This window comes from Rutilus rutilus (genome assembly GCF_951802725.1).
Source record: "Rutilus rutilus genome assembly, chromosome: 24".
In the NCBI taxonomy this organism is placed as follows: Eukaryota; Metazoa; Chordata; class Actinopteri; order Cypriniformes; family Leuciscidae; genus Rutilus; species Rutilus rutilus.
Genome location: NC_140228.1, coordinates 5,333,101 through 5,394,048, shown reverse-complemented (window position 1 = coordinate 5,394,048; position 60,948 = coordinate 5,333,101). Strand labels below are relative to the sequence as shown.

At 37.9% G+C, this 60,948-nt stretch overlaps 5 protein-coding genes across 7 annotated transcripts in view; 3 read left to right on the top strand and 2 right to left on the bottom strand.

Annotated features, from left to right (window-relative positions):
* Nucleotides 1-472: 472 nt before the first annotated feature.
* Nucleotides 473-10,302, top strand: telo2 (TEL2, telomere maintenance 2, homolog). 2 transcript variants are annotated; one of them, XR_014626221.1, is made up of 21 exons: nt 473-651; nt 813-1,149; nt 1,390-1,670; nt 3,525-3,593; nt 3,722-3,869; nt 3,950-4,052; nt 4,851-4,919; nt 5,010-5,151; nt 5,277-5,413; nt 6,125-6,222; nt 6,475-6,561; nt 6,654-6,742; nt 7,115-7,206; nt 7,294-7,410; nt 7,492-7,563; nt 8,014-8,178; nt 8,253-8,341; nt 8,438-8,488; nt 9,080-9,144; nt 9,222-9,337; nt 9,411-10,302. XR_014626221.1 is itself a non-coding variant. In XM_084399493.1 (21 exons), exons 2-21 carry the CDS (start codon nt 851-853, stop codon nt 9,521-9,523), a joined length of 2,451 nt encoding a protein of 816 aa, XP_084255619.1. In that variant the 5' UTR covers nt 473-651; nt 813-850; the 3' UTR covers nt 9,524-10,298. The 2 variants fall into 2 exon arrangements, 1 of the variants encoding a protein (XP_084255619.1); XM_084399493.1 differs by having other exon boundaries at nt 8,438-8,537; nt 9,411-10,298.
* A 758-nt stretch (nt 10,303-11,060) lies between these two features.
* Nucleotides 11,061-41,444, top strand: ift140 (intraflagellar transport 140 homolog (Chlamydomonas)). Of its 2 annotated transcripts, XM_084398227.1 has the most exons (30): nt 11,061-11,195; nt 11,800-11,957; nt 13,014-13,238; nt 13,320-13,441; nt 15,560-15,702; nt 15,780-15,955; nt 16,214-16,305; nt 16,397-16,503; nt 17,404-17,543; nt 17,678-17,881; nt 19,085-19,157; nt 19,248-19,339; nt 19,511-19,638; nt 19,722-19,839; nt 20,769-20,890; nt 20,982-21,120; nt 21,306-21,437; nt 21,602-21,637; nt 21,803-22,020; nt 36,160-36,337; nt 36,728-36,918; nt 37,604-37,699; nt 37,800-37,932; nt 38,005-38,277; nt 38,390-38,572; nt 38,696-38,902; nt 39,496-39,708; nt 39,795-39,961; nt 40,047-40,188; nt 40,852-41,444. In XM_084398227.1, the coding sequence occupies exons 2-30, from the start codon at nt 11,811-11,813 to the stop codon at nt 41,038-41,040; spliced, it is 4,386 nt and encodes a 1,461-aa protein (XP_084254353.1). In that variant the 5' UTR covers nt 11,061-11,195; nt 11,800-11,810; the 3' UTR covers nt 41,041-41,444. The 2 variants fall into 2 exon arrangements, with proteins under 2 accessions (XP_084254353.1, XP_084254354.1); XM_084398228.1 differs by lacking the exon at nt 21,602-21,637.
* tmem204 (transmembrane protein 204) lies at nt 25,686-34,284 on the bottom strand. Its single transcript, XM_084399051.1, has 3 exons — nt 33,849-34,284; nt 32,546-32,701; nt 25,686-26,903 (listed from the first exon to the last, which is right to left on the bottom strand). The coding sequence occupies exons 1-3, from the start codon at nt 34,093-34,095 to the stop codon at nt 26,659-26,661; spliced, it is 648 nt and encodes a 215-aa protein (XP_084255177.1). The 5' UTR covers nt 34,096-34,284; the 3' UTR covers nt 25,686-26,658.
* A 2,243-nt stretch (nt 41,445-43,687) lies between the features above and the next one.
* On the top strand, nt 43,688-52,683 carry ccdc78 (coiled-coil domain containing 78). Its single transcript, XM_084399460.1, has 14 exons — nt 43,688-43,880; nt 44,486-44,617; nt 44,696-44,782; nt 45,643-45,969; nt 46,691-46,732; nt 47,630-47,712; nt 49,308-49,386; nt 49,461-49,586; nt 50,168-50,355; nt 50,662-50,836; nt 50,903-50,931; nt 51,009-51,078; nt 51,750-51,850; nt 51,932-52,683. The coding sequence occupies exons 1-14, from the start codon at nt 43,809-43,811 to the stop codon at nt 52,056-52,058; spliced, it is 1,638 nt and encodes a 545-aa protein (XP_084255586.1). The 5' UTR covers nt 43,688-43,808; the 3' UTR covers nt 52,059-52,683.
* Nucleotides 52,684-59,581: 6,898 nt separating this feature from the next.
* metrn (meteorin, glial cell differentiation regulator) overlaps nt 59,582-60,948 on the bottom strand; it is a 6,874-nt gene continuing 5,507 nt past the window's right edge. The window contains exon 4 of the mRNA XM_084398308.1: nt 59,582-60,948. This exon is cut by the window's right edge and continues 597 nt beyond it. The gene's annotated coding sequence lies outside the window, so the exon portion shown is untranslated.

The window sequence follows — 60,948 nt, the reverse complement described above, 5'->3', positions numbered from 1 at the left end:
TAGACCACAAGACATCTTTTAAACTATCTTATTCAGGACAGTACTCAATAAATAAAAAACATGCAGTTTTTATGATTCCTCTTATTTTGTAGAAATAAAAAAAGGGATTATTTTGAAGTGCTGTTCAGTTTTTGGGAGATCAAATATGTTTTTATAAGGATTGATTAACTTATTGTTAATAAACTTTGCAAATGCAATAGCTACAATTAAAATTTTATTTATATAGCACATTTAAAACAACAGCCGTTGAACGAAGTGCTTTCCAGCAAATAAGTTAAACAATATAATATAACATAAACGATTTATTTTTATTTTTATTAACAATGAATTGGCATGCAACATTTATTTAAAAAAGATTTATAGTCCATTTCGTGATGTGGTTTTAAGAAGGTTAACATGCCCTGTTGCACCATCTAGTGAACTATTATGGAATAAATGGTTTCCGATAGGAACCTTTGTTCTGGCTATCTGCATCTACACGGACACGAATTAGAGCGCAATCACACGACTGATGTTGCGAGTTATTTCATATTTTGCTATATCGGAATGACTTTAAGCCTTTAACAAACTGAAGGCAGGAGTCGCTGTAACTATATAATTTATGTTACATTTTGCTATTCATAAAGGGTGAATTTGGTTATTCTATATGAGGTTTGTACATCTGCAGCTCTGATTCTTAAGTTACTGTAAATCAATGGTTTCATCTTATTTGTTAATTTAAATGATTATTTGACATAGAGGTTAGAATGATCAGGATATGAGTCCACCTGCCAAATGAACACAGTTGCATTTTGTTTATTATGTTGTCAAAGTGATGCTGCATTAAACTGGACCTCGGTTCCGTGACGTCATGGGGTCCGAGGTGCGACTGCAGGTGTGCTCGTGTTTGAGGACTCTCTCCAGCTCACGAGACTCCGGGGAGATCGTGCACGCGCTGCGCACACTCACGCACTACCTGGAGGACGACGAGTTCACGCGCCTACACTACACTCGCGCGCTTCAGGTGCTGGTGAGCGCGCAGAGCTCGCACTGGTTCAACAGATCACGTGATGATGATGAGGAGATCAAGAAGCTCTGGAATGAGATATTCCTCAGGGGTCCACCGGACCAAACACTCCTGCTTCTGTTGGACACCATCAGCTCCACAGGGTGTGTGTGAGAGACATCAAGATCTATCTGTCTGTCTGTCTGTCTGTCCTTCTATCTATCTATCTATCTATCTATCTATCTATCTATCGATCATTTATCTGTCCGATTGGTCTACCCATCTATCCATCTATCAATCTATCTGTCTAAGATATCCTTTATTATTTATGAATTAGTCATACATTTGCCTTTGATGGACAGGTTTAAATGATATACTCATGATGTGTTCTGTCTCGTACACAGTGAGAGTGCGGGTCTGGACCGATGTGTGTCTGTACTGGAGAAGTTCCTCTCTGCTGGTCGTCTCCAGGTGTTGCTGTGGTCCAGATGTGAGGGAGGTGGTTCCTATGCAGACACTCCTCAGCTGAGAGAGATCATCATTGGTCACCTTGCAGCTTTACCCTCCATCACCTCCAACCATCTGCCCACAAACACACCTGACGCCTTCCTGCCACAGCAGTACTACCCTCTGCTGGCCGCCAGCATACTGGACACACTGGAGAAGACATGCCACACTCTCAGAGGTATCACATGTTCAGGGCGGAGATACTTCTAAAGAAAAGAAGGAACACATATTTTAATGCGTCATTGCGACCACTGCATATTTTAAATGCGTCATTGCGACCACTGCATATTTTAATGCAACCACTGAATATTTTAATGCGTCATTGCGACCACTGCATATTTTAATGCGACCACTGAATATTTTAATGCGTCATTGCGACCACTGCATATTTTAATGCGACCACTGAATATTTTAATGCGTCATTGCGACCACTGCATATTTTAATGCAACCACTGAATATTTTAATGCGTCATTGCGACCACTGCATATTTTAATGCGACCACTGAATATTTTAATGCGTCATTGCGACCACTGCATATTTTAATGCGACCACTGCATATTTTAATGCGACCACCACTGCATATTTTAATGCGACATTGCGACCACTGCATATTTTAATGCGTCATTGCGACCACTGCATATTTTAATGCGTCATTGCGACCACTGCATATTTTAATGCGTCATTGCGACCACTGTATATTTTAATGCGTCATTGCGACCACTGCATATTTTAATGCGACCACTGCATATTTGAATGCGACCACTGCATATTTTAATGCGTCATTGCGACCACTGCATATTTTAATGAGTCATTGCGACCACTGCATATTTTAATGCGTCATTGCGACCACTGCATATTTTAATGCGTCATTGCGACCACTGCATATTTTAATGCGTCATTGCGACCACTGCATATTTTAATGAGTCATTGCGACCACTGCATATTTTAATGCGTCATTGCGACCACTGCATATTTTAATGCGTCATTGCGACCACTGCATATTTTAATGCGTCATTGCGACCACTGCATATTTTAATGCGTCATTGCGACCACTGTATATTTTAATGCGTCATTGCGACCACTGCATATTTTAATGCGACCACTGCATATTTGAATGCGACCACTGCATATTTTAATGCGTCATTGCGACCACTGCATATTTTAATGAGTCATTGCGACCACTGCATATTTTAATGCGACCACTGAATATTTTAATGCGTCATTGCGACCACTGTATTTTAATGCGTCATTGCGTCCACTGCATATTTTAATGTGTCATTGCGTCCACTGCATATTTTAATGCGACCACTGCATATTTGAATGCGACCACTGCATATTTTAATGCATTATTGCGACCACTGCATATTTTAATGAGTCATTGCGACCACTGCATATTTTAATGCGACCACTGAATATTTTAATGCATCATTGCGACCACTGCATATTTTAATGCGACCACTGCATATTTTAATGCGACCACTGAATATTTTAATGCATCATTGCGACCACTGCATATTTTAATGCGACCACTGCATATTTGAATGCGTCATTGCGACGACTGCATATTTTAATGAGTCATTGCGACCACTGCATATTTGAATGCGACCACTGAATATTTTAATGCATTGCGACCACTGCATATTTTAATGCGTCATTGCGACCACTGCATATTTTAATGCGACCACTGAATATTTTAATGCATCATTGCGACCACTGCATATTTTAATGCGACCACTGAATATTTTAATGCATCATTGCGACCACTGCATATTTTAATGCGTCATTGCGACCACTGCATATTTTAATGCGTCTTTGCAACCACTGCATATTTTAATGCGTCTTTGCAACCACTGCATATTTTAATGCGTCTTTGCAACCACTGCATATTTTAATGCGTCATTGCGACCACTGCATATTTTAATGCGACCACTGCATATTTTAACGCATCATTGCGACCACTGCATATATGAATGCATATTTGTTGTCTATCCGTCTTATTTTGCCTCACTCATGTGTATCTCTCTGGTATAGCGGGACGGAACTGCTCTCTTGAGTTTGTTGCTCAGGTGTTGGGAAAAGTGTGTATTCAAGGATACAGCTGTAAGTTTCTTTTTTAAACTTTTATAGGTTAGCTGCACTTTTTTGTAGTGAAACTAATTCATTTATTTTCATATTTCCACTGAATTATATGTCAGCCTGCATTAGTTTCTGTGTGCATGTTTTTGTAGCTCAGATATTTGAAATACTGGCCCCCCGGCTCTCGTCTCTGACCCGCGTGGACCCGCTGTGGCAGCGTGTGACGCAGAGACTCCTGGAGAACGTTCCGGAGAGGTGCACGGAGTGTGTCATCACAGGACTCATACGCTGCCTCAGCGGGTAAGAGAGTGTGCTTGATTCCAGAGAGCAGAATGTAGTAGTTGTTTGTTAGTCGACTCTAACTCATATGTGTGTTTCAGGGCCACTGCTGCGTCCAGGCTGATGGGAAACCTGGTGGTGACCAATAAGAAAGCTCAGTTTGTTCTCACTCATAAACTGTTATTGCAGCAGTACCAGCACCCAGTGAGTGGCAACAGAAAAGATTAAATGTCTCTAACCGCAGAACATATTATTAATAAACAAGAATGCTTCTTTCAAATCTTACAACCTTTACTAAAAAGTAATACCTTAGTTTTTGGGCACCATCATAATAGTAATTTGATCCTAAATACTATGGTATATGATTATGGTATTCAGTACCTTCATATTTACATCAAAGTACCATGGTATCCAGATTCCATAATTTCTCAATTTTGAAAGATTAACTTAAGTTTGGGGTCGCTAAGATTTTTTTTATTGTCTCTTCTGCTCACCAAGGCTATATTTGTTTGATCAAAATACAGTAAAACAGTAATATTGTGAAATATTATTACAATTCAAAATAACTGTTTTCTATTGTAATATATTTTAAAATATAATTTATTCTTGTGATCAAAGCTGAATTTTCAGCATCATTACTCCAGTCTGCAGTGTCACATGATCCTTCAGAAATCATTCTTCAGTTTCAGATTTTTGTGGATTTTTTTTTTTTTTTTTTAAGGATTCTTTGATGAATAGAAAGTTCAAAAGAACAGCATTTATTTGAAATATAATTTTTTTTTAACATTATAAATGTCTTTACTGTCACTTTTGATCAATTTAATGCATCCTTGCTAAATGAAAGCATTCATTTCTTGAAAGGAAATCTTATTGACCACAAACGTTTGAATGATAGTGTACATATGCATGAGATTAATAAGACGTTCTTTATTTGCATGACATGGACATTGACATTTCTTATTTTTCCTGTCTCTCTCGTTCTCCCCGTACCCTTGATCTCAGACTCGTTTGGTAAAGTCTGTTCTTGGTTATTTGGCTCTGGATTCCGAGCGCCGGATGCTGCTTAAACAGGTGTGATGATCTACCGTGGTAGTTGTGCTAATCAGTCATTTTTGTATGAAATGCAAAAGAAGTTGCTTAATGAGAAGTGTGTGTGTGTAGGTCCTTCGGAGTGTGTGTCAGGTGTGGTGTAACAGCAGTGCCGTGAAACACACGTCTGTGGAACAGCAGCTGTACGTCAGTAAAGCTTTACTGCTGTGTGTGACTTTACTCACCGATTCTGAAATACAAGAACTACGACAAGGTAATGCACAAGTGTTTGTAGATCTCAAATAAAGTTGTATCCAAATTATTTACAAAGATATTTTTCCACTTACCAGACTTTTAACTGCTCCGTTCTAGTGTATTATGAGGTTTTCTGTTCAACAGAGATGCTGCAGTGCATGCTGGGAGGTGTCCAGTGTCGTCTGGATAGCAATATTGTGCGTATTCGTCGGATGGGTATGGCCGTGGGCGAGTGTCTTAGCCATAAATTAGACGCACCTGGATCACAATTAAAATTTCAGGTGAGACACTTTTAAACTGTTTGAAATCGCCCCCTATAATCTCATTCACTATTCCCTACATTACTCCACTAATATAGTCCACTTGAAGAAGTGAATGAAAACGAGTGAGTGAATTCGGACACTGAGTGCACCGGGAGTGCTTCCACTTTTCCATAGTCTGTTCTTGTTGTTAATAATCATTTGAAACATAGCAAACTGGCAGCTCCAGAAGTAATGAAAAGATTTATCTTGCACTCTACCATTGAAACTAGCATATATAAACCAATTTAATAAGCAATTAAACATAATTAACCTGTTTGTAAAATGAATGGATGGATGTTTCAGCTGCGGCGCCATCTTCTGGTCAGTGCATTATGGGTATTCTCTAGCCGTTGAGCGTACATCAGTAGTGCACTCGTTGTTGCGGTGCATTATGGGATTAAATGAGTGCACTCAATAACATCCACTATGGTTTCGGACACCACTACAAACGACTGTCCTCTCAAATTGTGTCCTGTTATAGGGTATAGGGGCGATTTCAGACACAGCCAATGAAAACCTCTTCTGATGATGGATTACTGATCCTTACCAAACCTGAAAGCATCTTGCATATTTGCAGCAAGCTAAAGTTTTAGACGTGCCCATCATTACAACTGTGAACTTGAGATGGTTCATAGAGGGAATAAAACGTTTGACTGTTTTAATGCTAATTAAGCTGTTGTTCTGTGTCAGTATGAGCCGGATGAGGAGATCAGAGAGCTGAAGTCATTGATGGAGTCTGCATCTGTTGAGGAGGACGACGAGGAACATCAGCCTGATGCCTCCAGCAGGTAGAAGCACACCTCACTTTACCATATTTTCTGGTATATTAGTGGTATCTGAAATGTGCTGCAGCTTATACTCCCCTCACTCTGCATCAAATCTTATTTAACAGTATTCACAAAAGAACAATACAAGTATAAAACAAGCATAAATTATAGTTATAATAATAAAATGTGACTTGCATACTGATGTGACTTCACTGTTTGGCCATTTTGACCAAGTGTAACTTATTTTCTGACATCTGTATGACTTTGTTCCAGTCTTCAACCAGAGCCCAAAGTTCAGGGTTCAGCGGGTCGGTCAGTGACATCAGAGCCGGGTCGCGGGAGTGATTCTGAACTGGACAGGTACATCTACACCTACACTAAAAACACATGAGAACTGTACCTTTCTCTCTAATAACACTTCTCTTGAAACGACATCACTATTCTTTTTTAAGTGATGATGATCTGACTCCATATGACATGTCAGCTGATCAGGAGAAGAAGGAATCATCTCCGCCCCATTATGTCAGGGACTGTCTGGAAGGTGATCTAAAATCTAAATTATTTTAAATTATTTATGTAGTACTTTTATAGTTTTTTATTTATGGTTTGAATTAGATTTTATTTGTATAATTTCAGTTTTCAATTTATTTTTAGTTTAATTTTAAGTAATTTTGTTATGTGCTTTTGTCAATTTTATTCGTTTTTTTTTTTTTTTTTATGTTACTATTAGGTTTATTTATTTATCATTATTATTACTACTATTGTTCATCTTTTATATATATATATATACACACACACACACACATAATTAATGATAATAACCATGCAATCAAAGAACAGTCTAGTTATAATTCACGTTTTGTCTGAGAATATTTTCTGCGGTTATTGAATCGGCCGTATGTTTTACTTGCAGCGTTAATGTCGTCTGATGATGCTGACAGGGTTGAACTCAGTCTGCAAGTGTTGGACTCTCTTCTTAGGAAGAACGTGAAGGCCACACAAGAGGTCAGAGGTCATCACAGCAGACTTTTAATGACTGAAACTCTTGTGTATCTCACTACTCACTGGTTTGTCTGTGTGTATGTGGTATAGGTCAGTGTTCAGTTCAGTAAAGTGCTGCTCCACCTGGAGGACAGGTTCAACACGCCGCGCTTCCACTCGCTGCGGCAGAACGCCATGGTGGCCCTCACTGTTACCGACATTAAACCAGTAAGACATCAGACAGATGAGTACATCAGCTCAGCTCTACATAGATGCAGATGACAAGTGACCTCTTTTTCCTCTCTGTAGGTTGTAGAGTATTGGACGACAGAGTTCTACTCTCTCAACTACAACTTGAGACAGAGACTGGACATTCTGGAGGTCAGACTAATGTCAAAATACATTAGTATGTAGTATACACTGACATTAGTATGTACACTGACATACTTTCATCCTAAAATGCCATATTTATTCATAATTCATGTTTGCAATGATAGTTAAATGTTAGATTAGGTTCATTTTAATTACTGATGCTTATATATCTAGAGAGCAGCACAATTGTTTCCAACATTGATAATAGTCACAAATGTTTCTTGAGCAGCAAATCATCATATTAGAATGATTTCTGAAGGATCATGTGACACTGAAGACTGGAGTAATGATGCTTAAAATTCAGCTTTGATCACAGGAATAAATTACCTTTACAATATATTACAATAGAACACAGTTATTTTGAATTGTAATAATATTTAACAATATTACTGTTTTTATTGTGATGGAATAAGATTGTCAACTCCTAAACTAACTAAACGAACACCTCTACTCTTCCAGGTCCTTGCTCTCTCTGCCCAGGAACTGTCTGAGCCAATCAGGAATAAGCACACTGGAGCTCAGCCAATCACTGCAGGAACAGCTATAGAGCGATGTGATGACATCACACACTGGCGGCAGATCGTGGAAAAACGGATCCAGAGCAAAACCAGACGAATTAGCAAAGTGAGACAGCCTCAGAAAGGTGCTTATTACACATCAACAGCGATTTGATAACGTGTTGTGTTTGTTCTGCTCAGGGAGCGACTCAACCCGTCCAAGCTGTTCCCAACTGTTATGCTCCAGTCGCTGGATTTTTCTTCTTCCCGCTGCTCAGGAACTACGACAGGTCTCTTAGTGGTTAAATATTGTGAAGAACCATGTGACAATCATCTAGAATAGTGCTAAATAAACAATAAACAATAAAAATTCATGTCTCTTATAGGTTGCAGGTGACCTTTGACCTTCTGGGGAGTGATCATCTGGTGCTAGGAAGGTTGCTGCACACACTTGGGCTCCTCATGCACCTGGCCATCAATGCACCTGTAAAAGCATACACAAACACAATATGCATTACACAATATGTGCGCACTTAAACAAGCTACAGGATACAGTGCAATGCAATGCAATTATTTAGGAAGATCAAGCACATTGCATTGTGGGATAAAGTCTTCCAAAAATGATAGGGTTTTCCATGCATAAAAAAGATTTGCATGCCGTGCACACTCACAGTATTAATTATGAGCAGTATTATAGAATGCTAATTAAATAAATGAATGTTAGGGCTGTATAATTAATTGAAATAAAACCCAAATGGCAATATGGATTTAGAGTGATTATCAAATTGCAAAGGCTGCAAGTGCAACTTAATGAAATACAGTATATTGTTTTTTGTACATTCAATCATGAAAACCTATTTTAGTAGAGCCCAAAAACAAAATCAAGACTTTGAAAAAGGACCTAATATGGTCTCTTTAAAATGCCATTTAGATTTTTTTCTCAAATCATGCAACCCTATTATGAGCGATATATCCTTCATATATCCTTCACATATCCTTCATATAATCATTGGTGTCTTCTTTGTCAGGTTGCATCTCAAATGGGCAGAGCTCTGCTGGATTTTGTTTGGGTTGTGCGCTTCCACACTGACCAGTAAGTTTGTGTTCCAGTATGCATTATATTATATGCATATGCATGTCATCTCATGCTCTCTCTTGCTTTAACTGTAGGATGGTGAGGAGGGGTGTTATGTTTGCAGTGTGTGCTGTGTTTCTGAGCATGCCCAGTGAGAACTTGCTCACCGAGCTCGGTGACGACCTGATGGAGACCAGAGCCTGGCTAGCAGGTAGAGATGGTTTTTATGACTCTTTATATGTGTGAGTATTTGTATGTTATAATAAATGCGTTGTTATGTACAGATGTGGCAGAGAATGATTGTGACGCAGACTGCAGGAGTTTGGCGGTACAGAGTTTAATACTGTTGGACAAAAACCTCAAATCTCAGCTGCAGATCCCAGATACGGAAACATGACGAGTGCATCTCTCTGCTTCTGATGCCTCAGATATATTATCACTCGTGGCAAGAATAACAGGGGAATTTGCTCTGCACACTTTGCAGAGCAACAATAGAGATGCTGATAATATCACACACTCGTCTGGAGTTGTGAAGATCTGGAAGATTTTATGATTCTGACCTGATGCGTCCATAATTTATGTGGCATTGCTCTTTGGATTTCATGTACTTTGTTTTTGTACTTAACGTTTTAGTGACTGTAAAATAAAGAACTCTTTATGGACATTAATACTTCTGCCCTCAAAACAATTTTTTTTTACATATTGTGCTGTGATTTTTAGGGAAAAATCTCCATAATTGCTTTATAAATGGTAAAACAGAGCTCCGATTACTACACAGATTTCTAGATCAGAAGGTCAGAGGTTCTTGCTGAAGCTCAAAATGCTGTTTGAAATATTCTCAAATCATGACTGAACACACGATCATCAGGTTTTGTTCATGTAGCTGAGCTCCAGTGCTGATGGAAAAAGAAAAAGAATGTAAAATTAAGGAATTTTCAATGGTGATCTCATTCTTCTGGACCCTGCAATATGAATGCAATAAGAATATGAAATTAAATTCATTTAGAATTTTTTTTTTTTTTTACTTTCAATTCAAACCAGCTAATGTGCCTCAAGAAATTAGACAAGCTTTCTGATTGCTATTGCTTGCTCTGTCATTATGATTGTATTTTAGTTTTACTTTTCTGATTGTTATCTATACATGAAATACATTTAAAAGGTCAAGTCCATCCGGATGAAGCTGGGAGTTTAAATAATTAATTTACGTTATTGTTATTATACTGGACGGACTGTCTGTAGTGCTCCTCAAATTTACTCTGGTGATGCCTAACCTCCTCATTTTTTTTGTACTAGAATTAAAGCATATTTCTCTGTAAGCATTTTAGCAACAGACATACAGCAGTGTCACCAAATCCGACAAGGCAGCATATCAAGTTACCTAAATCTGTTACCCACCACTATTTCTTCCAGAATGGCTTTACTTTGTTTCCCAAATTCACTCTGGTGATGTAACGTTATTTCTTTTATTTCCTAGAAATGCACAGTAGCATACATATAGCAAGTTCACCTATTCCCAAAATTGGCAGTGTAACAGATTACCGAAATCCGATACCCCCCTTTATTTCACATAGAATGGCTTTATTGTTACCCAAATTCACTCTAATGATGTCTAACCTTCTGTATTTAATATATTTGAAAGCATTTTGCTCTGATGTGAAAAGCAACAGTCATACAGCAGGGTCAGCAAATCCGACAACAGCGTAATTTCACACAGGACGACTTTGTTGTCACTCAAATTCACTCTGGTGATGTCTAATCTCTCGGTTACCCTAATGCCCAAATCCGATTAGATTTGTTCTGACTCCGAATCACATGTGCTGAAACCATAATAACAATTATCCATTATACTCGCTTCACCTCATTGGTTGAGACGCAACACACGCGTTTAGCCCCGTCCCCTCGCGCTTCTTCCTCTCGGCGTTGTCTGGGCAACCGAAAGAGACGCTTCACGGCTAAAGGCGCGTCGTAAACCTCGAAGGGCTAATTTCATTTTTTATAGTCAAAATCATACATATGCTGCGCGAAAAACACACGGTCATAACGGCAGTGCTGAGCGGAAGAGGTCTCAGGTAAATTATTTAAACAGTCGTTATCCGAAGCGTTTTTAAAGCGGCAGGCCTCGGTGTGGATTAGCTAACACAGCTAGCGGTAGATTTACTACGTTAACATGAAACAGATGTAAACAACATTCTTGCATTACATTTCGCCAATGACATTTAAAAAAGCACAAGATATCTCCACAATAGTTTCCCCAGCTGTAGAAATGCATCTTATCTATCTACAACTTTATCAGAGCAGCAAACCGTTAACTTTGAGGAGTCACACCTATGTAGAAATACCATGTTTTGCTCATAGTAACATGCTAATACCATGTTTTTGGATACTACCATAAAGAAACCATGTTAAGTACACTACAGAATCATTTAAATACGGATGTGTATGGATATGGTAAACAACACAGTATGTATCAAAATACCATGGTATCATCTGATTCCTTCACTGTACCATAGTACCACCACAGTACTTTTCAATTTGGGCAGTTAGCCACACTAAACCATCTAGAGATGTAGTAGCTGTCATATTTAAGGTTCTCAATTAATATTTTCAATAGCAGATGACTGCTGTAAGATGTGCTTTATGATATTAATACAGGCTAATCATTCTTTTTTGTAGATCTGTAAGTCATGGCTGTGTATTTTGATCACCGTGTGGAGGCCCCTGACAGCAGTGGAGCAGCGGTCCTCATCTCATGGCACTCCAGTGTGTGTGTGCTGGCCGTGGGCTCTGTGAATGCCTCCAGCGGGGGCTGTGTGGATCTTTACCTGCAACAGGTGTGAGATGATCTCTGCACACACACTCTCACTGCTTGTTCATGCATTCTCTGCAATACTCAGACAACTTTATAAACGAAACAATAATGTACGTTTGCAGCAATACAGTAAATACACAGCTGTTTAAAAGTTTTGTTCGTTTAGATTTTTTTATGTTTTTGAAAGATACTACCATAAAGAAAACATTATGTTAAGTACACTACAGAACCATTTAAATACCACTGTGTATGGATATGGTAAACACACAGTATGTATCAATGTTCCAAAATACCATACCATGGTAAATGTATTAGATTTATTTGATCAAAAATGTAAAAATTATTGCAGTTTAAATAACGGTTTTGTGAATATTTTTTAAGATGTAATTTATTCCTGTGATATACATTAAAAAGTTTGGGTTATGTTTAAGAAATACAGGAAGGATCCATTAAATTGATAAAAAGTGACAGTAAAGACATTTATAGTGTTAAAAAAGATTATATTTGGAAATAAATGTTTTTTTTTTTTTACTTTCTATTCATCAAAGAATCCTGAGAAAAATATATCACAGTTTCCATAAAAATATCAAGTAGCACAACAACTGTTTTTAACGTTGATAATAAATGTTTCTTGAGCAGCAGATCATCATATTAGAATGATTTCTGAAGGATCATGTGACACTGAAGACTGGAGTAGTGATGCTGAAAATTCAGCTTTGATCACTGGAATAAATTACATTTTATAATATATTCACATTGAAAACAGTTATTTTAAATTGTAATAATATTTCACAATATTACTGTATTTACTGTATTTTTGATTAAATAAACGCAGCCTTGCTGAGCATGAGAGACGTCTTTCAAAAACATAAAAAAATCTTGAATATTCCAAACTTTTGATCAGTAGTGAATGTATTGTTTTATTATTTCAGACCTAACCTAAATAAATAAATAGTTAACATAATATTTAATAGTTCACCAGAGATTGCTCTTTTCAATTCCAAAATTCTTTTATGAAATAGTATCAGTGATGACGTTGAATATGCTCTGTAATATATGTGTGTGTCTGTGTCATTAGGGAGAGCATGTTGAGCTGTGTCATGTGGAACGGGGATTCAGCCCTTCGTTGTTGCAGTGGCACCCGACTAAACCCCTGCTGGCGGTGGGGTGGGAGACGGGCGAGACCATTCTCCTCTCACACCCCTCCGGAGAACACACACCCCTGTCCAACAACACACACACCGCCTGCATCACAGTGCTGGAGTGGAGCAGTAACGGCAGCAGACTGGTCACGGGGGATCAGGTCACACATATTCACTTCCATTGCATACGTATATTTAAATATACATAATGTAATAAATGCTAAAGTGAGTGTATGTTTCAGGCAGGTGTAATGGCGGTGTGGAGACTGGACGCTAGAGGGAAACTGCAGGGATCTCCTCTGATTAAACATGACTACAGTAAACCACTGACGTGCTGCATCTTCAGACCTACAGCGCCTGCTGAGTGAGTCTCGTTTAACCACATCAATACCATGAACAGTTTAGTGTCAGAAATGATCTAGCTGGACTAGAGAGGAAGTTTTAAGTTGTATTTCAATTAAATTGCATGTGAATCATTACTGTGAACTGACTGGATCTTTGACCTTAGTTTCTCTTGTGAAAAAGAAGTGCACTTAAATGTATTGAATGTGCACTTGTTGTGTAGCTTAAACATCTATTAAATAAAAAAAACTGTACTTGCAGATAATATAATATTAATGAAATAAAAGGCCACTTAAGGGGTTAGTTTACCCCAAAATGAAAATCACCCTCATGTCGTTCCAATCTTCAGAACACAAATGAAGATCTTTTTAATGCAGTCTGAGAGCTTTCTGTCCCTCCATGTACTTAGACTGCACTTTCATGACTTAAGTAGACTTTAAAGTAAAACTTGTCATTTGACAATTATTACAAAGTGCACTTTTTAAAAGTACATTTTAAATCATTATGTTTTAATAATCTTTTTGTCATGCTTTTATTTAAATGCATTGACTAACATACTAAAGCACATGTAAAGTACTTGATTATAATTTGAACTGTGTTTTTTGATATTACATTTAAAGTTAATATATTGTCAATGTACTAAATTGCAACTTGATCATACAAATGTGCCATTACAAATATATTTAAATACATGACAGACAAGTTTTATTTGGAATGACATTAAAATATATTTTAGTTAACCTTAAAGGCACAATATGTAACTTTTTTGCTTTAAAAATAGCAAAAATCACTATATCTATGTTATATATTTTTTTTAGTTGTGTACTTACATTATCCTGACTGTTTCCATGTTTCCAAATTTGTGATTTAATTCGAAGACACGTCCCGTTTCTTTATTTCCGTTTTGTCGCCGTCAGTGTCGTCATATCCGCGTTGTCCCTGGTTTCTGCTCGTACTGCCATAGCAACCAGAGCCCTCTGACAGTAACCAAGGCGACAGGCGTGGACAACTGTGTAGTTCGCAATGTCTATTTGCACGCTGTTGTTGTTTCGTTCAAACATTATGGACCATGGCAAGCAGACTTTGGATAAAAAAGGAGAACTAAACCGAGAATCAATATCAGCGCGGTGTTTTCGAGATGCCGAGAGCTCCACGTCCGAGACTTCGACCGCTCCTACATGTACTTTATTAAACAGGTGAGCACATTTACATAAAACTAATCAATGTTATATAGTTCAACAATGATAAAATGTTAGAATATGATCTGTATGTTATTCTAATGTTGATCTAGCTTACAGCTAGTCTCATACAGACAAACTAACACATACATTTCAGCACAATCAAATGCAGTTTAGTGTGCTAGTGTAATGTTAGACCAAGTGAAACAGCGCTGCGTTACCTCACAAGTTTAATTTGTCTAATAAACTGACCTGTAAGTAGTAATTCTGCACTTGGGTGTAGTTCGGTAGAATGAAATGTCCATATTCCTTTTATATCCGCGGGACTCGCGTCGCGTGTGGAGCTGCTAGCTGTCTCTTAGCAATCCCGAACTGCTTCATATCACAGTCATGATAAAAACATCGATGTATTCACTCATCCATAAACATTATTAGATCGTTTGGCTTGACGTTGACGACAAGATCCATAATTCTTAGCAAATGTTGCGTCATCAAACTACGCCTTTGTTATTGTAAGAGGTTAGCGACCCCTAGTGGCGAAAAAGATTACATACTGTACGTTTAAATGCTTTTCAGTATATTCGGCTGTACACTTTAACCATATTTCAAAAGCAATAGAAGTAACTATGTAATTACACATGAATATAGATTTAAGTGCTACTTAAGTGGGTCAAAAAGCCATCTAAATTTCAGCTAATTGCATTTTATATAAATGCAAACTATAATACGTCTTCATTTAATTGCAAGTAACATGCAATTGAGTGTCTGAAAACATTACATTAAGTTTCTTTTAAAGTAAATTATTTCTGTTAGAAGTACTCTTTTTAAAAGTATGCTACAGTTTACCTCTTTTTCACAAGGGTTGCTACACTGTGTATCCACTTCTTATTGTTAGTTGCTTTGGTAAGAAAGTATCTATCCGTTTTAAGTATCCTACTGAGTGTGTTTAAATATTTCTGTAGGGACGTGGCGATGCTGGCCCGCGCTGCTGTTAGCGGGGATGAAAGCGCTCTGGACATGTTTAACTGGAAGAAGAGCAATAAAGGAGCAGTGTTTGCGCTGGGATCACAGGAAGGACTGGCCTTCTACATCAGTGCAGCTGATGGTGAGAGACACAGGACGTTTACTGATGATGATGGACAGTCGCTCTGGGTTTGTTCTAACCGTGTGTGTGTGTTTTAGGGAGTGTGTACAGCGTGGATGAGCAGGCGCGCAGTGTGGCGTTGCTGTCTGTTGAGAGTGCGGTACAGAAGATGTGGTACTCTAAGAGGAGAGCTGTTCTCGCCGTGGTGACTGAATCTCTGCTGCTCTCTCAGTTCAGTGTTGGGCCAGAAGGGTTCACTCAGGAGATCAGTAAGGTAACAACCAATCAGATAACACCTCATATACAAGGGCTTTACGAAAACAGCCAATCAGATATCAGTATACTGCCGCAAAAAAACAGACAAGCGTCAGATTACTGAGATAAATGTGTGTGTGTGTGTGTAAGTGTTATTTTAATAGTATTAAGATACGGTTATAGTATCTCAATAATAAGTTTAAGTTTAAAATAAGTTTTTTTTTCATATATTTTATTTCAGTTTTAGTTAACTGTAATAACCCTGGTGTGTGTGCAGGTGAAGCTCAGTAGCAGAGGTGGACAGCACACAGACATTGTGTGGACAGAAAATGGTTTGCTCATCACAGCATCAGGAGAACAACACATCAGGTTATCATCAGATTTTAGTCTTCTGTGTTTGAAAGCCCTGAAATGTTCTCAGTTTTCTGATGGTGGTGTGTGTGTGTGTGTTTGTGTGTAGGTTGTGGGATGTGGAGTTGGATGATCATTACGCTCTGTCGCTGGATGAGTCTCTGGGCTTTGAGAAAGGAGAGCTGCTCAACTGTGTGTCCTTTTGCATTTCTAAACGTAAGACTTTCACTGTGACAACTCTATCTGTATATATCACTTATCTGAAATAGAAAGCTTTTGTAACATTATACACTACCGTTCAAAAGTTTGGGGTCAGGAAGAATTTTAATAAAAACAATTTTTTGGAAAGAAATGAATACTTTTATCTTGACATTTTTTTTTTTTTCAACATTACACATTTTCCTTGAGCAGCAAATCAGCATATTAGAATGATTTCTGGAGGATCATGATGTGTCACTGAAGACTGGAGTAAAAAATAACATTTTAAAATATTGAAATAGAAAAAAGTTATTTAATTGTAATAATTTTTCACAATATTACTGTTTTTACTGTATTTGGATCAAGTAAATGCAGCCTTGGTGAGCAGAAGAGACTTCTTTCAGAACATTAAAACATCCTACCGATCTAAAAGTTTTGAACAGTAGTGTATAATTAATTAAGTTTAACGTTTTTACCCCATTTGCAAATAGATTTGTTATGCAGAAATTTTAATCTAACACAAGTTTTGATACATTTTTTGCAAAAACTAGAAAAAAAGTATTATGTAGTTTAGTTATCAAGTAAATATGTCTTGTTTTAAAGATATTTAGATATTTGTACTAAAAGAAAATCACAAAAATATCATATTTGATAGAATGAGTTCTTTATGATCCGGTAAAGCATTGTACTTGCAACGCGAAGGTCATTAGTTTGATTCCCAGGGTGTGCTTGAGCTGATAAAACATATAGCTTAAATGCACTGTATATACCTTTAGATAAAATATTATGTAAATGTGCATATGATTTTATGCTCATCATTTTGACATGCTTGACTTGTATGTTTAATTTGAATGGGATAAGGAAATGTTTAAGGCTATATGTGTTTTTATTCAGAACTAATCTGATCTTCATTTGCAGAAGTTCTTGCGGCTGGTACCAGCATGGGGCGTGTTGCTCTGTGGCACATGGTGACGGTGAGCGATCAGAAAGGTGACACAAAAACACAGTGGAAACTCCAGACACCAGCAGAGGTGGAAGGAAACATCTCACAGCTACAGGTACAGCATTCTTCTGAGGTGTATTCGGGGATATTTCCTGTTAAAAATACCAATAATGTATATGAACTCATTATAAATATAACATGAATTACTAGCATGTCTGAAGTCTCTCTCCCGTGTCTGTCTGTCTGCAGTGGGGCTCGAGCTCTCATCTGTTGGCCGTCTGCAGCAGCAGCTGTGTGGTGATCCTGTCAGAACATGTGATGTGTTCTCATTACAGCCAGCAGATAGCAGCAGTGCAGCTCACACCAACACAGCTCAGCCTGGCCAACTTCAACACCAACACACACATCACCTTCCACACAGACACACACATCAGAGCCGTGCAAGTCACCAAGGTAACCCATTCACACAAATCCCTTTTCTAGTCTTTCCTCGTTCTAATTATCACCTCATTCTGCAAACATATTGTAATGACTTTACCATAAACATTCAAGAGTCAGCATCATTGTTCACAAGATAATATTGTAGACTCAGTCTTTTTTAATGCCAGATCAGTGAAATTTATTTCCACGATTTCGCAGAACAAGAAAATAAATGTATATATAAAATAAAAAATATATACAGACCATTTCCAAAAAGTTTATTTATTTCCATAATTCCATTCAAAACGTTAAACTTCCATAGATTATAGATTCAGGGCCCACAACTTAAACAATTTCAAGTATTTAGTTGTTTATTTGTACATAATTTGGGCTTCCAGCTCATAAAACCCACAAAAACAGGATTTCAAAAAATTTGAATATTACATGAAATCACACAGTAATTACACAGTGATACCATGGTCATTGAACCAGGTTTTGGTTATTTTGGCAGTGTGGGCAGGTGCAAATCCTGCTGGAAAATGAAGTCAGCATCTCCATAAAGCTTGTCTGCTGAAGGAAGCATGAAGTGCTCTGAAAATGTCCTGGTAGATGGCTGCGTTGAGTGGACAGCACAGTGGACCAACACCAGCCGATGACCAACACAGACTGTGGAAACTTCACACTGGACTTCAAGCATCTTGGATTGTGTGCCTCTCCATTCTTCCTCCAGACTCTGGGACCTTGGTTTCCAAATGAGATGCAAAATTTGCTCTCATCAGAAAAGAGGACTTTGGTCCACTGTGCTTTATTAAATCCAGAGTCAACGCAGCCGTCTACCAGGACATTTGCAGAGCACTTCATGCTTCCTTCATTTCCCAGCAGGATTTGCACCTGCCCACACTGCCAAAATAACCAAAACCTGGTTCAGTGACCATGGTATCACTGTGTAATTACTGTGTGATTTCATGTAATATTCTAATTTTTTGAAATCCTGTTTTCGTGGGTTTTATGAGCTGGAAGCCCAAATTATGTACAAATAAACAACTAAATACTTGAAATCGTTTAAGTTGTGGGCCCTGAATCTATAATCTATGGAAGTTTAACGTTTTGAATGGAATTATGGAAATAAATAAACTTTTCCATGATATTCAAATTTTTTGGAAAGGGTCTGTACATTTATTATATTTAATATGTATTCATATGCAAAATAAATCGACGTTATTTGTGTTTCTACAGGATCTGGTTGCGGTGTGGAATGGGAAATGTATCACAGTGTATGAGCCATCAGGACAAACACTGCACAGCACAGGTACTAATACCACATGACAGATGTGCAGCACCACAAAATCTGACAGTACTGGAGTCATTTTCTGATGAATTCTGTTGTTGTTTTCATCAGGTTCTTTCCAGTGTGAGTCTGCTGCTCTTGCGTTACATGATGAAAACATTTATACCATAGAACCCAACCGCGTCCAGATCCGCACACCACAGGTACACACACACACACACACACACACACAGAAGTGATGTTCTTAAACACACTAATGCACACAAACTCTACACTCACGTCCACATTCTTTAACATATGAAAATACACATTGTACACAGTAAATGTTCACATTTCCAAGTTTGTGTTTCTTAAGTGTATGTGTGTGTGTCCAGGGCACAGTGAAACAGTTGCTGGTGTTTTCTGAAGTGGAAGGAAACCCGACACTGCTGAGTGTGTGTGGGTCTCACCTGGCTGTGGGAACAGATACGTCTCATGTCAGAGTCTTTAACCTCACACGCAGGTAAACATACACACTCAGTTCTACACAAACATGTGTAAATGTATATGAGTGTATAATGTGTGAGTGTGTGTTTGTGTGCACAGGGAGGCCAAACCCTTGGGCGTCACAAAGAACCTCTGTGAGCTCATTCCTGACCTGGGCGCTCTGAGATCAGTCAAATGCAACGCCAGCGGCAGTCAGCTGAGCGTCCTCGTTACACAGGTACAGAAAAAGACAGCATATAATGGAAAACAGGATTTTGCTCTTTTGAATTACAAGTTTGATGCTCACAATGAAAGTCGACCAAGATCATTTTTTGAAACTTGCAGAAATGCAGCAAGTTGAAAATGGTCATGAAAAATTGAATTATGGCTGTAAGAAACCTTGACTAAATAATCAAAAATTGTGTGATTTAGAATTTTAGATCATTTAATTTAGTGCTGTCAGCGCAATTACTTTTTTAATTAATCACACCTATCATTAAAATTTGAATATCCAAATTAATGTAGAAGCAACATGAAGATGGTGTATTTTTTTATTTGTTTAATGGCATCTTTTTAAGAAGTATTATGAAGTATAGAGAACTAATACTGCTACTGATGTCTCTATTAAATGGATTTTTTTCTCAATTTCTAGGGATGAAATTTGTAATTATAGCCATTCAACATTACAGTATAATTGAAATCCATCGTTTTCAGGCTTTTTTAATATGCTTAAAAATATTATAACAACCTTTAACTTAAGTGAACTTAAAACGATCTTCATATAACCCCACTATAATCAATGTCACATTTAGTTGTGCCTTTAATATAGTGTGTTATAGTGTAAAATAGTGATTTTTCTGTCCCTGTCAATGTCAGCTCTCTCCGTTTGAAAGAAAACTGTCAGTTAATTTTACCTGCACTTAGTTTTAGTGAAACTAAGAGCATGTGAGAAATAATGTCAGTAAGTATTTACAACGTCAGTAAGTATTTACACTTAATTTCACACTTAAACCTGCATGTCTCAATCATTGAGATAAGCAAATTACTGACAGAATCACAAACCAGCAGCCAAACAGAGCTTGAAACACGCTATAGATAGATCGATAGATCCTTTAATTTGTATGTGCGGGTTTTGCCAATGTCTGTGTTGTGTTTTGTGCATCGTAGGTGAACGGGCGGCCGGATAACAAAGTGTATTTCTATGACATCGAGCTGGATACGCTGTCTTACTTCGACTTTTTCACAGGGAGGCCAGAGAGCAGTCTCGCACTGTCCGACGACAGTCAAAGGTACCGTTGCGTGGTCTCACAGGAACAGAGATGATGCAAGTGCATAAAAATAAGCAATCTTTCATTGTGAAAAATTTTATTTAAATTTAAGAACTCGATGTGAGGGGGAGTTGGCCGCCCGCTGCCCTGTTTCTCAGTTCTGGGACGAGAATGAGCCACGTCTGTTTGTGTGTGAAACAGTTCCTGTGAACTCTGACCTCCTCAGAAGTAGCCAATCACAAACAGAGAAGGTAAAACACTACATAATGAAAATGAAATGAATTAGTTTAACCTGTTAACTGGTCTTTATATATATATATAATTTTTACACATTTAAATTTTATTTCTTGGAATTTGAACATTTTATACTGAATGCATTATGAGGGCTAAATAAATGAGTTAAAATATACTTAAAACATTTTTTTTTTCCTGACAGGAGGACGTGATGGTGGTGACGTTCTTTGTGACACAGGAACACGGTCTCCTCCTGCAGGACTCGCAGCCTAAACCAGCTACGCTGCTCTCTCTGCTGGCTCTAGATACACCGTATTACTATTATATTTGTAAGGTACGAACACACAGGAACCCTTCATTCCCGTCTTCCTGCTTCTCTGTGAATCTGTATGCATCTCTATTTCTCACCCCTTTACATACACTTTTCTGTATTTCTTGCATGCATCCTATTATTTTTCTTATTCTGATTTTCCTTCTGACTGTCCTGCTGCTCTTAAGCTCTTATTTCGGAGGGGAGGACTCGTTCTCCCTGAAGTGAGTACCATCACAATCGCCCAGTGTTCACGTGGCAAAAGAATCATCCATTTGATTCACGTCACTCTTTCTCTCTTCATTCACCTTTCTGAATTTGGTTCAAAAAGAGTGTTTGCGTTCTGCTAAAGGTTTATCGTTAATGAATGTTTCTCTCTGTCCTCTCAGCTGTGTGAGGGTGGAGATCAGGGCCAGGCGGTCTCGACTCCCGCCGAAGCGCCCCAGGTGCCGTCGGCCCCTCAGATGGTGGTACGACGAGCCCTACGAGACTTTGTGGGGTTGGAGAGCTGCGAGAAGCAGACCCGAGACGCCATGCTGAACTTCAGCTTCTACCTCACTATAGGGGACATGGACGAAGCATTTAAAGCCATCAAACTCATTAAGAGGTACATGTACTCGTGCACTCACATCTTACCAACAAGGTTGAGGTTTATCAGTGTTTGAGCTTTTGAGTTGATCAGAGTATGTTCAAACCTCACAAGAGCTGATCTGTGAACTTGTGACCTTGAACAAGATACAACCTCAAGTTACTCCAAAACAACAGAACCTATAAGAAGTGTATGTCTAAGTCACTTCAAGGTCTTTTGAATCACTTTTTTAAATCATAAGAAATCAGATTTCACACATTTAGGGACACTTTTTTTCATTCAACCTGCTCTACTTTTTAATTGTTTTTCTATGTAAATGTGCTAGAAAGATGTCTCGGACTGTGCATGAGTACCACATTTTAAGACGCCATGTCAGGTTAAAAGTAGTTTAAAAAACCACACCTTATTTTCCATTTAACAGCGCCAAACTGCTTCAGATGTCAGCACTTATTTTTTGTACATATCAAAGTACTTCTACTAATGTACATATCAAAGACTAGATATCGTGTGATCTTTAGTATATGAAATTATAGTTTGTGTGATAATAGATGTTGTGTTTTTATACCTAGTGAGCTGCCTACATGAATTTAATGGCCAAAAAACTACTGTAGTGGAAGATTCTGATATGTATAGAGCAGGATGATCGATTGCCGATTAAAAACTATTAAAAATGTCAGTGATTAAAATAAAGATTAGATGAAAAACCTAAAAGCTTAACAAATTACAAATGTTTCCTTGACAACTAACTGATATAAAATGTTAAAAGTAAAATAATTAAATGACTAAGAAATAAATATCAGTTAATGCTAAATATAAATATATATGTGTATTTATATATATATATATATATATATATATATGTAAATAAAAAAAGCTACATAATATAGTATTATATAAATAATAGTAAAGTAACACTGCTCAGAATTCTCAAACTATTTAAAAACGTCAGCAGATGAAAGGTAATTGGCTGATGCTGATAATCTAAAAAAAAAAGAAATATTTTCTAGGTTTTGAAACACAAACACGAGTCGCTGTGAGTGAGTGAAACATCCTCTGCGTTCTGCCTGCCTGCATTCTGGGTGTGTGAGGAGGAGGACGTGCCAGATGGCATGCTTACCATTGACCAGCCATTACAGTGAATGTTATGAAAATGATCTTTATCATAAAAATGATTTACTAATGATAAATGAGGTAACGGTGAGGCCAGACATATATATATTGTATGTGTGTTGTCATTGGTTTCAGACAATACAAAATGCAGTTCCAGTCATATTTCCAGAGAGGATATAGTGATCTAAACAGACACGCACACACACTGCCGTCTCCCGGTTTAAATCAAATACACAGAAAGGGCTTTGTGTGTTTCATGTTTATAATGGGAATTGTAATTGTACTTCGCGTGCTTGTAAGGTTACTGGTGTTTATATGTAGGTGTGTGTAGCGGCTTCCCAAAAGACGCCTTGTGTGTATGAGAGGACTACCGTAAAAGACACAGATTTCCATGACTGTATGGGGTGTGTGTACTGTACATTCCGGCTGTATTGTTTTAGTTCATTTTAGCAACAGATGAAATGCGGAGGAGAGGAAAAGAGCTTGAGCTGAGTGATCTATTGATTCCTATCTTTAACAATTAAATTCTCAAGAACCGTGACGGATCCCTGTAACACGGACTGTCAGATTTTTTTTTAATGGCCTTCTTTAGAAGGTTAGGCTAGTTCACCTAATAGTGAAAATTCGGTCATTTATAATATATATGCACCTTCATATCATTTCAAATCTGTATGATTTTCTCGAAACAATAAAAGCAAGTGATCAGAAGCTGTGAAGCTCTAATTAAGAATTAAAAGGCACCTTAAAAGCATGATAAAAGTATTTTCCTTATGACTTGTGTGCTATATCCCTATCAGTAATACACACAAATATATTCAATATGGCATATCAAGATACATCATATTTGCAAGTCATGTTGCCACGCCATGTATGAATGAGGAAGCAAGGTTTCAGAATTGCAACAGAAAAGAAATGTTTGAAGTTCGGAGCTATTGTATGACTTCAAAAGACTTGGAATATAGTGCACGCGTCATATGCACCATTTTTATTATACGTTTTGGTGCTTTTTTGGTCTTATTTGGAGATTGACAAGACAAACCCTGGTGACTTCATGCTTTCACTGTATGGGAAAGAGCAAGTGTGAATACGATAAAATTGACCAAAGCTGATTTCTTGATAAATTATCAATAAAATAACTAAGAATAAAAAGCAAGAATATCAGCTCACCATGTAATTCATATGCATATATTAATAATATGAATGTATGATGTGTCTATATACAGCTCCATTTAAACGTTTTTTTATGTTATTTAAAAGAAGTCTATTATCAAAAATACAGTAAAAAAGTAATATTTTTTTAAAGATATTATTACACTTTAAAAATAAGTGTTTTCTGTTGTGATATATTTTAAAATGTAATTTATTCCTGTGATCAAAGTCCAGTCTTCAGTGTCACATGATCCTTCAGAAATCATTCTAATATGATGTTTGTATTAATGTACTATTATTATTATTATGTTGAAAACAGTTGTGCTGCTTAATATTTTTGTGGGAAACGTGCAACTTTGTGCATGACTAAGGGATAGTTCACTTAAAAATCAAAAATGTTGTTTATATACAGACTTGAAACAACATGAAGGTGAGTAAATAATGATAGGAATTTTATTTTCATGTGAATAGTTTCTGTGCATGTAGTAACATTAATTAGCCTCATGTTATCGTTATCCAAGTGTCAGTCTGGAATCAGGGGGTCACCTTAGTGTGTGTGTGTGTGTGTGTGTGTGTGTGTGTGTGTGTGTGTGTGTGTGTGTGTGTGTGTGTGTGTGTGTGTGTGTGTGTGTGTGTGTGTGTGTGTGTGTGTGTTTGTTTGTCTCCATTCATTTCCTCTCATTCAGACTGTCCTTGACTCTGTGCTCACCGATCTCACACACACACACACACACAGTCAATCCCAGAACAACCCTTTTGTGTGTTGAATGGCTTTGTTTATTACTTCAATAATATTATATCAGTCCCGCTCAGGGTGAAATGTGAAATTTTATACTTAATATACCTCTGTATTATACACATATATGGGTACCACAGGCACAGGTTAACAAATATTGTGTCTACTGTATACTGAACTGATATAGTTCCAGTTTATCATACAATTATGACCAGTTTCAGATCATCTCCTTCTTAATGGTTACTATGCAGAGTTTCCTCATTGGTGTCTTGTAGAGTATATAATATCTGATGAATCGTCACATGGAGATGTATGGAGATAAATGAACAGGCAGAAGTCACTAAAATAATTTTGGTACCAAATGCCCAGACCTGCACAGAATCTGCTCCACCAGATTTCCATCTCATCTCCTCCAATATTCCTTAGATTGAATATTTTGGAATATTTTGGAATAAATTTGATAATACTATCAACTCTGTTTAACACATTTTACCATATTTGGGTGTCATATCTCCTCACAGTAAAGAAAAGATGAAAATTTTGTTTAAACAAAATGAAGCAATTAAATCAAATTTAATCCAAATTTCTACCTGAAAAGTTGGAAAAACAAATTTAATTTAAATAGTCCTAAAATAGACTTTATTTTCTTTATGAAATATATATATATAATTATTTTTTTTATTTTTTTGGGGGGGGGGAGCAAATTGTGATCTGGCCATGGACATAAAATATGTGTGAAATTCACCAATTTAAATGCATTCTGCAGATTTTTCCTCTTAAATTAGCACTGAAAATGTGTATAGAAGTGCAGATTCCATGCCGGTCTGAAAATGACTATATCCAAATGACCTGGGAACAATATTCAATGCCTAGACTTCCTTTGAAATCTGATGCTCCATGTTTCATAGACCTATAATAGATACATGTGCTTTTACTTTCTCATAAGTGCACTTGTGAACATAAACGTGTCAAGATCCAGCTTGATCTTTATCTGTCAGTTATATTCTTTACAATCCACAGTCCTGCTTCTGTGTTTAAAGGAATTTCCATTCCAAGTCTTCCATTCAGTCTGAAGCAATGTCACTTTTTTCAGTCACATGATCAATACCCTTGTCCTTAAAGGGACAGTTCACCCTAAAATGAAAATGTGCTGTTAATTCGCTCGCCCTCAGGCCATCCAAGATGTTGGTGTATCTTTTTTTCTTCAGTAGACCTTTAAAGAGGTTTTTTAGCTGAAACCGAAGTCCTCGGTGATTCATATAATGCAAGTCTGAGAGTCAAAAAACAAATACCGATCGTTTCGCTTCGTAAGACCTCAATGTATCGTCAGGAGCCACAGGTATTAATTTTGTTTTGCCTGTATGTGTTTTTTTGTTTTGTTTTTTACTCAAAGTGACGGGAGCCATTGACTTGCATTATATGAATCACCAAGGACTTCGGTTTCAGCTAAAAATCCTCGACTGTTCTACTGAAGAAAAAAAACCGGGATGGCCTGAGGGCGAGTAAATTAACAGCACATTTTCATTTTTGCGTAAACTGTCCCTTTAAGCAGAAGATGAATTTCACATAAAACGATTGAAATCCTCTCCATGGGCGTTTGTGTCCATCCCATCTAAATATCCATCATGCCTTTTGTCTCAGGTGAGATGTGTCTTTGTGTGTCAGCACGGTGACTCTACGTAGTCATTGTCTAGGCGTGGCCTGAAGGGTGTGGTCAAAGATCGACTGATGACAATGACAGGCGGTGACAGACAGTCGTCACGGCGATGCAGAATATTCCAGATTAGCATGGCGGCTGCTAGCGTGGCAAACAAGCATGCAGCGATGTTTATGTAGCAAGAGTAGGACAGGTAAGTGTAGGGGCCGATCCTGTAGAATGTCACGAGGCCGATCACCAGCACAAAACCTGCAGAGACAGAGAGACAGGACTTAGTTTCAGAAGAAAGCCAAAGCATCATTTTGTAACTTGTAAGTTGTAATTTTTAGGACGCATGCATTTAGAAAATAAAGTGAATTTTCATTTCTTAGCACATTATTTGATAGATTTAGCTCTTCTTTAATGTGTAATGCAAAATAACTTTTAAAATACAAAATCTATATATTTTTAAATATCATTACAATATCAGTCGATTTGTGCCAAATATCACCATTAAATTGCAATAGGTTATATAGAATAAAACAAATCAAATTATACCTAAATTAGGCTTTTATTGAAATTAAGGGTGTTGAATATCATACTCCCCCATTTAAAATGATCTTTTTGACATCATATTTAAGGGAGCGATCAAAGAAAAAAATTCTGAGCATATTTCATTAATGGCCTTTTCCTTGATTTTAAGGTTTTTGAAATAATTAATTTGCCTGAACTTTTTTAACGTTTAAAAATTTGGGAAATTTGCACTTTTATACATTTTTATAAATTAATATTCTTCAGATTTATTTTTCTTAATGCATGCTACTGGTCTTGTTGTGAACAATTCTTCCGTGCAGTATATATATATATATATAAAAATGTGGCCTTCATAGTATTTAATCAACATGTCATAGCTTGTATTTCTTGTGATATGCTCTCTTGACGTATACCATGTTGTGAGAGCACATATTTTTGAGCTGCACATTTTTCTTTTACACACTCCTGAAGCTGTTTCTCAAAAGTGCATTACTGTACACACCATTTGTATTTGGGTTTTTTTACTAACTGAATCATTTTCTTTGGTATTAGACGGCCATGTCACGTAGCTGACCACAGAGCCTGAACCTTGAAACATTCCTTTAATTCATCACAACCACAATAATAGTTCAGTCTTCTTCCCTTTTGACTGATTTGAGTTGGTTTTGACTAATAGGAGTAGTACGTCTCCCACTTCCTGTAAAGACTCCGAGTACATGTGTTATTAATAACTGTGGCCTGAAAACACAACAGTAGATTCCCAGAAATACAGAACGCAGAGGATGTGAGATGAATTGAATCATCTCAGCAACGGAATGGAAAAAGTTACAGGATTCAGATCATGTTACGCGCGTTTTATTTAGGCAGAAACAAGAGCGAGCGAGTCATTTGTTCATTCTGTTTTTATTCTGAATGCAGCTTTTTTTGGCCCGATGTCATCCCCTTTCCTTCCTTTTCTCCTCTATCCTTCCTTCCCTTCATTTCATTCAGTTTCATCTGACGATTCTTACCCACACACGCTCGTACAATTGAACTAGAACATGATGTACAATAACAGGCTCGATTAAGTTTATATCAGGAACAGATGTTTTTCTCTTTGCTTTACATATTTCTTTCTCTTTCTCTCTCACTTTCTTTCTCATGGACTGTTTATTCTTGATCAGTTTTGTTGAGACAGACAGCAAAAATTGGTCTTTGTTTTTGATATATCAAAAGAAAAACCCTTTCAGATCTGTTTAGTTGTTTGTAGACTGTAGTCCTGATCAGACCTGATCCAGATCACATCCATATATCCACCCTAGTCCAATTTTAGAAGTGTGTTTCCATCAGATTATATTTCAAGTTTTTTTGTCATTTTGGCACATGACATGACCCCTAACATCACGCATAGAGTGCAGTCATATATACAGCTGTCTGAATTCACTCTTTTACGCTCATGTGTATTTAAAGTTGAATTGGAGAACAGGTGTGTGGTTTCAGTTGCAAAATGTAAATGGAGACTCTGACACACACTTATGTTGTCTAATTCACATAATGAGTTCAGTACTCTGGTGAGATGTCATGATGGACTAGACATGATGAAATTTCTCTTTTATAACTATAATGTAGATACACCGAACATTGTCTGAACAAATGGATTTAATTCTGTCCTGTAGATTACACTGCTTATAAATCAGATTTTTTAAAAACTTTTTTCATGAAGTAATATTACATTTAGTCAGTCATTAGTTGCATCCAAAATGACACACTATACACAATGTGCTTATGCACTATGTACTCAACCGAGTAGTGTATGAATTTTATAAGGTTATTTTGTCATTCCCCCTCCGCTACATAATTAAAGCTCTGCCAGTCGAGTGCATGAAGTGTCCAACATTCCACACTTAGTTTTTTCAGTGAATTAAGTGCATCATGTGGGTTTTAAAAGTGTGCTTTTTCTATTTGGGAATTTTCAGTGTGAACTCACTACTCACAAAACGGCATAGAATAATGCATAAATTACGCTAATTGGGACGCACTTGACTTCCTGTCAGCCATTATGGATGGAAGCATCTATGTTGTAGGTGGTTGCTAGGACTTTGCTAGGGTGTTCTATCCACATATAATATGGCCAAACCCAAACGTTGGGTTAAAAACTTTAATTAAAAAATGTAACCCAACGGCTGGGTTTGTCCATATTTGACCCAAAGTTGGGTTGAAACAACCCAGCAGTTTTTAGAGTGCAGGTGATTTTGCTAGAATATTCTCTGTTGTTGCTGATTGTACTGATTCTTCATGAAGTAATATGACATTTAGTCAGTCATTGACGTCCTGACAGCCATCGGGTTGAAAACATCATGTCAAGGATTCAGACAAACATCAATCAGATGTTCTTTATCATTTTTCTTGCATAAGGATGACACAATTCTGTTGTTGTCCCAGGTAATCACTAGCTTCCCGGTAACGGTCGTACGCATGGAAGAGTGACCCGACATATGATGTAGGACGTAGGAGTAAATTTAGGTGAGAGTAGACGCTCTTATATCGAAATCCTCCGACAATTCTCTTTAAAAATTCACATTTTAGATTTCTAATTTGTGACCAGTGTTTTGTTTTGCTCTGTCCTCTACGTTTCCTCTACGCTTCATCATGCGTCGGGTCAGAGGTCACTCTTCCACCGGAACTAGACTCGTGTACGGCCGTTACCTGAAGCCAGTGATTATAGTTTATAAAGTTATAAATATGGATATTTTTTTCACCAAAACACATGGCTTCGCTTCAGAAGGCCTTTATTAACCCACTGGAGTCAATACTTTTATGATGCATGGATGAGCTTTTTTGGGCTTCAAAATCTGTGGTACCATTCACTCCCATTATAAAGCTTGGAAGAGCCAGGATATTTTTTTATACAACTCAGATTGTGTTTGTCTGAAAGAAGAAACTCATATACACCTAGGATGGCTTCAGGGTGAGTCGATAATGGGATAATGTTCATTTTTGGGTGAACAAACCCTTTAACACAAAGTACTCAATAATGAGTTTGAAATTAAGGACACAAGAAACTAGCCTTGAACAATCATCACTGTGCCCTTGAGCAACTGTCCTGGGGAAAGTCCCTGTTCAATGACACCGCTGTGTGAATGTGTCTAGTCAGCGCACTTAAACTATGCAAACTGCCTTTGCATGAGCTGTATATTACAGTAGCAAAGTCTGGGTTACGTATGGATGTTTATAAAGACTTGATGGTTTGCCTGCATCTGATTGGGTTTCCCCCGTTTACTTCAGGGAAGCAGTTTGTGCTTGTTTATAATTGATATGGCAGTACGAGGACATAATTGTTTTCATTTTGTCAGACATAGTCGGTTCCTTGAGATTGTGTAAACAGACACAGTATTGCAGGGACAGTTAATCAGGACACTTGTTTCCTCCACCCATAACACACACACACACACACACTAACACACATTTTGAGAGATTCTAGAACTGTCCTAATGAAACATGTTCCTCCGTGGCGTCACACACATCCACTTTTCTTTCTTCTGTATCGGTCTGAGCTTCTTAAAATATCACCAATTCCCGTTCAAGTCCATGTCTAATAACTCTGACACTCGGCCACCCCACTCCTTACTGTCACACACCCCCTCCCCGTCTTTCCTCTGCGGCTCTGGGTTTGCATAACAGGTAGTTACAGACACTTCCTCGTCCTGAGCAGGGATATCCTGGCGCCTGACTGTCGTTCTCTGGAACTGTGCGGCAGCCGCTGGTGCTCTGGACCCTGTTTAGCTAAATATAACTATTGTCACACTTAAAACAACGCACATGCATTGCACACTATTTGCTGTACTGATATACTACAATAGTATAGCAGACCACCATCGTAGCACCACATCACAAAAGCCAGACCATGGAGTCACAGACATCTTTGATGAAACTTGAAAATATCCTTTTCTAATAACACAGGAAATGTACAGGGTGGCTATAAAAAATGACCCGAGGTTAAGAAAACAGTGGCTGTGATCAAAGAATTCTTATTAACTACATTTTTACATGTATAAATAAAACGTGAGTCGTGCTTGCCTGTGCAAAAGTTGGTGCCACTCCATGCTGGGGTGTTTTGGGTGGTTGCTGAGGTGTTGCTAGGTGACTGCTAGGGTGCTCTAGGGCAGCATGTTTAATTAAAATAAAACTGAAATCACAACATGGCTTAGTGCGAATAATTAAATCGCCACGGCTATGATTTAATTAAACAAATATTTATATTATATATTATGTAGTATTACTAATAAAAATTCTTGTAATTATAATATGAAATTTCAATTTGATTTTTTCACCCCAAATCTTGTAGCCTTATGTTCTGGGTGGTTGCTACGGTGTTTCTAGGGTGTTCTAGGGTGGTGGTTAGGGTTAGGTAACCACCTAGGGTGGTCTGGGTGGTTAGTAAGACGTTGCTAGAGTGTTCTAGGTTGTTGCTAGGGTGTTGTTATGGGCAGTTGCTAGGTTGTTGGTAGGGTGTTATGGGCAGTTGCTTCTGTATTCTAAGTGGTTGCACCTGCTAGGGTGTTCAGGGTGGTTGTTATGGAGTTGTTAGGGTGTTGCTAGAATGTTCTGGGTGTTTTGTAATGTTCTTTTATTTATTTATAAGATACACCACGTTGGGTGATTTAGGTGTGTACTAGGGCGTTGTCAGGTGGATGCTAGGGTTTTCTGGGAGGTTGCTAGGGTGTTGCTGGGCTGTTCTATGTGGTTGCAAGGGTGTTTTGGGTGGTTGCTAGTATGTAACTAGGGTGTTCTGAGCGGTTGCTTGGGTGTTGCTAGAATGTTCTGGGTGTTTTGTGATGTTCTTTTATTTGCAGATCATTACTTACAACACTCACAACTAACACATTCACTAGTAGCCCATCAACAAGCGTGGCTTTACATTAAGAATGCCAGTCAGCGTTTAAACATCCATGCAGATGAAGGATGCACAAACCATTCAAAGTGATAAAACGAGATAACATCACAGCCAGCACACTTTCATGGGACATCAGCAGCAAGTTTTAAAGAGACGGGCCTGCGTTCGTCCCAAATGGGAGTTCATTTAATTTGTCAGCGGGCCTCTGGCCAGGACTCTGTTGTTTCCTGTTGAATTGTGTGTAGCCGCTGCGCTCAGACTGCTGTGCTTTGTTGATGTTTTTTCTGTTATAGATCCTCAAAGCTCCATCTTTCCTTTCCCAAAATGCAAAACAACAAACATAGGACAATAGAGACCGTATCTCTAAGGACAGACGGCTTAGATATTGAAGAATTAATGTGTTATTTGAGGGTGGGCGTGTTGTATTTCTGTCAGGCTTATTGAAGCTCCTCAAAGAGGCTGTTAGTGTTTGTTACTGACTGTACAAACAGGCTTGAACACTCACTGGCTAACTGGAACAGGGCTGCGATGGCCTCCTCCCACCACTGAGAATCCTGGGTAATGTGGCTTATCTCCAATAACCCAAACAGGAAGATTAGCTGACCCACGGTCAGAGCCACCGTAGCCATCAGGTTACATGCCCGCATCATGTCAAACTGAACTGTAAACAGAAAAGAAAAAATATTATTGCTCAATTTTTAAGTGATTCACACCCAACATATTCACTCAGAAATTTCACAAGTAATTACTAAGAGAAATGGCAAGTAACACGTTAAATTAAGCATGAAATCTAAAGACTGAAATGGTATTTTCTTGTAAAACGTGCTCCTGTAATCTTTTATTTATAACTACAAAAAAAACATGTTTTACATTGTGTATGAGCAGATGTGTGGGTGTGTGTGTGTGTGTGTGTGTGTGTGTGGGTAGAACATCTGAATCATTGTAAGGAAGATCCAGCTGCAGATGTGCATAAGACAAAGTTGCCAATGTGGGTGTCACTTCCTGAAAGACACAATCCTTCACTGTGTCCATCCGTTTCCTATTTCTAAATCAGGATAGATGGACAGACGTGCCAGGCTGCATGCTACAGGCCAGGTTCTTCCAGTGATAGTTGCCATTGTTTAATACTAGCCAGACATCTAAATAAAAGAGCTCTAGACATGTCCTTCATTTGAGGAGGACTCTTAAGCTCATATTTTACATAGGTTTTATATGAAGTTTTTTATGAATGCAAGCAGTTCATACACGCAATCATATACACAAAATGTATGTAAACACTTTTTGGCAAATTTTGTGGCTCTTGAAAGCGTTACCCCTTCACAAAATTATATAACATTTAAAACATTTTGTGGAGTGGTAACGCTTTCAATAATTACTTACTGTAAGTTATTTTAAAGTAACATTCTATGAAACATTATATTAGCAAAGTTGATGTTCACTTAAATTTGAAATATATTTATGAAACATGTACACTAATGACATTTTATATAATTTTGAATGTATTCACAAATGATCTACTAAAAATGATGTACTTGTTAGTCACATTTTAAGTGTTCTTTCCATAAGACATTAATTTTGTATCATGCTTGGCACTGAAATTATATAGATAAAATATATTGATTTATGTTTAGTAACATTTCTAATTGAATGTACATGATATGTTGAAAATTATAATATTAATATAATATTTCTTAATAAAAGTGTTAACCTTTTCTGTTAAATTTAGTAACAAAGGGCATTAAAAAGTGCGTAAATCTGTTGATTTGCTGCAGAAGTCTATTCCCTCTCGCTGTATCACGGAGACTCACGTTTGACAGTGCTGCGTGACTCCTGGTACCCCGCGAACTCCGATCCCCAGCTGAGTTTCTGGCAGGGTGTGAGCTCGTGAGTGTGTGTGTCCTCGTGCGCACATGCTCTCCAGAGCCCAACGCTTCTCCTGCGTCCGTCCTCCAGCACCTGTAACACCCAGTTTGAGCTGAACGTCGCCATGTTATTGAGCACCAGAGAAAGCAGGGCCACCGCCGCCGCCACCACCACCAGCCTGCGAACGGCCATACGCCTCTCAAATACCTGAAACGTCCACGGGTACACGTGCACGCTAAACGCAGAGCGGCATGAACGCTGTAAGAGGTTAGCTAGAGGACATCGCCACTCATTCTTGTGTCCTGAGGAGTCTCTAGCCCTCTTCCTCAGAGTCCGGGACCGATGCTGCTCGTAGGGCTGTACGCTGGACCTCCAAGGCCATCACATAAAACAAGCACGCTTTCTTAAAATCCTCGTCCTTTCTCCGTCTGCGGCTCTAAGGTCTGTTCCTCCCCCTTTCTCCTGCAGATGTGCGCTGGGTCGTTTTTTTCTCCACGTCTCCCTGCTGGGAACGCTGAGGAATGTCTACGTGATGCGGTCTCTGTGCTTTTTGTTCTTTCTCACACTCTTTCTTCGCTCGTTTATCTCAGATTACTCATCCCAACCAGTTTCCCATGTTCACGTGCGAGCGTGTGCACTTCATCCCTGAAAAGCTCAGAAGAACTGGGAGGGTAGGGAGTACTTGGGAATACATCTCTCTCTCTCTCTCTCTCTTTCTCTCTGTGGCAAACGAGTTACTCCAGCTACAGGATGTGTTTCCTGGAAGGAAAACAGACAGAACAGAATGCAACGCCGTCCCCTTTCTCTCTTTGACTCAGTGAGCTGGTTATTAATGGAGCGAGAGATGTAATATCATGTATTTAGTGAAATTTACCTGTAGCACTAAGTATTAAAGTTCAGCTTGTCCATCGTCCTGCAGCGTTTGCACTCAAGACATGAATGATTTCTCAAATAGTGTGTTGTTGAGGAGAGCTCTTCTGTTATAGTGATCAAATGAACCATTTTCACCTGCTGGACCATAAAACAACATATATATATATATATATATATATATATATATATATATATATATAGTCCGTATGTAGTCCGGCTATGAGTAACCCATTTCTAGCCAAAATAACCTTGAATTTGGTTACATGTTGTTTTTGCCAAAATAACTTAAGAGATGTATGATATTCCATCATGTAAGCAAAGTAAACAGTGATTACAAGGTGTTTGGTTTCATTTCCTCACTCATTTCATTTCTTTGTAATCTAATTGATGACTAGTCTATTATTGGGCTATGGTTTAGACGTCTATTAAATTTTCACTGAAAGCCCGAATTTTCCCTTGTTTTAGCCTAGACGTCTGGGCTGTGTTTGGACGGCTATTAGACGTCTTTTAAACGTAAAATTGCTTGCTGGGAAGTGAAGAAATCCTACAGATGTACATTGAAGAAGCCACATACCCAGAACAATGTAAAATTGTACTTAATTTCTACTTTGTTATCCAATAAAAGGGAGAATCGTAAATCATCCTGGTTGGATTTGCTTCTCTCTCTACTTTTCTGTTGTTTCTTGCTCAGTTCTGGGCCTCCAAAGATTCAGGGAATTTCCTGTTGCTTGACTCCACTTAATAAACAGCCCACATCTGTATCTACTAAAGCCGAACGGAGCGAAAAAGACCAGAGAACAGGGGAATTTTGGATAAATAAAGACCAGATGGGACTGGATGAAAAAAGGAGCAAGGGCACGAAGGGCCAAGCGAGTGGGAGAGAGGGAATGTGGGAGAGAGAGTGTTGGGTGTTGATGGGGTCATTCCTTGCATAGCTGAAACGGTTCGCTCATGAGGTGGAACGAAAGGAGAAAGAGCAGAAACACTCAAAGTGCAGCTGCTGAGTGCTGAAGAGACAAAAGACTGCGCGAATATACTCTTTAACACATCCTCGCACCATTTTAAGACAGATCTGATGCTTCTTGTTATGTTTCAGTGCATGCATACACACTTTAAAACAGTGCAGATCTTAAAGTGTTGAGAAAAAAGACATCTAAATATTATATATAATGTTTTTTTGGTTTGTTTGTTTTTAATTCCTATAGCTCAAACAGTAGAGAATGTCAATAGCAATGAATCTATGACCATAGGTTAGATTTCCAGGGAATGCATGAAATAAAATATACAGTATACCTTCAATGCAGTGTCGCTTTGGATAAAAGCATCTGCCAAGTGCAGACATGTTAATGTAAAATGTGTGCATGTACATGATTGAATCTCCAGTGAGGCGGTGTGGGAGAACATGGCGCGGATGTGTGTGAAGAGTCGTCGTCTGGACGTGGCGCGTGTGTGTCTGGGGAACATGGGGAACGCACGGGCTGCTCGTGCTCTCAGGGACGCTGAAAAAGAGCCGGAGTTGGAGGCACAGGTGGCCGTACTGGCGACACAGCTGGGCATGCTGGTAAGACACACAAAAATTGACAAAGCTTACCTAATAAATGTTCCCGTTATCATTTGCACATTCAGTAGTATGCATTATTATTAAAGAAAGGAAAGTTTGTTATCGTAATCTTGTATCTAATATCTAATAACTTTCTCCACCTCTGGAGCAACTGTTCTGCTGTTTCATGTAGTGTATGTTTCACTCTGAGGTATGTCACATTATGGAAGCTGAATACATCGCAAATGACGTTTCATGTTGTGTTTAAATCACACAAGAACAAACACAACGTTATCTAAATAAACCTTGCGCCCTTGGAGCCTCTCTGTCTCGTTCAGTACAATAACAAGAACTAAACATTTGGATTTAAACATTTGGGTTTATCGCAGCATCTCTCTCTTTTTTTCGCAGGAGGATGCCGAGCATTTGTATAAGTCATGCGGGAGGTTTGATTTACTGAATAAGTTTCATCAGGCGGCGGGTCAGTGGCAGCAGGCGGTGGAGACGGCAGAAACACACGACCGCATTCATCTCCGAACCACATACTACAGCTACGCCAAACACCTGGAGGCCATGGGGGACAAGAACCTAGCGCTGGTGTAGTGAGTGTCACGTTCACACACAATCACTGCTGACATGCACACTGAGGTCACAAAGGGATTTGGTTTTTGTGCAAAATTTATATTTTGTAACTTCTTTATTAAATCAGAATGCCATGGGACACCATACACTACCATTCAGAAGTTCAAAACACTACCATTAAAAAAATAAGAAGTCTATTATGCTCACCAGAAATACAGCAAAAACAGTAATGAAATAATTTACAAATTCAATTCACATTTATTTGGATAGTGCTTTTCACAATACATATCATTTCAAAGCAGCTTTGTCTACATTACAATTGAGAGTGATTTGTTATCAGAGGTGACTAATTAATGTACATTTTTCAGAAATGTACAGTTCTAAGATAATACAAATACAGTTAGATAACATTATGTATTCATTTTAGGCAGAAACAATGAGCTCATTAAAGTATATATTACAAGTTGCGAACATAATTATTAAAATACATGGAAAATTTGGCAGTGGTACATGTTGATTTAAAGCAACTGTTTTCTATGTAAAAATATAGTAAAATGTTATATATTCCTGTGATCAAAGTCATCATTACTCCAGTCTTCAGTGTCACATGATCCTTCAGAAATCATTCTAATATGATGATTTGCTTCTCAGATAGATTTAAAAAATGGTCTGTGGTCTGTTACTTTTTTTTTTCCCACTCAATAGTTTTGAGAAGTCAGACACACATCGGTTTGAAGTTCCGAGAATGCTGATGGAGGACAATGTTTCGTTGGAGATCTACATCAATAAAATGAAAGACAAGTGAGTTATTATGCAGAGATGATTCATGATTATGGCCGTTGCAGTCTGGCATGGCTTTCATATTCCCACTGTCCGTTGTCTGGTGTGTGTGATTGGACAGGGATCTGTATAAGTGGTGGGGTCATTATCTGGAGAGCCAATCAGACATGGAGGCTGCGCTGCATTACTACGCCTTCGCTCAGGACTACCTGTCTCAAGTGCGCGTGCACTGTTATCTAGGAAACATTCAGAAGGTACGTTTAATGAATTTGATTGAGGTTTCCCCGATGTATTGAATGCTTCATGCTGATCTGTATATTTCTCAGGCGAGTGAGATAGCCAATGAGACGGGGAACAGAGCGGCATCTTATCATGTTGCACGGCAGTACGAGGGACAGGATGAAATCAGCCAGTCGGTGCACTTCTACACGCGAGCACAAGCATATAACAACGCCATCCGACTGTGTAAAGAGAATAACTTGGACGAGCAACTCATGAATCTGGCGCTGCTTAGCAATCCAGAAGACATGATGGACACGGCCATGTATTATGAAGAGAAAGGAACGCACATGGACAGAGCTGTTATGCTTTATCATAAGGTACTTTCTCACTATGATGTGTCATTTTTACATTCAGATACGTGTTGTGTCAAACTTTACCACTAGGTGGTGCTGATCACTTATGTAACACATGTTCATTCCACCGTTCCAGGCAGGTCACGTCTCTAAGGCTTTAGAGCTGGCTTTTGCCACAGAGCAGTTTGGAGCTCTGCAGCTGATCGCAGAGGACCTGAATGAGACCAGCGACCCTGCCTTACTATCACGCTGCTCAGATTTCTTCATAAAACATGCTCAGTACCAGAAAGCTGTGGAATTGCTGGTGGCTGCCAAAAAGGTGAACACGGACCACGAACTGTCATACATCCAGTCATATTCATAACATCTATGCATGCACACAGAACCCTTTTTAATTGTAGGAGTGTTTTCTAACTGTATGCATATGAATTTGTGCGTGTAGTACCATGAGGCGCTCCAGTTGTGTTTGGACCAGAGTCTGAACATCACAGAAGATCTGGCTGAAAGTCTGACGGTGTCGAAAGACTCGACCCATCTGTCTGAGGCCGAGCGAAAGGAGCTGCTGGAGAAAATCGCAGACTGCTGCATGCGCCAGGGCAACTACCACCTAGCGACTAAGAAATACACACAAGCTGGAAACAAGATCAAGGTTTGGCTTCTGCTCAAATCAGCAGCTGATTTAATCATCAAAGATTGGAGTAGATCACATATCTGTCATTTTGCGTAATCTTATTACATGGCTTTCTGGAATACATGATTCTGATTGGTCAATCATGGCATTCTGCGGTCAAATATTTTTATATAATGATGCTAAATAATAGAATTGACCTTTTCCCAATCAATTTCCTACACTGAGCTAGTTTCATGTTACTCATATCATTTCACTTTCTTCCTAATCACTTCTTCAATTCAAATCATTTCAGCTCAAATTAACACTATAAAACCTACTACTGTATCATATCTGATACATGCAATTCTAAGGCCTATATATTATCCAAATGATCAAAACCTTGTTGCACACAATCTATGTACTACTTTTGAAGAATGTTTATTATCTCTCAATCATCTTTATATTGCTTTGCAATATGTGTGCAAATTGATGCATTTTCACCAGCTGTTTATTTCTTGTTTATATCTATATCCATTTATATCTTCTATCATCCTGAAATAGGTCTTCACCAGCCTCTTCTAAAAGTAAAGATATCCAGCTTTTCTCTTCTTATCTGTTCTTGTCTTTGACAGGCGATGCGAGCGCTGTTGAAATCCGGCGACACAGAGAAAATAGTGTTTTTCGCAGGCGTTTCCAGACAGAAGGAAATTTACATAATGGCAGCCAACTACCTGCAGTCTCTGGACTGGAGGAACGACCCGGAGATCATGAAGAACATCATCAGCTTCTACACAAAAGGACGTGCCCTCGACCTGCTCGCTGGCTTTTATGAGGCCTGTGCTGAGGTACTGAGAGCCACGTGTGTGTGTCCAGCAGCACTGTCAGTGATTCTTAAACACAGTGATGACTTTACTGCGGTGTTTGTTTACAGGTGGAAATCGATGATTATCAGAATTATGAGAAGGCGTATGGAGCTCTGACGGAGGCATGCAAGTGTCTGACTAAAGCAAAGGGTCGCAGTGGAGACGAGGCTGACAGCAGGACCCTCATACTGACGCACAAACTCGGACTCATCAAGAGATTCATTCAGGCACGCAGGTACCGGTGAAATACTAGCATTTAGTTTGTGCATTCTTTCAACACCCGTGCATGCATTTGCTTATGTATTTCTGTGTGTGTCAAGGATGCATGAAGAGGATCCAGTAGAAGCGGTGCGTGTGTGCGAGTCTCTGCTGGAAGAGAAGGATCTGGACCCTGCAGTGCGTGTTGGAGATGTGTATGGGTTCCTGGTGGAATACTACTGCCATCATGGCAACTTCCAGCAGGTATCTAAACACTGAGGTTCATGACATGTTGTGTTTTATGGGGATTTCACACTGTTTTCTGCAGTCCGAATCCGAGTACGATTGTTCCCGGCGCCCTATTGGTCTGGTTGATTCTATCGAAACTTGGTGCATTTGCATTCATCTTGCATCATTACAAACACATACTTCATGTGTGTCACATAAAAGTGGCTTTTTGCTGCTTGCAAATGGTCTCTTTGAGGAGTCGGCTCATAGTGACCCATTCATTAGCTCACTCTCGCTCACATCTAAGGTAAATCATCACCACTGTCATCCCCTACATGTTTCATCGAATTAATGACATCAGCTCAAAAGCATGCACATTTTACCTTACTTCCTAAAGAAGTGCCGATCCAAGTTTGAGTTGCTTATATATTCATGCAAATCACAAAATATTTTCTGTGAGTGTGTGAGATTCATTAGCCTCTATAGGTAAATAACTAGAAGAATAACAAGTGCAGTCAATGGTAAAACTACTTGCACTACAAACCAGTATTTATGTTTTCACCAGTCTCCACTATCAAGACTAAAATAATAAGAAGCGCATTACACCGGAAGCCATGCACATTGTACTACTTTTATAGTTCATTTTCTGTGAACTATTTCTTTAATATTCATTTCCAATTTTTCTATGTGCATTATTAGGCATGGAGTAAAGTAGAGGAATTGAGATCAACACGTCCCAACATAAATGTGAGCTTATATGTGAGTCAAACCAGTCTGGAGGCTCTACAAAACGCTGCTGGAATCCGCCTGGTCTACGGAAATACAAACGCTGCCCATGCTGCCGATGATGATGAAGAGGTGGAGGAAGATGAGAACATCAATCACTGAGAGAACGACTTGCTTAGAAGGGTGGTCATCAAGATACCTGCAGATAATCACACACATTTCTCAATGCATACAAAAATGCACACGACTAGCCTGCAGAAGTCTTGGTTTGTTGCCCCATTTTTAAAAAACGTGCCATATTTCTATGGGACGTCTTTGAAAGTTGATGTGTGATTTCGTTAAAGCTGCTTTGCAGGCTGCCTTAAGTAGAGTAGCTTGTGTGTGAATGCCCAGGATGCACTTATGTATGTGATGTGTGTGTGGCCTTTTCAACAACAATCCAGCGGGACCACTATATTTAAGTCATTTTGTACAATTTACAAATTATTTAATGACCAGACTTGTTCTGCTATCTTTGTATCTTATATCTTGTATACATTTTAATAAATTTTCTACACATTTACTTAATCATGTTGCTTTTTTGAGTGAATTACAATACATCTCTCAAAGTCAAATGTACAAGTAGTTTATCAATTTTGTGTAAGATATAGAACATGTTGCATCAGTTGAAGTAGATCACGATAGATCTTGTTCCTCGTAGACGACGGTTTTCGTATCGTATCCCATTTTTCCAAATCCTATCCTGATCAGTTCTTCACATTTTTTCGAATCATTGCGTGCAGGTTTGATTCTTTTTAGTCCTTTCTAAAAATAAATAATCAAAAGTGATTCAGTTATTCCTTTAAATTCTTTTTTTGCGAATAAGTTTTATTAATAATGGGCTTTATTGTAACTTCAGTTCAGTTTGTTGCAGAACCTATTTTTGAAAATTCGTGTTCGATTTTGAATTTCTAGTTTTAATAAATGTGTTAAAATTAAACTATCTAACCTTAAAACTGGACAAAGATATTTACACTACTGGGATTCCGTTAACCAAATTTGATTTCAATTAATCTGTTCAGTTAATAGATTCAAAGAGTCAATATACCCAAAATTGTTAGCACAATTAATTCGCTTTCATGCATTAACAAGGCAAATATATCAAGAATCAAGATTTTTCAAGTAGTGTCAGTTTATCACGATTCAGTGGAATGACAGGCCTGCAGTCAAACTAAACAATAAATGCTCTGGATTTACAACCCGTTTACACTGTAACACCGTGTCCTAACTACACGCGACGCGACGCCGCGACACGCGATAAAAGGTATCTTTTCCATGTTAATCAGAGTTTTTGTCCTAACCAGGCGCGACGGCGACACGCGACGTTTCTAATTTAGAAACGGTTTCTATTTTTCTGCGACGTCGCGCTGGAACAACAAACACAATGTGCGGCAATGATAATCTCAGGTACTGTTTATGTGCTTTATTTAATGTTAAAAGCGTGAAATGTGACTTTGAATATCATTTAGTGCTCCAGCTTTGTAGCTGTAAAAGCAACAATGGACGTATTTCACCTCAGATCTTGAAATTAAACAAATGGAAACATGGACGTTAAAACTGTGAACAAACAAGTGTATTATTTGACAAAGATTGTTTTAGTAACTCCGTAGCCTATGCATTTTTAAATGGTGTAACATTTGTGAATTAGATTATGTAGCTACTTATCCATTTTCTTGCGAGTGCCGTCAAGTTTACTCTCTAGTGTTGTGCACTTGCCGCGAGACTCCGCCCACACACTGTTCTGATTGGCTGTGATTTTTGATTGACGTTGTGGCGTCTCACAGTCGCGTCGCGTCTAGTGTGGACAGACACACTGCCTGTCGCTGGAATTTGATCGCGTCGCGTGTAGTTAGGACACGGTGTAAAGGACAAAGAGATTTTGAGCTTTCTCAAGAGTCATTGATTCATATTACATTTACCAAACAGAATGAACAATTCAGTAAAATTGATTTGATTTGACCCCGTCTGATTTGACTACATTCTGCTTCTCCAAGCATTTACTTCATATTACATGTACTTTTGGTATATTTTAAATGTTTATGGAATGGTTGTGAATATTGATAGAAATAAACGTGTCTATTTTAAAAGTCCCCCTGTAGTCAATCATTTTATCACTTAAAACTCATCTTTGATCACCAAAAATTTTTCAAGGAAAAAAAACATTCTGCATGCTTTAAAATAGCTAGAGAGCTAGTAGAGTTACAATCTACACCCTTGCCTCATTTAGTATACATGGTTCTATGAATATGCAAATGAGCCCCGCCTCCACTCACTAACAGCAGCTGTGATTGGTTACAAGGTAGTTTGTGACGTCAGAAACACCAGCAATTTCAAACTGTTTTTGAGAGACTGTTTTTGGTTCACTGCAGTTTTAAGGGGGGGAAGCAATGGTGTTGTCTTATGATTTTGCACATGGTTTGTCTTTAAGCATATTAAAAACACCACATAGACATACAGGTGAAACTCGAAAAATTTGAATATCTGATGATTATGGCTTACAGTTTATGAAAACCCCAAATTCAAAATCTCAGAAAATTAGAATATTACATGAAAAAAAAAAAAAAAAGGATTTTAAATACAGAAATGTCGGCCCTCTGAAAAGTATAATCATGCATATTGTATACTAAATATATTAGTTTCACCTTTTAATTTGAATTACTGAAATACACGAACTTTTGCACGATATTTTTCGAGTTTCACCTAAACAACATTAAAATCTTTATTTTTACCACAGAGGGACTATAACAGAAGTTAAATGAGCAACTCTGATGAGAATCATGGAGCTCCCTTACACAGTTCGCTGTGTCTCTGTGAGAGTGAAGTTCATTATAAACGCCCATGGAGACTCGTGTGTTTATAGAAACCAGACACACCTCTGACAGCTGCAGAACATGGACTCGACAAGTAAACCGAGCTCAATTAACGAACTTCAGGAGCAAATTCGCTCTCTGACTGACGAAAATGTAAGTTATTTTCTTGTCATATGAAGGAAGTAATTCGGTTTTAATATTATAATGCGCTTTAAACGCAGTGTATTTAATCAGGGGTCAGTCAGTGAGAAAGATAATACCATTCAAAAGTGTTTCTTTAATCTTAATACTTTTGGCCAAATTGGTCAAAAGTGACAGTAAAGACATTTTTAATGTTACAAAAGATTTCTATTTCAAATAAATGCTGTTAGTTCTTTCAATATTGACAACAATAAGAAATGTTTCTTGAGCAGCAAAATAAAGATCATGTGACTGAAGACTGGCTCAATGATGCTAAACATTCAGCTTGGCGTCACAGGAATAAATTACATTTGAAAATATATTCAAATAGGAAATGGTTTTAATGTAAATAATATTTCACAATATTACTGTTTTTACTGCCTTTTTGATCAATTAAGTGCAGCCTTGATGCATAAGAGACTTTTTTTTCAAAAACATTAAAAAAAGCTTTTGAAAAAGGTCTTACTGACCCCAAATTGTAATGGTATGGTCTGTAATGGTTGACACCTCCTGCACTAAACCATATCATGTTGAATGTTGATTATAGTGTTAACTGCATTGTTTTATATACTGTACAGGGACAGCTGCGGGAACGAAATGAAGTGCTGTTTAGTAAGCTTGACTCGGCCCAGAACAAACTGGGACAGCAGGCTGCGTCAAAGAGCGACCTGTCCGTCAAACTGGTCCAGTGTGAGGAAGACAAACTGAAGGTAAGAACTGAAACAAGCCTGGAAATATGGGATCTGCACTCAGGATTTTCCTGATATTATGATGTGTATGTGTTTCAGATCTCAAAAGACCTTGTTGATGTGCAGATTGAGGCCAATAAAATGAGAGAGCGGTATGAAGCAGAGATCTTTGAACTGAAAAACATGGTAAGTGCAGTACACACTCATGATCAATGGGCAGATAAAGTAGTCAAATCACCTTTATTTATACAGCGCTTTATACAATACAGATATTTTTAAAGCAGCTTCACAGTAATAAACAGGGAAATAACAGAATCAGTGCTGCAAACTTCATCAAATATGAGACTAATTCAGCTGTAAAGCAACTCTAAAAAGACAATAGTGTCATTATTCAGCTCAAGTCGGTTCAATATTTATTCAGATCAATAATAACTCAATATTTGTTTTATGTGAATTTTGGGTTATTGCATAAAAAAGCTGGATGAAAATGCAAAGATGCACATGAATTCTAAAAATGGCCATAAAAAACATTTGAGGCAGATAATTTTTTATCCGATAAGAGGATATGCACATAAACTATGATGGAAACACATTTACTGAATAAATCCCTCGATGTGCAACAAAAAACTCACGTGACCTTGCCTCAACAGAGGATGTGATTGGACCAGTGGACCAATCGCATCGCACATCATCTCAAATGTTGGTTTGATCATTCTGAAATGCCTGTAATGAAATAAAAAGTTTCCGAACTCAAGATTACATGACAGCGTTTAGTGTGTTTCGTCTTTTTGTGATGTAAGAAAAAGATTTCCCTGATTTTAGCAACTTCCATTTTTATTACAGATATTTTGTGCCAATTTCCCAGGAAGTGACGATTTTGTTCTTTTGAACACATGGAAAAATTCCAATTTTCCACATAAATTAAATGTGCAACTTTGGATGCTAAAAACATTTCCTGCCAATGTTGCAAAATTTGTCAATTATGAAACAAATTCAATCCAGCTATAAAGCAGCTCTACATTTATATGTCATGCTCTCTTTCCCAGGTTTTATCTCAGGAGGGAACGGCCTCTTCTCTTCAGACGGAGTGTGATCGGCTCAGAAGGGAAGTGTCCGCAGCATCGGCCCGTTCTGAAGTCGTTGAGCGGAACGAGCGTGACCTGGCCGAAGAGTACGCAGTGCTAAAGAGCAACTTCCTGTCGTTGAGGAGTGCTTATGACAGAGAACGCACACACTCCGAAGAGCTCAGCGCTGAGCTGCTCGCCCTCGCGCACACACACGACACACTCCTGCAGGAGAGAGAGCGGACGCACAGACACACGCTGGAGGTGGAGAGGGTTCGAGCGCTCATCAGCAGGGCGTCACTGAACAGAGTCAGCGTGAGACACACACACATGCTCAGCTTTATCAAATACTTCCGCTAGCAAAGTTTGTTTCTTTACAGGACACTGAATACAATTGAGTTTAAAAGGCCACACAAATATAGAAGCTCACGCTGTGGTTTAAAAGGTTAGTTCATCCCAAAATTGAAAATTCTGCCTTTATCATCTTGGAAAACACAAATGAACATCTTTTTGATGAAATCTGAGAGCTTTCTGTCCCTCCATTGACAGTCTACGCAACTGACACTTTCAGTAAAGATTCATATTTTATGTAAATTTATGTTTCTTGTGTAAACAAGGCACTCACGTTCTTCATAAAATTGAGGTAAAGTCATTACTTTTATGATGTCTTCACTACCTTTCTGGGGCTTGAAAGTGGTAGTTGCGTAGCTGTCAATGGAGGGACAGAAAGCTCTGAAGATTTCATCAAAAAGATCTTCATTTGTGTTTTCCAAGATGAACGAAGGTCTTACGGGTTTGAAACGACACGAGGGAGAGTAAATAATGACAGAATTTTCATTTTTGGATAAACTATCCCTTTAATACTTACAGTACATTTAGAGTTGATCTGAACACACACCGAACAGTAATAATAGTGATGCATTGCTTTATCAGATCACACTAATCACTGAAAGAGGAACAACAATATTTCCTAATGAACTTAAAGAAGTTATATATTTAAATACTCTGTTTTTGATGTCTGTTTTAACAGCCAGAGGAGTTCGAACAGAGCAAGAGCCCACTGGAAAAAAACGTAAGAAAATCGAGTCAATTTTATGGTAACACTTTATTTTACAGTGTCCTTGTTACACATGTTACATGTAGTTACTATAGTAATAACTATACATTATGCATGATTACATGCAACTAACCCTAAACCAAATCCTAACCCTAATGTAGTTAATTAATATTACTTAGTACTTTAATGCATAATTACACTGTTAAATAAAGTGTAACCAATTTTATTTGCATAGCACTTTTCACAATACACACAGTTGAAAAGCAGCTTTACAGAAAATCATGATGTTAATGTCTTTAGCTTAATACCTTCATGCCTTATAGTTGCATTTTGCAGATTAGATCTGTGCAATAAGATACTTTACTTTTTGCAATGACACAATGAGATTAGCTATAAAGCATATATCCCTTAACACAAGTATAATTTATGAATGCAAATTAAGTTGGATGTACTATATATCCAACTTTAAATATATTGCTGGGTGACTACACAGTTCATATTTTGTGAAAATATATATGATCACACATCTGAGATTTACTACATAGTATATATTGCTTTATGTTAGTGTAGTGTATGTATGCTGTAAAGTTGTATGTAATATATATCCATATATCCAAATATAGCTGGGCATTATAGTTTACATTTTGTGACATATTTTTAATATAATATTTCTTCTTGTTGTAATATGCCTATAGATTAGATTAGTTTATTGTCATTCCGGCCATATATAGTGGAGCATAACGTCATTTCACTAGGTTTGCAGATAAAATACATCACAGTGTAAAATACAATAATAATCATACTAATGATGGAATCAAAGTGGAAGAATACCTGAGGTATTAAAGTGCAGGTAACGATTATTGTTATAGTGTTTTACTGATACAGTATAGTATGTGATGTTTTTCAATGCAGGGAGCATGGAATAACCTGAGGGATGAGCTAGAAAACCTGAGGAAAAGCTACGAGGGGCACCAACGACAACTAGAGGAGAAAGTGTGAGACACACGATGACGTCTGCTGACGTTTGGCCTACAAGCCCCATCTTGGGTTACAAACACTTAATACACATGAAAGCAGGGCCCAGAATGTTCTGTGATCACTGAAACCGCATTTGGATGTAGTCAGAAATACATGTGACCCAATAGACGTGTACAAAAACAAAGGAGCGACTGTGCTAAGGTAACTGTTGTAAAAGATAACCTCCTTCTGTCGAAAACATTTGGTAAAGCACAAATACATATTCATGCAAAAGATTACAGACCTTATTCACAGCCGTGCCATCTTTTGAACGGGAATGAAAGCGAGGCTGTGAGGGAAAGACTTTCATCTCTTCAGTTGGTTGTACTGTTATTTAATGTTTTTGGATTGTTCTGCTGATGAAAAACTGCAAAAAAAATCTTTCCGAGAAATGTCATTAGACAAAACGACTCAACATGAGCTGTGGAAAAAAACATGTTTTTGCTGTTCAAACCGCAGGACGCAGGTCAGTGAAAGGAGTAAAAGTGCAAGGTGCTTTTAAAAGTTGAACTTCTTTTAACTTGAGTGCCGCATTTTTACTATGCTGTGTCATGCGCCAGATGCTGCAAAAGATGCAAGACAAAATCACATCAGTTACAGACGACCGTCTAGCGCGTATTTACAGTGAAAAACAATGGAAAAGTAGCGCAGTGGAATGGAAAAATGCGTTCTGTGTGAACAATAAGTGCAATAAGTGATGTAATAAGTGTAGCATGCATGTGTTGTAAACGTTAAAAATCGTTTTCATTCATTGAAATCAAGCTGAAATAAACAAAATATAAATACTAGATGAGAAACTTAAACTTAGAAATGTTGCCTTTGCAGCTTATTGAAATAAAATTGTACTACTATAAAACTGAGTCACATGATCCTTCAGAAATCATTATAATATGATTTGCTGCTCAAAAAACATTTCTTATTATTATCAATGTTGAAAACAGTTGTGTAAAAAAAAGTAAAATAAATTGTGATTCTTTGATAGAAAGTTAAAAAAAATCTACATTTTCTGAAATATACATTTTTGTAACATTAAACACTACCGTTCAATGTCAGTAAGAATTTATTTTTCTGAAAGAAATTAATATTTTTATTCAGCATGGATGCATTAAATTGATCAAAAGGATCATTTATTTTACAAAAGCTTTCTATTTCAGATAAATGCTGTTCTTTTGAGCTGTCATATCATAGATAATTCAGTTTTTATCAGTACTAGAATATCATATATATAATACTAAAATAATACTTGATTGTAGTCGCAAAATCCTAGACCCTCTTTTCGAAATCTGATCTGAAATGATCACAGGAGACGTATTTTAATAGCATCTCTCTCACCTGACCACCTGCCGACCGGACTGGCCGAGACGGGTGTTGTGTAAACACTCAGACGAGGGCACAATGGTGTCTGCTTAAAGTTTGACCTAGTGAAACCAAACTCTGCGCACCTGCTACATCAGGAGTGATGTGGTGGAGCTTTCATCTTTATGAGTGGAAAATCTTTGATACATGTGGTCACTGGTTTACTCACGTGGGCGGTGAAGGTCAGCTGATGAGTGTGTGTGTTTGTCTTTCACAGTGTGGCCATGGGCAGAGAACAACAGGAGAATAAGAGAGCCATTCAAAACACCCGACACGAGCTATCCCAGCAGTCTGCGGTGAGTACATTATCAGTCACAGAGGATGATGTATGTGTGTTTCTGATTACTGATTTGTTCCCGTCTACATGCAGACACTGATCATATCTCAACATCAGCTGAAGGAGGCCGAGACTGAGGTCTCTGATCTACAAAATCATCTGAAGGAACTCAACAGAGAGTACAGGGCCCGACTTACACACTATATTCAGGATGTTACAGTATGTGTACAAACAGGCAGACTTTTGGTTAAATGAATGGTGCATTCGTGTCAGAAAAACACACTTTAAAGTGGCTTTTTGAGTTATTTCATGCTCACCAAGGCTGAATTTATGATCAGAAGTGCAATAAAAACAGTAATATTCTGAAATATTATTATAATTTCTTTTTAGTTTTCTATTTTAATATATAGTAAAGTGTAATTTATTCCTGTGATCTGAATTTTCAGCATCATTACTCCAGTCTTCAGTGTCACATGATCCTTCACAAATCATTCTAATATGATGATTTGCTGACATTTCTTAATATTATTATCAATGGTGAAAACAGTTGTGCTGCTTAATATTTTTGTGGACGCCATAATGCATTTTTTTCATGATTCTTTGATGAATAGAAAGTTTCTACAAAGAAATAGAAAATCTTTGTAACATTATAAATGTCTTTACTGTCACTTGATCAATTCAGTGCATCCTTGCAGAATAAAAGTGTTAATTTCCATTTTTTAATCTTCCTTGCAGCAGACATTGGAGTGGTAAGTGTATTACAAGAGTGTTTTGATGTGGTGTGGTTTCTGGGCCTGTAGGAGTGTGTAACTGCAGCCGGTGGGGGGGATTCGGGACAGAAGTTGAAGGGGATTGTTGAGTCCATGCTGGAGGAGGTGAAAACATCCTATCGCTCCAGAGAGGAACAGCTCACCAAAGCCGCCAGAACATACCGCAAACGCATTCAGGGTCTGAGCAATGCCCTTCAACAGCTACTCATCGCTTACAGGTGCATGAACATCCACTGAATCACACTTGTGTTTTTTTGTGCAGGTTTTGCACATTTTTTTAGACATTTCAGCCCTGTGTTAAACGCAAAAATGTTTTTAATACTTAGTTAACGATAACAACCCTGAGTTGAACCCTAACCCTAAAATCATAGGGTTCATCAAATGATATTGGATTAAGTTTGATCAGGTTTTGCAAATTATCTTGCGACATTTTCAGACATTTCAGCCCCTGTGTAAAAAGCAAAGCCTGCTCCCACACACACTAGATCTGATTGGGTCTGATAAGTAGTGTCTCTGTGTCCCAGACTGCAACGTGAGCAGATCCTGGCACTCCCTGAACATGCTTTAGAGGCCGGACCCCCTGAGGTCCACTTCTGTCCCGCGGGGCCCGAACCGAGAGGAGACACTGAGAGAGAGATACTCAGACTGAGAGAGGACAAAGCCCGCCTGGAGAGCCAACTGAAACTGGCTCGAGAACAGGTGTGTGTGTGTGTGTGTTATTTAATGGATTAGTTCTGTGACTTGATTATGTGCTTGGTATTTCAGATGGCTGTGTTGTCAGAGTCTTCTCAGAGGTGAGTATCAGTTAAAAATACTGAAGCAATACTGTTTACTGGCTTATTTTATGTGTTGCTCTTGAACATTTGTGCAGGGCTGGACTAACCCAAGAAGCCTGGAATGATGTTAAAAAGCAGCTCAGAGAAATAACCAACTCCACACAGGTAATTAATACAACTGAAACTGGAACTAGTTCGTCCTGGAACAACATTTCTGTCAAACATTCAGATTCCAAACCCTGACCATTAACTACCCATAAACTCTGATGGATATGATTGGTTCATTTGGACCGTGTTCAAGCCCCAACCCCAGCCTTCAGTCTAAGCTGAACCAGTGCTATTTTAGTATTATTATTAATATTTAGAATTAGCTTTGATTTTTATATTTTCAGTTTTCATTTTAATATATATCATCTCTAAATATTACTAATTTAGAGTACCACCCCCCACGACCACCACTTAGTAATTTTAGTGCTTCAACTTAAACCTATTTCAAGTTTTACATGTTTTAGTTCAGTTATTTCAATTAACAAAAACGTATATAATAGTTTTAGTTACCGATAATAACCCTGAGCTGAACCCTAACCCTAAAATCGTATATAAAACAGCGACATTGATCCAGATCATGTCCTATTTGGTGACATAATGGTAATCAAAGTACCTGTCAAACCAAATGTGACAGTATAACCCAATTAACCATATCCAATAGCAGCAGTCTTATGATCAAACATTAAATATAGCAGTATATAATCTAAGCAAACACAAGTAGCCCCACATATAATTATTACAACAGCTTCATTATCATCACCCTGGTAATCACAGTAAATTTCCTGCAGGAATCTCAAGAGAAGGAGCGTGTCCTTCTGATCACCAGAGCGACGGTTGCTGAGGAGCAGGTGTCTGAGCTCAAGGAGTATGTGGACAATCACCTGGGCAGGTATTTCAACACACACCCGTGAGAATACGGAAATGACTTTATAGGTGGTGTGTGGTCTTCAGGTGTGGCGTCTTTGTGCAGGTATAAACTGGAGATTACGCGTCTGCGCAGGCTTCTGGGATCACAGGAGGGAAGATCTAATAGTGCACGAGTCCATAAGCCCCGCCCACTCCACAAATCTTTCAAAAACAGAAGTTATGAAATATAGTGCCGCAATCATTAAGCCCCGCCCACTCCACAAATCACTCAAAAACAGCACTTTAAAAATATGTTTTTTCATTGGCCCCGCCCATTCCATAAGTCAATCCACAACATGTATGAGATAGTACATTACATAAGCTCCACCCACTCTGTAAATCAATCAACAACAGCAGTTATGAAATAATCAGCTGACATTGCGTTAATGCCGTTTTTTTTGCACCTGGCAAAATTATTCAAATTTCAGCTCAGAATAAGAAAGTATAATGGTGTAATATGATTTCTTAAGCAATCGTAAGCAGTGTTAGCCAATCAATGAGTACTTGTGTTTACATGCACAATCTTACCCCAATTTAAATTTTATCAGAGAAAAGTTATAAATGGTTTTAGTAACATGTAGATCTTTTGCCTGTGACTTCAATTTTGTTTTGCATGTAAACACCTTTATCACATCTGTTTAAGTTTAATGGCTATCTTGTGTTGTCGGTTCATTGATTTGCATGTAAACCCTAAAAACGGGAATTTTTGATCATTATCAGCATTTTGTTGTATGTGTAAACACTCATTAATGCCGTCATTTGCATTTAAAGTGCATTTTTTCTCACGTTTAATGCTTAGCTCACAGTGTTTTATTTCAAGAGATTTGTTTATTTGGATTTCCACTTAATTGCTGATTCAGATTAAATAGTTGATATTTAACTATTGCTATTTTGTTATTGATTGTGTGCGTTTATAGTTAAATTATCAAAATGAAACACAGTAATATGTCTTGCACTGCTGTGTTTTACTCCGTTAGAAGCGCATGCGTATGTGTGTGTGCGACTGAATTTGCTCTTCCTTCCTGAGAAACTATGCGTGGAATGTTTGTAAAGCTTATGTCAATTTTACGGGCCGCGAGAATGAAAGGCTGCTGACAATTAATTGTCTGACGGGTTAAGATAATTTAATTACAGAGCATGTAGTTCACACACACATGCGGATCCCTGAGAAACACACGACACCGAGTGACAGACATGTTATTCGGACATATAATTAATAAATATCAGAGCTAGTCATATTAGTGATTTTCACACTTGATAAACAGTTTTAGTTTAGTGTTGTTAGAATATAAAATTCTTATTTTTATAGTAAATAGAGATGCAAACGTGGTGAAGGAGACCTGAATCTATCCTAGTTGGAAATACTGCAAGGGCAAACTTGAAAGCGTATTACTGGAAAGAAAAAACTAGCACGGATTACCCAGAGAAAGAGAGCGTGGAAAGGACAGAAAGAGAGCGAGCGAGACAGAAAGAGTTGTGGGCTTGTCAGATAAAGGGAGAGTGTTTGGGAAATGGGCTGCAGACTAAGAGGGTTCGAGCGCCTCTTTATGAGCCGGGGGGAAAAATGGCGATTATGCGTATGGGAAACGGGGTGTAGTGAGTACAGTGGCCCCTGAACCCCTGGGAAACGAGCGGGGAGGGGGTTCTGGGTAGAGAGGGTAATTGGTGGGGGGTTTCGGGGGCCGGCCGGCCGGCCGACTGTGTGCCAGCTCACACTGGGTGGCATCCGCACCGGCACGTTGACATCATGAGAACGTTACACCAGAGAGAACTAGAAAGAAAGAGAAAGAACAAAGTGGTTTAAATGCGTTACCTCACTGGTTTTGGCAGATTTCAATTCATTGAATGTAGTTTATAGAAAAATATTTATATACAGTAGTCTATATATACACACACACTATACATACACTATTGGATTCAATTAATAATAAATAATTCATGTAGTTAATTAATATATAATATTATAGTAATATTAATAATATAAAAATGTATTAACAGTAACATTAATAAATATTAAAATATTTGCATATTTGATATGATTTTTTATGTTGTTGTTTATAATATTATTTAATATTTAGTAAAACATCAATATAGTATAATATAGTAGTTTTCACCATTCTTTACAGCAATCATTCATGAATCATCCAGCTCTAATCGTTTGAGCCCATAGTGACATCGAGATGAACTCGGAATGTGTGTCTGAAACCACGAGCTGTGGGAAAATGTGGAATGCCATGGAATATTCCAGCTGGGTATCTGGTACGTCTTCAATGTTAAACCTGTGTGTGTGTGTGTGTGTGTGTGTGTGTGTGTGTGTGTGTGTGTGTGTGTGTGTGTGTGTGTGAGAAGCGCTGCTGTAGCTGTTTGTTTGGTTTTGTCATTTTTAATGCTCGGTTGATATGTGTCTAATAAACTTTGGCAGCCTGTGTGTGTGTGTGTGTGTGTGTGTGTGTAAGTGGACGGGACAAGCCTTGTGAACGGCAGTAATTTATGAGAACAGGCTGGAGGGGGAGAGACGGAGGAAAGAAAAAAAGTGACAAAAGCGAAAGAATGTGGGACGCGTGAGAGAGGAATGTGAGCAGAGACAGAAGAACTCACTATCAAATTAATGAGTGTGTGAATTCAGACAGACAGGCTGAGAACCAGAAGAAAAAAAAAAATGAATGAACCTTTACCTTTCCAGAAACAAATAATTTGAATGTAAATGTATGGCTATAAGTGAATTGTCTTGCTAGCTTGAGCATTTCATATAGTTCCCATGGTCACAGAAAACCTGGAAATGTCAACTTGGGATTTTCAGCCCTTGAAATATCATCAGGAATTAATAAAATCTTAATTAATTATATAATTAATTATAAAATTAATACAAATTTAAATAGTCAATATATGAAGAGTTCAGATGCAAAAGCCTCTAAATGCCATTTGAAATTTTCTTATAGAATGATTATTTATAAAGCTTGTATATTTAAGTTCAGTAATTTCACTTAAATGATAATTAATAGGTAATTTTCATTGCCATTTAAGTGAAATTACTGAATTTAAATATACGAGCTTGATAAAAATAATCATTCTATAAGAAAATTTCAGATGGCATTTAGAGGCTTTTGCATCTGAACTCTTCATATATTTTCTAGTTATGCTCAGGTATGAAATATTGAATCATCTAGAAACTGCTCTGTTGCTTTATAAATGAATTGTTCGGATCTTTGTTCAGCAGTGCTGAGCGACATTAGCTGTGATTCCTCTCGTTCTCTCGCTGTCAGAAACACCTGCTGGCTGATTTCAAGCGTTCGGAGGGATTTTCAGCTCTTTAGCGTGTCTGGAGGAGTTGAGGAGCGAGTGGATAAAGGGGAGGAACAACAATAACGCTGAGGACAGAAGAAAAAATACAAAACATCAAGAGATTGAGCGAAGAGATAGAGAGAAATGACATGCTGAGCGGTTCAAGGGAACCAGAGGAAAATAACCTGAAGGAAAGTTTGAAAGTACACGGGCAGGAGGGAGAGGAGGGGGTGTGAACGTTTTTCCCACACTTCTGTGGTTTAATCCGTGTCATCATTAGGACAAAATTCAGACGCCCTCCTGTAGCCCCTCGACAAAGAACAGAGGTTTTTCTCTCTCGAACGCACATGAACAGAACGCGGAGCTCTCCTCGTGTCTTGGCTGTGTTCCTGTTCTCACAGTCCGTTTGCATGTGTTCACACATTCTGTCCATTATCGCAGTGATTCGGTGATTGTACCTCAGGGAAACTCTTAAACACCCGTACCCCAGATCTGCCTCTGTCTGTCACTGACGGCTTTCGGATGCCGGACATAAAACTAGCGTAGTCTCTCTCTCTCTCTCTCTCTCTCTCTCTCTCTCTCTCTCTCTCTCTCTCTCTCTCTCTCTCTCTGACCTGAGAAACAGGTAGCATCAGCTCATGTTTCCCATCAGTGCCCGTGTTTTTATAGTACATCAATTGGTCGAATTAAAACGCACAGTGATGTTAAAACACTGCACGTTTAATTTGTGCACCGACTGTTTCCTGACAGGTTTCTTAAACACTAGTTCCGCTCAAAGCGCACCCGATTGGCTTATTCAAGTTGCAATTTTGGGTGAGAGATGATGATGATGATGATGATGATGATGATGAAAAAAAAGATTAAAGTTTGGCTGGTTAATATCGTAACACACTGAAAAATCATATTTTTCTGTTGCTGGACATTTAAAAACTTGCAGTGAGTTTTGATAAATAACTTTTTTCATTATATTAAAGAGTTTTTAAACTAAACACTGATCTCATCTTTATGCTGCAAAATAACACTTAAATTATTAAGATGACATTGCTTGTTATAGTCGCTTTGGATAAAATCGGCTGGCTAATGAAAAATTGTATGTGAAAATATAAATGAATGGATAAGATTTTTAACAGACATGTGTTTAGTGTGTTTTGTTAACTCTTAATGGCAGTCTTTGTGCATCTGATTTCATCTTCTGTCACTGTATTTGTCAGAAGTTTTTTTTATTTTTATTTTTTTATATTGTGGCAAATATTATAAGTCAAAAAAAAATTTCTCAGAGAGGTTTTTCAGCACCGTTGTTCCTTAAAGGGACATGATATATTTTTTACAGGATTCTCTGATGAATAGAAAGTTAAAAAGAACAGCATTTTCTATATTTACTGATCAACTTAATGCATCCTTGCTACATAAAAATATTAATTTCTTAAAAAATAAAAATACAAAAAAAATCTGACCCCAAATGTTTGATGGGTATTGTAACTATAAAAGGATGTTTGTCAGCATAAAAGGTCAGCATTTATTTTTTTGAGATGTTTAGTGATGTGTTCTTGTTGTGCAAGTTGGAAGACGTGTGACAGTGTTGTTTTTAATATTAGGGTAGTTGTTGAACGAATGTCAGTGGAAAAAGAGAGGGAATATGTTTATGATTACACAATTATTCATCTATGAGACGATACATTTATATGAGATTGAGGTGTGAAAAAGTAAATCTAAAGATTTAAAGGTATAGAAATTGGGATACCAGAAGAAAGCTGTGTCTGTATATGCGCTTAGTGTCGTGACTTTTAGGACTATATGAACATACTTAAATGCATATTTTGTGTGAGGTGATAATTAGAGTAATTTTGGCGGGAAATAAGATAGACACTGCCCACGCCGACCCGAGTAGCTCTGCTAATCACACACACACACACACACACACACACACACTTGGGTTTCCCTCCGCATTTTAATGGGATTAGAGCCATCTGCAGACCCTTCAGGAACAAAAGTGTGTTTCTGGAGAAGTTGTGTTCTCTTGGGGGTTGAAGTGTTGTCACCATACTAACACACAGCAGGGATCTAGTGCCTTTAGAAGATATTCATGATAACCCAAATCATGATTATTCCCAACTGCAGTGTAGAGAAACATTGTGTTGCATCTGTAATATCTTAATCTGATTTATCTAATAGCCTTATAAGTTTAGGGTCTGTAGTTGAAGTCTCTTCTGCTCTCCAAGGATCTTTTATTTGATCAAAAATATAGTAAAAACAGTATCAGTGAATATATTCTCAAATGTAATTTATTCCTGTGATCAAAGCTGAATTTTCAGCATCATTACTCCAGTCTGCAGTGTCACATGATCCTTCACAAATCATTCTAACATGCTGATTTGATGCTCAAGAAACATTTATGATTATTATCAATGTTGAAACAGTTTTGCTTCTTCATATGGCTGCGGTTTGTGGAAATCATAATCATAATCATTTTTGTTTTTAGCATTCATTGATGAATTGAAAGTTCAGAGAAGCAGCTTTTATTTCAAATAGAAATCTTTTTTGTGACATTATAAAAGTCTGTCACTTTTGATCAGTTGAATAAAACTTTCTGCATTTTTAGATGTTCAAAAAAACATCAGTGTGATTAATGATGTTTATTTTCCTCATAGGAACTGAGAAATGTCCCCATAAGGACTAGGATTTTGTATATTACCAGCTTTGTGGGGTGTAACAAATATTTGTGTTCCCGTAACGTAGGGTATACTGACACACACACACACACACACACACACACACACACACACACACACACACACACACACACACACACACACACACACACACACACACACACACACACACACACACACACACATTCATTCATACAGGATCACAAACTTCATTTCAACCCCATAACTCTAAATTCAGCTTAATCTATTTCTGTTAGCAACATTTTTCTGTGAGGTTATCTCTATGGAATGTCCCCATAAAACATGTAAACCCAACGTACGTACGCGCGCGCGCGCGCGCGCGCGCGTGTGTGCGTGTGTGTGTGTGTCTGTGTGTGTGTCTGTGTGTGTGTCTGTGTGTGTGTGTGTGTGTGTGTGTGTGTGTGTGTCTGTGTGTATTGTGTGTCCGTGTCTGTGTCTCTGTGTGTGTGTGTGTGTGTGTGTGTGTGTGTGTGTCTGTGTGTCTGTGTGTATTGTGTGTCCGTGTCTGTGTCTCTGTCTCTGTGTGTGTGTGTGTGTTTGTGTGTGTGTGTGTGTGTGTGTGTGTGTGTGTGTGTGTGTGTGTGTGTGTGTGTCTATGTGTATTGTGTGTCCGTGTCTGTGTCTCTGTCTCTGTGTGTGTGTGTGTGTGTGTGTGTGTGTATTGTGTGTGTCTGCGTCTGTGTCTGTATTGTGTGTGTGTGTGTGTGTGTCTGTATTGTGTGTGTGTATTGTGTGTGTGTCTGTAGATATAAATGAACACAATCCAGGTCAGAGAGCTCGTGTCTGCGGGTTGGGTCGCACTCATTTCCTGTTCTATCTCTGGAAATCTTCAAAGGCCAAACACACACACACACACACACACACACACACACACACACACACACACACACACACACACACACACACTGTACACCTGAACACACACACACACACCCTACACAGCTCACCAACACCCTTCCTCATTTTCCTGTTATTCACCTTAAAACTACAGTATAAGGTTATACATATGCTAATAATAATAAAGTGAAACGTGGTCAGTGTGACAGCGGCTGACAAACATCCTTTTATAGTTACAATACCCATCAAACGTTTGGGGTCAGGATTTTCTTTTTTTTTAAGAAATTAATATTTTTATTTAGCAAGGATGCATTAAGTTGATCAGTAAAGACATTTATAATGTTACAAAAAAAAAATCTATTTAAAATAAATGCTGTTCTTTTGAACTTTCTATTCATCAAAGAATCCTAAAAAAAATATTTCCTCACAAATATGAAGCAACTTTTTTTCACCACTGATAATAATAATCATAAATGTTTCTTGTGCAGCAAATCATCATATTAGAATGATTTGTGAAGGATCATGTGACACTGAAGACTGGAGTAATGATGCTGAAAATTCAGTTTTGATCACAGGAATAAATTACACTTTACTATATACTCACATAGAAAACAACTTATTTTAAAATGTAATAATATTTCACAACATTACTTATTTTTATCAAATAAATACAAGCTTTGTGAGACTTCAAAAACAATATAAAAGTGTATATGTATGGATAATATTCACACTGCAGCTAAATCTAAGTATTTAGTTTAACACTATATTATTTCAAGTAATTTTCTATTTAATATTAGAAAATACTGTGATATTATAAGAATAAGAATATGAATATGAGTATAAGAATATGTTTTTTACTACACAACTCAGTAATTCAGAAACCAGACGAACACAAATTCAATTTGATTTTTGTTCTTTATAATTGTATATTCTTTAACCAAACTTTCATACAAACTCTACAATGTTAACAGAATATTTCTCCATCCAGTTTTAAAACTCTAAAACATCTTATATACATTGATATCGACACATAAACACACATATACATTTATTTTACACACAGCAGTCACATTGGTTTTAAAGACACACTAATAACAAACACGGACAGCATAAAATATGGCAGCTTGGCATGTTCGGTTCGCTCTCCACGTTTGGTTTCTCCACTCGTTTGTTTAGTGCACATACATCGCTGACAGTGAATGGATGTGAAGAACAAAATCAAGACATAAACAATAGCAGATAACCAGAATTAGAAACAGGACAGTGCTTGCAGTCCAGCCTGAGACCAGCAGTCAATGTTTTGGTACACAAGTCCACAATTTGAGCGTGTTGACAAGCTTTAAGAGTGTTATTTCAGACGTTTAGCTTTAAAGTTAAATTATCTTTGTAGATTATATCACAAGGACATATATTTGAACTAAAATTAAAATCCAGATTTGTGAGCATACCCTGTTAATGTGCGTTCACACTGACAACGGATTAATCGCGAGAGGTTAGAATACAGCATCACGTGACCTTCTCTGTCTGCACTCCCATTGGTCATTGCGCCGCTGCTCATTTGCATAAACAGTCTGCAAAAGTCGGTTGCAAGTGTGAACGCACCTTTTTCGTAACAGAAGAGTCAGAGCAAAAGTGCTCTGAACTTCTCAGCATATCTCGAGCTAGCACAACCCGACCGGTAAATGCTATCGGCTTGATAGCATTAGCAACATCAAAGCGAACGAGTGTTGACGTTAACCATGAGGTAATCAGCACATGCTATCCGTAGACACGTTATAATTAATATACTATTGCTATTGTATCCGCTTTCATTACTTCGTGTTAGCTGCATTCTATTCTCAGCCTGTTAGCATATAAACCAAAGCTGATTTCATATTATAGAATATATTTTATATAAAACATCTTTTGCTATGCTACATATAGATGCGTTTTGGTTTCTCAGTGCTTGCAGCATCCAGGTATCGCCAGTTCCCTTTCCTTTCAACCAGTGCAAATTTAGAAAATAGATGCTTTTTTTTATTTTATTTAGAAAAATGCGGAAAAAATATATACTCTCAATACAAAAACAGTGTTTAAAATCTTTAAAAACTTTTTCATATAAAGGATGACAAATCAATAGTTTTTTTTCTTTTCTGTGGCGTCAAATACTGCGAAAGACGACTGCGCTACATGCATTGCGTTCAGCTTATTTACCAACTCGACCCACAAGATGGGAACAGAGTTTGTCCCCAACATCACGAGGACTTTGGATATTTCAATGATATGACGTTCA

Excerpts from the sequence above, each read along its gene's own strand:
- telo2 (XM_084399493.1), top strand. The coding sequence starts at position 851 with ATGGGGTCCGAGGTGCGACTGCAGGTGTGCTCGTGTTTGAGGACTCTC. Across the intron at positions 4,920-5,009 it reads GCCGGATGCTGCTTAAACAG|GTCCTTCGGAGTGTGTGTCA; the intron begins GTGTGATGATCT and ends GTGTGTGTGTAG. Across the intron at positions 9,338-9,410 it reads GACCAGAGCCTGGCTAGCAG|ATGTGGCAGAGAATGATTGT; the intron begins GTAGAGATGGTT and ends TGTTATGTACAG.
- tmem204 (XM_084399051.1), bottom strand. The coding sequence starts at position 34,095 with ATGGCCGTTCGCAGGCTGGTGGTGGTGGCGGCGGCGGTGGCCCTGCTT. Across the intron at positions 32,702-33,848 it reads GTCACGCAGCACTGTCAAAC|TTCAGTTTGACATGATGCGG; the intron begins GTGAGTCTCCGT and ends TTCTGTTTACAG. Across the intron at positions 26,904-32,545 it reads AGCCCTGTTCCAGTTAGCCA|GTTTTGTGCTGGTGATCGGC; the intron begins GTGAGTGTTCAA and ends CTGTCTCTGCAG.
- ift140 (XM_084398227.1), top strand. The coding sequence starts at position 11,811 with ATGGCTGTGTATTTTGATCACCGTGTGGAGGCCCCTGACAGCAGTGGA. Across the intron at positions 13,239-13,319 it reads GACTGGTCACGGGGGATCAG|GCAGGTGTAATGGCGGTGTG; the intron begins GTCACACATATT and ends TGTATGTTTCAG. Across the intron at positions 20,891-20,981 it reads CTGTCCGACGACAGTCAAAG|AACTCGATGTGAGGGGGAGT; the intron begins GTACCGTTGCGT and ends TTTAAATTTAAG.
- ccdc78 (XM_084399460.1), top strand. The coding sequence starts at position 43,809 with ATGGACTCGACAAGTAAACCGAGCTCAATTAACGAACTTCAGGAGCAA. Across the intron at positions 45,970-46,690 it reads GCAGGGCGTCACTGAACAGA|CCAGAGGAGTTCGAACAGAG; the intron begins GTCAGCGTGAGA and ends CTGTTTTAACAG. Across the intron at positions 49,587-50,167 it reads ACTATATTCAGGATGTTACA|GAGTGTGTAACTGCAGCCGG; the intron begins GTATGTGTACAA and ends CTGGGCCTGTAG.